Raw genomic sequence first — 72,089 nt, forward strand, 5'->3', positions numbered from 1 at the left:
ATTGAACTTTCTCCTCTGCAGATGGTATGGCATTGCCAATGCATGATGGCCTTTATAGTAGCAGCACCACTGTCATTCACATCCCCATTGTTTGTCAGAAGTATGTTATGGAAAAAGAAGGATAGACCATATGGAAAAGTCCAAAAAAAAAAAAAAAAATTAAAATTGGCCCAAAAGTCCAGTGCGGGCATCTGCGTGCACTGGACATGCTTGGGCTCCGCCCCTGCTACTAATAGACAAAAAGTAGATTACATTTGTGAACAAGCATGTAAGTTGAGGCAATAAATTTCATGTAGTTAAGGCAATAAATTTCGCTATTATATTTTCAAAATTTACAAAATGGTACTTGTTTGGGAAATATTACTTACATTGCATATATTAAGAAACTATAAACAATATAGGACAACTCATGGCACAACAACATGGCGTTTTACACATGCACAAAGCCTATTGGACGTGCATGAAGTGGTTGGGACAGGTACATGAAGTGTGTCAGACACATGTACAAAGCTTGCCATACATCGAGATGGCAATGGATGGAGCTAGCATATACCCACGAGCTCGGTTCGTCATCTTGGTGAGTCAAGCTGAAGCTCATTCAAGCATGAACGAGCTTGAGTTTTGCTCATGATCAAGGGCCGAGCTCGGCCCACAACGCATGAGCTCACAAGCCAAGACCAGTCGAGCCCACGAGCTCGAGTTTTTCTTCTTCTTCTTCTTTTTTAATTTTTACTTTTTGTTCACATTTTTTACTAGCCCAAGAGCCACTCGCCGAATGAGCTCCTTGCTCGGCTCGGGCTCGTCCCAAAATGAACCCGACCCGTCCATGGACCGAGTTTCGACGAGCTACTCAGCCCTTTTGCCACCTCTAGTCATACATGTATCTAAGACATTTTGACCCCCCCCCCCCCCCCCCCCCAGTATATTAAAAACTTTAGAAAAGGATTCCAAGTTCTAAGCAAAGAGTAACTTTTGCGCCACTGAACTGAAAAATGTTGTGTAAGTTTCGTAAGAACAAGAAAAAATGGCCATGAGAACAATAAAATTCTCAATAGTTAGAAGCAACATTAACCATGGAAGATGAACAGCCACAGAAAATGGATATCAGTGCATGGATAAACCTGTTAGATGCCATAACGATGAAAATCCTCTCCTGACTGGCAGCTAAATCAGTGTTTCAATCCATTTTAGTAAATAAGTCCTGGCTTTATCCCATTGAATTAGAACAAAACTTTGAATCCAATTTTATGTCTACAAAGCAACCATTTCGTCTGCTTGTTTTTTTGTCAAGATTTATCCAGCATACACTACACCAGTAGAAGAGTGCCAACACAATGAAATATAATTACAAACCTTAAATTTACTATAACTTCGAATGTTAACAAATAAAACTCCTCAGGCAATTGCTCACAGCCGACACCAACAAGTGAACATCACAAGCCACAGCTACAAAGCAAACATTGAACCTTTTGAATGAAGGCATGCCTACAATTTTAAATACGTACCTGAAAATGAAAAATCTATGCCAAGAGTATAAGATGATTCAATAGATGGCCTTGTACTGTTCAGCATCAAGACGTCCGAAAGCGTACTATAGGGGCATTACTTGTGTGTTAAGTAGGTACACATGCAAAGACTTGCAAAGGGATCCGTAGGATTGCATATAAAACTAGATTGGGAACACTTCGAAGAACATTTTCACCGAAACTATTAAATTAGAGGGGTTCCTCGACAGACACTAGTCCCCCAAAAGCTATTACCTAACAATAACCATTTGAAGTATCCTTACCAAAATATAAAGATTGTTCAAATGAAATATGATATGCATTATAATTATAAACATTTTCATTTCAAGTATCCATTTGCCTCAAAAACATCATATGCAGAATATGAATAGTCATACTTCAATTTAAAAATGTACCTGCATAGAAAAATGGGGAAACATGTTGTTATTAGTTATCATATTTATAACCTACTTAAGCCTATTTTTTTTTTTTTTTTACTGAGAATGCATTTTGAAATAGTAAATTGATAGGGAATCTTTATAATTAAAATTAAAATTCAAACTAGAATACAATGCTCGTCCTAACTAATATTTAATTACTCATAATGGGAGAAAAATAATACAAGAAAGAATTAAAGTATATTTTTGGATTTTACTTTTATCTTTTCCTCTCTTTCGGGCTCTCTTTTCTAGTGATATGAATATTTATCTCCATGAGGCTCTCTTTTTTGTAACCTAAACGAGGTCTATTTATAGGAGAGGAATAATTTTAGGAGTTGTGCTTCAAAAAGGAGTAAAAAATGGATTAAAAAATAAAAAATAATAAAAATAAAACTTAAAATTTCATTAAAATTACTTCCGTTTCTTTTGTTCTTCGGATTGACGATTTTAACTATAGTCGTAGATACCTTCTGAAGTAAAAATATGTAAACCCTAGCATAAAGACATATACATATATGCACACTACATTTTGCTCCCTCCATCACTTCACAATGAAAATATAACCATGGAAAATATTGTAAGAAGAATCACTTTACTACATAGTTGTCTTTGTTTAGATACCATAAATACTTGAAATCAGGTCAAATTAAACAATAATAAAAAGAAGTCGAACAATATAACACTATTGTCACACTAAGAAATGCTATTTATTAGAGTGGTAGAAAAATGATAACATGGCACAACCTTTATTGAGATTCTTAACCCCTATGCAAACTGACAAAACTGGTACTTCATAGGAAATTTTGATTCGAAGGGTTTAAAAGTGGGCCCTACTAGATACAAATGTAATTAAGTGTAACGCTGGCTCTTTCCCTGGAACCCTGAAAATATTAACTTCTATAGAAATTGTAGAAGCCGAACACCTTTTTTTCATGGAAACAATTTGAGACTCAAGAAATCCTATGCCAACTACGACATCAATGTGGGGCCTATATTTTTGAAATAACTATCTATCACGTATATTTTGATCGTCTCATACAAGCTTAGAAATCGGTATTTTACATTCCAAATAACATTATAATGCAGAAAAAATTGTGGAATGAAAAAGAATTGGATCGGAATGGAAAAAAAGTAATAGTGCGGAGAGAGCACCCGAAATTCAGTTTGGACCTGTAATACCATTCTGGAAAGAGGACTACGAGGTGAGTAGAACTCTTTGCTTTGCCATGATGTACAATTGATTTTGACCATCCGATTTCGTTTAGGACTCAAAAATTGCTTTTAAAGTTTTAACACTACTTTTGTCATTTAACTTATTTCGAATTCTTTTTAATTTTAGTTTGTTTAAACTAGATTTTCATTAATTCTAGTCGTCTTAAACTAGATTGTTATGTAAACAAGGAGATATTTCATCATTTTTTATCATCTTTCAATTAGTAAAATTCATGAGTTTATTTTTCATAATTTGGTGTATTCCAAAATTCGTGGCTTTCATTTGAATTCGTTGTTATGTAACATCAAGTGGTATCGGAGCTGATTTTTCCTTCTCTATATCTTTGATTTATAGCCATAGGTGATGTACCAATTATTGGGACAGATTTGAACGGTCAGAATCGACAAATTGACGATCTTAATGCTTAGATCAAGGAGATCCATCAATTGTAGCTACAGGCTATTGTAAACAAAGGGCAGATTGAACAATATAAAATCAACAATTAATAGTTGTTGAGCCTATAGTTTGGAGAGCAAATAATAGGAGACTTGCAATAGAAGATAGCGAATCAGAATCAAAAAAGAAATTTGAAGAGCTTCTGCACAACCATAATCATCAAAACAAAAATACCTTTGATGATTATCGTATTATAGCAGATATTCCCACATTCTTTGGTAATATGAAGATCGGTGACTTCTTGGATAGGTTAGTAAAGGTTGAACAATTTTATGAAATTATGGATGTTTAGAAGGATAAGATGGTTAAGATGGTGGCATTCCATTTGAAATCTACAGCGGTGGTATGGTGGGACCAATTACATAGTGCTCGTAAGAGACAGGAAAAAGCTCAAATTCGAACTTGGAGAAAGATGAGCCAGTCTATGATGGATTGATTTCTACCCACGAATTATTAACAAAATTTGTACCACGTGTTCATGGGATAAATGTATACAAAGTAACAGTATCAAACTATGCCAATGAATTATATGGTTGGTAGAGCGGAATGGCCTATCAGAATTAGAAAATGAAATAGTAGCCAAATATACTAGTGATTTGAAGGTAGTTATTCAAAATAGGAATGGATTGTAGAATATTTGAATATTGCAAGAAGCTATTAACATAACGATGAAGGCTGAGACAATAGAATCCGATAAGAAGGTGATTTTTTATAAGAGAGCTTCTCCACCAGCCGAGCTATTATTCGTCCGTTTCTTTAGACAAGGAAAGGCCTTCAACATTCTCCAACTAATCCTAACATGAGCAACGTTGACACTAGTGGTTGGTTTGGACATAGAAATCAAACTCGAGGTGTACCTCAGCATATAAATTCGTATGCTAGGCCCACGTGAGATATTTGTTGTAGATGACACAAACCTAGGCATCGTTCCAATGCCAGTCTAAAAGAAACCAGGTCAATTTGATAGAACTAGAACAAGACACTAAAGTGAAAGATGAGTACGTAGGGTCGAGTTTGTTGTTCAAAAGGTGTGGAAAGGTTCACTTTGGTATTTTAGTAGGTCTTTTAATTGCCTAAGGAGAAGGGAAAACATCACTAAAAATTTTTTTCACTTTTGTATTATCAAGAATAAAGTGTGTGAAGTGACTGTAGACAACTGGAGCTATGAGAACTTTGTATCGAAGATGTTGGTGAATTTGTTGAAATTACCAAAAAGAACATCCTAAATCGTATTCTCTTGGGTGAAGAAAGGTCCTTTCGTTCAAGTTGCTAAAACTTGCAAAGTACCTATTTTCATTGGTAAGTATTAGACAGATGAACTTATGTGTCATATCATAGATATAGATGCTTGCTATATTCTATTGAGTTGCCCATGATAGTTTGATGTAGATTAAACTCACAAAGGGCATGATAATATCATACTCTTTTTACGGAGTAGTCATAAGATCACTATGGCTCTTCCCAAGCAAGTCGAAAAGCCTGAACGACGAACTAAGAGTTTCCATACCCTTACAAGTAATGAGAATGAGATTGTAGAGTCTGAAGAGAATTTGATTGCTTTATCCATTTGTGGTTAAAGAGGCTTTTTCAGCAAATTAAAAAGATGACAGTGCTCCACCTGAGGTGCAATAAATATTGACAAAATTTGAAGATTTGATTTCCAGTGAATTGCCAAATGGGTTACCTCCTATGATGAATATTTAGCACCAAATTGATATGGTACCTGAGGCTAGATTCCAAATTTTCCTTATTAACAAATAAGTCCAAAGGAAAATGAGATTTTGATGGAGCGAATTGAAGAGCTATTGAGGAATGGATTCATAAAGGAGAGTATGAATCTATGTGTAGTAATGTCCTCTTAGTGATCAAAATGGATGGAAAGTGACATATGTCTATTAACAGTCATGCTATCAACAAGATATCGCAATAGCTACCTCTAAATTTGTATTAAATTTAGGATGAACGGTAGACTGTCTTCGCAAGTAAAGATAGACTTTATGAATGGTTGGTAATGCCATTTGGGCTCTCATATGCCCGAGTACCTTCATGAGATTGATGGAACATGTTCTTTGTCCATTGATTAGATCTTTTGTTGTTGTTTATTTTGATGATATACTCATTTACAACAAGTCCAAGGAGGATCACCGAGTTTAATTGAGGCAATTCCTAGATGTTTCATACAAAAATTAGTTGTACATCAACCTGAAGATGTGCATTTTCAGTACACATAAGATATGTTTCTAGGCTTTATGGTTGGTGAAGATGGTTTATAGGTGGATGAAAAGAAGACAAGAGCAATATGAGATTGGCAAATATCAAAGTCAATTTGTGAAATAAGGAATTTCCATGGTTTGGCAACTTTCTACAGGCAATTTATTAGGCATTTTAGCACTATTGTAGCACTACTTATAGAATGTTTGAAGAAGAGGAGATTCAGTAGGGGAGAGGAGCAAGATAAGAGCTTCGCCTTCATAAAAAAAAGTTGTACTCAACTCCAGTATTAACTTTACCAAGCTTCAAAATATCTTTGAGGTGAAGTGTGATGCTAGTGGTGTGAGTGTTGGGGCTCTCCTTTTCGAACAGAAGAGACTTGTGACTTTTGTTCTAGAAAACTTAAGAGATGCAAAGTAGAAGTGGAGTACATATGAGCAAGAATTCTATGTAGCGGTGAAGGCTTTGAAGCAATCAAAACAATAACTCATACAAAATGAGTTTGTGTTGTTTACTGATCACCAAGCAGTAAATTATATATTCATATTTAAAAACGTACAGTAAGATGCATGCTCGATGGGTGATTTTGCTCCATAAATTTCCTTTTGTGGACAAACATTAATCTGGAGGTACGAATAGAGTTACAAATGGCCTTAATCAGAGAGCATCTTTATTGGTGACATTGTTACAGGAATTTATTGGGTTCAAATGTTTGAAGGAACAATATGCAGATGATCTTAACTTTAAGGGATTTTGGAGCAAGTGTGTGAATCGTGAATCAGTGGTGCATTTCTATATTAGAGATGGATATTTGTTCTAAGGTAACCAGTTTGCATTTCCATTTCATCTCTATGTGAAAAAGTTGATTTGAGATCTACATGGGTGGAGGTCTAAATGGACAATTGGAGCTTGACAAGAAATAGCTAGTTTGGAAGCTAGCTATTATTTGCTATAATTGAAGCGAGATATTGAGTTACAATAAAAAAAAAAAATGTTGTACTTGACAGGTTTCAAAGGGTCAAGTGTAGAATATCACGTTGTACATGCCAATTCCTGTCCCTCTGGAATTACCTCATAATCAACGAGATGTAAATTTTGTTTTTGTGTCCATTCTCATATTTATATATTTGCTTATAGCACTTGATTTTGCTATCCTCTCCTCTTCTAATGTTATATGATTAGGGATTAAGGATAAATGTTGTGTGCTTGTCAATTTTTTTTTTAAAAAAAAAACTATGCAATAACAAAATCAAAATCCAAGGAAAAGTGGTAAGACAAATATTAATGTACGAGGACAAAAAAAATCAATGGATTTAGAGGTTGAAGATAAAAATGATACACATAAAGCATTTTCTTTCTGTTTATTTCAAGAGTATTGTGTTTTTGTTAATTTGTTTTTAAGTATGTTGCTCTTTATTTCAAGCAATTTATCTGGATATCAAACAAAATTTTCCATCTAAAATTTGAGACAAAGTGGTGTTCGGTATTGATACCTAATAAACCCCAAGAAAGGATATTAAACGGTTTAAAATAAATTTCACATACCTCAACAGATTAGAGATGGCAAAAAACTTGTCAAACCCAATAAACGCGGCCCCACGCCAAACGGGATGGGGATCACCCACTTAATTTGGTATTTGGGTAGGGAATGGGGCAGAGGTTTTGCCCCAGGGTGGATACGAGTAACAAGGGCCCGCCCGCCCTATTTAACTTATTTTTTTTATTAAGATCTCAATACATTAATTGAAAAACTCCACGAAATTTCATTAATTATAATAGAAGATGGTAATTAAGATTATCTAAAGAATATGATAAACAATAAAAACCTTAGTTTATCAAAAATTTTCAATAATTTTACTTTTAAAAATAAATAAATTAAAAAAAATTAAATAACTATATTATTGTCTCACTTTAATAAATGAGGCACTAAAATGAATTATCAAAAACTAAAAATTAATTAATTAATTAATTGGGGCAAGGCCCCTGCCCCTCCCCACCATGCCTTAAACGGGTAATAGGTTGGAAACGGGATGAGAAATTACCCCGTTGCCATCCCTACAGTGGATGAGTGAAATTTTCAACACATCAATCGAATGGCTTGACCTAAAAACGTGGGTTATTAGAAGCAACCAAATGAATTGAGCTGCCCATGGCCCAAGATTACTCCTTGGAAGGGTCTTGTAATTGTAGCCCATTTACCCTGTGTCTTAGCCTAATATGATTTCACCAATCTATATGACTCTTCCTTTGGTTATTGGAAACGTGTGTGTCTTTGCTTTGAAAACTTGACTGCCGTCTTTCTCTACTCCATTTCTTCTTTTTCTTGTGTATAATCCAGTTAATCCATTGTTCTCCTTTCCTTTGTGGCTGCAAACTCATTACCATAACCACCAAATCGAAGATCTTGGAGCATACTTTTGCGATAGTTGAGTTTTTCAAGAATCCCAAAGGGATTTGTAAAGACAGTCATTCTCGAAGATAGTTAACTGGCAGATAGTATTGTCTTTCCAAAGATTTAGTTGTAATACCTTAATTAATAAAATAAAATAAAAAGGAAAGAAAAGAAAAGTCAAATATGTCATGCAATAAAAAAATTTAAAAATAAACAGAAAAAGGTAGGCTGTGAATTGATATAAATCAATCCACCTGTGGTACAAATATCCAAATCCATTTTACACACACAAACATGCACAACACACACCAAAAGAAAAACGAGAGCAAGGAGAAAAGAAAGACAAAAGAGGAAAGAAAAAAAACGAAGAGGAAGAGAAAAAAAAATAGGAAAGTTCGACAACATGGTTTAAAAATAAATGGTTTATATTATTAAGCTTGAATTATTCAGTTTCAAAAGGTAAGTTAAAAAGTTACTTATGGAATACTTATGTTTAATTTTAGGGTTTTCGAATAGTTAGTTTAAATTATATTTTATCGAAGGAAAATTATTGCACCAAGTATTGTAAGTTATGTAATTAAGTTAAATGAAAGAAAAATTAACTTAAGTGATTAACGTTACTTTAGAAATCGCTTAAACATGAAAAAATTAAGTTTTAGTATGGTGTATGTAATTATTGAAATTATTTAAAATGGTTAATTGTTAATCTAAATATTATATCATATTTTAGGAGGGAAAATGGATATCAGGAGAACCTACAAACTAAGGTGATTTTGTATACATAGTTCTTTGGGCGAAAAAACTTATATATTTTCAAGTGTTGATAAATTAATTATACTACTACATTTTGTGCAATTATGTGAATTTTTTGTACAATTACATGATTATTATGAAAGATTTCTTTCATTATGATATAAAATATGTGAAATCATAAAGGTTGTATATGGATTACCTATAAATTAGAATGTAACATGCGATATTGAGATCAGAAAAGTACCCATGATTATATACTTCTTCTAATTCACGAAAGGGACTTGGTCGTGTTCTATCCTACACCGAGGGTCTTGACCAGACATTGGCCTTAACCGCGTACGTATAGTTCGCAGAGAGGCCTTGGTCATGTTTCAGAATTGATTGTCAAAGGTCTTGAGATCACTTTCGTTCATGGAAGGGGTCTAAGGTCCGTGACGAAAGTTCTTAGCTCAAGGGCTGGATTATATACTTTAGTCAGAGGGTATATTTTTGTGGATTACATGTGGTGTGATAAGATGATATTATAAATTTGAGTTTAGGATTACATCATGACAATGAGATTATATATTTCAGCATTATGAGGACGTTTCCCATTATTATTATTATTATTATTATTATTATTATTATTATTATTATTATTATTATTATTATTATTATTATTATTATTATTATTATTATTATATGCTGATCGTGAATTGTTAATTAATGTAAGCTTATTTTCGATATAAATGTATAAACGAAAAAGTATATTTATTTTCGAAATTCTCCACTTATTGAGCTATCAACTCATATTTTTTCATGATTTTCTTATCAGGTAGTAGTTGAGTTTCTATGCATCTTTTAGAGTTAAGCCTTTGATTTTGGAGTCAGAGTCACGCAACAGAGTTTGCTAATATGACTCACTTCATAGAGCATGTGGTTAGTGTTTTGGGACACATGTTCATGTTTAGATGTTATTTTGCATCACTTGTAGAGAGTTATGGAACTCACTATGTATTTTGTATGCATATATACATTTCATGTTATTTTCTTAGTAAAAATTGAGATATCGGATTGTATCTGTTGTGTTGCGTTATATATTTTGGGATTTGTGTATACTGGATTACAGGTTGACTAGTCCTATATACAGTGAAAATAATGCCAGATTTCTATTAAAAATAATTTATAAAAGTTGCATATTGTAGTAGCCTTAATGGTGGGTCAGACATTTAGTTGGTATCTATTGTTGGAGTACATCATGTTCCGAGCCCACTAGCATTACTAGGAGTGAGGCATGTCAGTTTGGTAAGCTTTAGAGTCCATAGACTTGCATTATACATACATTATGATGTTTAGCCTATCATGCATAATTGTAAATGAGTCGTGACTCGTTGTAGCAAAACTTGAATGCTTCAAGATCTGTTGTCATAGTCTCACATTGCTCTTGTTAGAGATGAACTTAGAGAGTTCGAGAGAGTAGATGAATCAGTTCACCAACATCCTGAACAACGAGGATAAGAAAATGTGATTGGAAATGATCCAATGTTGTTGAAAGAATTGCTACTGCTTTTGCCTTTGCTATGCATAGTACTAACAAATATTTCAGTATTGAGAGAGCTAAAAAATTAGGGGCTAAAGTTTTCACAAGCACAACCGATCTTACAGTTGCTCAAGCATGGATGATCAAGATAGAGAGGTATTTGATGTTATGGGTTGCCCAGATGATCGGAATTTGTATCTTACCACTTTCTTGTTAGAGGGTACATATGATTTGTGATAGTTAGTACAGAGCACATATCGAGACCTTCTATTATCTGTTGGACAAATTTCAGAAGTATCTTTTATGATGCTTATTAACCTCATTCATATAAAGATGAAAAGTATAAGGAATTTTTGAAGTTAGTATAACGACAGATGACTGTTGCAGAATATTAGGTAAAATTCATGAACTTTCGAAGTATGCTCAAGTTTTGATTAGTAATGAAATTGATAAACCCAGGCAGTTTGAAAATAGATTAAGAGAAGAGATCATATCGTAGTGGCAGCCACAGGTTGGAACAAATTTGGTAAATTGGTTAAATCAGCTTTGAGAGTAGAAAAGAGCATTTTTGATAGACCAATTAGTAGAGAACAAAGAATGTCCAAAATAAGTAATAGTTGGACATTGGCAGGTGCTTCTAACTACAGACCACCAAAGAGAGACAATAGAGGATTTGACCTGGTGTGTCCAGTTCAGGTCAATTCAAGTCTCAATCACAGAGAAGTCAAGGGTTCCAAATTTAGTCACAATACTGTAGCAGCCATTTACTAGTTGTTCTCATACTCAGGGCTCTTTTCAACGATCATTTGTCTCTAGGCAGAGTAATAGCTCCAACAGTGCCAATTTCCTTATAATCAGTTATGTGGAAGATCTCATCTTAGAGAGTGTGTAAAGTTCAAGGAAGTTATTGTTTCCTATCGTTGTGGCCAAGAAGGACACCTCAAAAGTAATTACCCAGCTGTTTTCCAAGAGAATGACATGGCACATAGAATGTTATATCTGCAAGTGCTGTTAATACAAGATAGAATCAAATTCAGAGAAATGCTTTGGCTAGCACAGAAGGTGCAAACATTTGAACATTCAAAATGCAAAACTAAGTGGAAGTGTAGAGTTTAAAAAATTTATATAATATTCTAGTTTGGATTCACATAGCTCTCTGTAACCAAATAAAAACGTGGACATAAAAATTATTTGTTTCCTCAATTATAAATATCTTCTAGGACATAAGGTTTAAGATCATATATTAAAAGATAACGAAAGAAGATATTAGACCCCATTTCTAATTGGGAATTAGGACCCTACAACAGACAATAATATGGGGCTTCACGAAAATGACATACGTAACATGCCTAAGTTACATTCATACTATGCCCCTGTTTAGTGAAAATTAGAATGAATTTTTTAATAATTTTTTTTATAAAATTTGATGGGATGTATAGCTAAAGAAATTGTGAATCCAATAAATTATAATTATAATTAATTGTTGATTTTGATTTAAATTAAAATCTTAATGTTAATCCTACAAAACAAAGACTAATCATTACTTGCCTTTTAACTTAAAGCATTTGCGTCGGTATGATAATGATTGTAAACTAATATACCATATTTAATATGTTATAGTGAACATAATTGGAGAATTTTTAAATTTGTTTATTACGGTTCAATTTATCATATCAAACATATTCGATCATAAAGTCAAACAATAAAAATTAATACAAGTTATTTTTTGCAATAGAACCTTTGCCAATGGTATATTACTCTTCTAATTCATATTGTACATGAAAGGGGCCTAGACCACTTTATGAATAAAAAATATTGAGTTTGATTAGACAACCTCGTCCATAGGTAAATAATGAGTGACAAAGGTGGATGGATTTAAAAATGGATAGGCAATGATCAAGATGTTGCAACATATATTTTTGTATCAAAAAATATTTCATTTGTAGAGTTTCATGATGAAGTTCAAAAATCTATTAAGGTTGATTCCGTTATTTGTGACATCAAGATGAAATTTTTCGTTTCTAGCATGATAAAACTATGAGTTCTGCCAAGATCACTTGCAGCACAGATGTTAGTTGGTTACTCTCTTTGAATGACCAAGTTCCAATTTGTGTAACTTCATGTGAAAAAATGATTATGTTGATGATCAACAAGACATATAGCTTGCTATGATAAATGATCGGGATAATCATTAATATAATTCAGAAGTAGTTGCGGATAACAAAAATATATATAATTTAATTCAATATGCAAAAAGATGAGTTTGATGACAATTATAAGCAACCTTGTCTCCATTTAATTAAAATTGTGAAACTAATTGTGTGAACATCACATGTTATGACTATTGGAATGGAGTAGAAATAGTGCATGACAATCACAAAGATGATTTTCATGTGATATATGATGACAATGTTACTCATCCTATACAATTTACATTGGTAAATGAGATTATTGGCACTTCACAAGTTGTTTCTCTGAATCCTCGTAGACCATAAATTAAGATTACTAGCACCAATTATGTGCACATTAGCCAAATGTTTTACTACAAGAAAGTGTTGACCTAACGGTTAACTTCTTGTTTTGATTATTACAAACAAATTGCGTTTATCTCTACCAAATTGAATTTGATTATTGATAGTAATCAACTATGAATGAAGACATGAGAATCGAGATAAAGAATCATGCATAGTGACAAACTATTTTGGCGCTTGACGATCAAGATGGAAGCAAATAGGTCATTGACGAACGTAAAGATGGAAATCGAGTCTTCGCGTCAAAAATCATATTGGAGAAGAGATTGATCGTCAAATTCAAGACATTAGATATAGATGCGATTTGAACTCAAATGTAAGGGTAAAACATTTCAACATTTCGCATCGACTATAGCTCAAAGAATTTTTTTGCACGAGAACTTTCTAACGACACAAAACAATCCTTGCACAAAAATTATTTTCAAAAGATAAGTATTTCGATTTCATGATTAAATATTCATAAAAATACTTATCTATACAACATAAATAAGAAAATCCTTCAAGTGTCTACATAGAGAAAATTCATCACGAAGGAAAAAGTCTGAAGGGCAGAGTTCTGCTTCAAACGGCAAGTTTACTTGTCTAAAACCCAACCGGCTGTCTGGATTGATAGACTTTTGACTGTTTAAGAGCTATAAATACTACCTCTTTTTGCACATTTGACAGAAATTTTTTGAGCATTTAAGTGAGGCATTTTTTGATTTTTTTTACTTTATTTTTCAATCTTTAGAAGGTCAAATTATTTAATTCTTGAATAACGTTTTGAGTGGTCAAAACTTACAAAAAATCTTTTATCTCAATCAAAAATCAACACTTGAGCTATACTCTTCGCAATTTATTGAAGTGTTGAGCCTACTTCTCTCTTGATACTTATTTGTGTTCATATCATTTATTAAGAAAAAAGTTTTCACTTGTAATATTTCATTTTTTTCTTTTGATTGTGGGTCGTGTTGAGGCCCTGAAAAGCTTAACATTGTAAAAGGATTGGTGTTTCGAGGTTGTAAGTCATCAGATACATTGTAAGGTTTGGATTGAACCATAAGTCAATCAACTATAGTGAAAAAGACCTTGTTCATGATGGAGAGCTCAATAACACAGGACGTAGCTCTTTTTTTGGATCGAACTTCCATAATTACATCGTTTGTGCCTTCTATTTCCTCATACTTATTATTTTCTTGTGTTATCGTGCTTGCATATTATTTTATTTGCTAATTACTTAAATTTGCATTTATTTTTCCAAAAAGATTTAGATAACCAATTCACGCCCTGGTTAGTCATTCTTGGGCTTTTCAATTGGTATCAAAGCTTGATACTCACTTTCAAAAGATTTTACAATCTTGAGGAATGGCTAACCAAGTGTTTCAATATCTTGAGGGGCACTCCACAAACTGAACTCCCGTCTTTGATGACACATACAATAATTATTGGAAAACTAGAATGATGATATATATTAAATCAATTGACTATAATATTTGAGAAGTTATTGAATACGGTCCTTATATGCCTACGAAGACCATTAAAATAGATGGGAGATCGGAAAAACCTATTCATAAGTCTAGATAGGAATAATGATGAAGAGGATAAGATAAAATTATCGTTAAATGCCAAAGCTAAGAATTTACTTCATTGTGCACTAGATAGAAATGAATTTAATAGGATTACTACATGTGAGTCTACATATGATATTTGGCATGCACTTGAAGTCACTCATGTCTGCACAAGCAAAGTTAAAGAAACAAAAATAAATTTGTTAATTAAAGAATTTGAAAAAAAAAATTGAATAAAAAAGATGAACCTATTCTTGATATGAGTAAACGTTGTAATGATATTCTAAATGGCCTTAAAGGTTTTGATCGTAAATTTACTAATGGTGAACTTGTTACCAAAATGCTTAGGTCCATATCGGAAGAATGGAGCCCGTTGAAAATTTTGATCGAGAATACCAAGGATATAAATACATATCCTTTGGAAGAACACGGTACATTAATGACCTATGAACTCAACAATGCCGAGATCAAGGAGAAAACAAGAAAAAGCAAAGAAGAATCAAAGGAGCCTTCCAAGTGACAAATTGCCTTAAAATTGGCTATTGAAGAAGGAACATCAAATGAAAACAAGAGCGACAAAGGGCTTGATAATTTAGTTTTTCTCGTCAAAAAAGGGATAGGTCTTTGTAATAATTGGAGATTTCAAAAAGAAGAAGGATAAAGGCGAAGAAAGAAGCAAAAAAAATTGTTTGTTACGATTGTGATAAGCCCGGTCACAAAAGAACCAAGTGCACAAACAAAAAGAAAAATTTCAAAAAAAAAAGGGCAATCCAAGCTACATGAGATGATAGCGACGATGAGGATAAGAATGAGAACGATAGCCAAGATAAAGTTGCCAACATGTGCTTCATGGTGATCGAAGACGAGGTAAACTTGAATGAAAAATGCTCTTATGATGAGTTATCAAATTCATATGATGAAATGCTTGAAAAATTCGAAAAACTTGCCTTGAGTCATTCTATCCTTAAAAGAAGAATTATTTGTTAAAAGATGAAATAAAGAAAATTTAGGAAAAACAAAAAGAAAATATTGATCATGATTTATGAGTTGAGGAGAACATTTCTTTCAAAGAAAAAACGGAAGATTTAATGAAAATTAGTAATAAATTCACCAAGGGAAAGAAAATTTTTGATTTAATGCTTGGTAGTCAAAAATACATTTTGATAAAGGGGGAATCGGATATAAACCCTCTTTAAAATAAAAATCTTTCAAAACTATATTCGTTAAAACTTCAAAAAATACGTGTAGTTTTTGTAATAAAAAGGACATGTAGCCTTTAATTGCCTAGCTAAAAAAAGCTATATCTTGAAAATAAGTATAAGTGGATCCGAGAGTCCACTAAAACTAACTACCAAGGACCCAAGTTTGTACGGGTACCAAAAATCAAAACGTGAATTGTTTTTGTAGGTATCAAAGAAAATAAGAAGCAAATGGTTCTTAGATAGCAGTTATTCGAAGCATATGACCAGAAATCGATCCTTGTTGTCGAACTTCAAAAAGAATGATGGAGGCCACGTAACCTTCAAAGACAAAGCCAAAGGTAAAATTATCGGTATTGGAAACATCGATAATCACTCATCCCCTCAATTGAAAATGTTAACTAGCTGATAATCTTAAACATAATTTACTAAGTATTAGTCAATTATGTGATAAAGGTTACACATAAAATTCGATTCTTCAAAATGTCTTATTAAGGATGCTACATCAAAAGATGTAAATTTCATAGGAAGCCAAAGCAAAGATGGTTATATCATAAACATTGAATTTGAAAATAATGAAAATTGTATACTTAGGGTGAAAGATGAATCATGGCTATGGCATAGAAGATTAAGGCATATTAGCATAGGTTTCCTTTTGAAAATTTCCAAAAATTATTTTGTGAAAGGTTTGGCCAAATTTGAAATTTGAAAAAGTTAAAATTTGTGATTCATGTCAATTTGGAAAATAAGTAAAAAAATTCTTTCAAGCCTAAACTTTATGCTTCAACTACAAAACTATTACAACTTCTCCACATGGATCTTTTTGGACCTTCTAGGATGGCTACCTTCAGTGATAAATATTACGCCTTTGTTATTGTCGACGATTTTTCAATATTTACTTGGGTCATGTTTTTAAGTTTAAAAGAGGAAGCTTTAAAAGCTTTTAAATATTTTTGCAAGAAAGTTGAAGATGAAAAAGGTTATAATATTACAACTATTAGAAGTGACTATGGTGGAGAATTTGATAATGTCGACTTTGATGATTTTTTGTAATGAACATGGCTATGAAAATAATTTTTCGGCTCCTAGAACTCCGCAACAAAGTGATTCAGTAGAAAGGAAGAATCATACATTGCAAGAAATGGTTAGGACCATGTTAAATGAAAATGATTTGCCAAAGTATTTTTGGGTCGAAGTTGTGAACACCGCTTGCTACATTGTCAATAGAGTTTTAGTATGCAAAAGGAAAACTAAAACTCTTTACAAACTTTGGAAAAATAGAATTCCAAATATAGTTATTTTAAAGTTTTTGGAAGCAAATGTTTTATTTTAAACACAAAGGATAATTTGGGAAAATTCGATTCAAAATCCGATGTAGGAATTTCCTAGGATATTCATCGACTAGCAAAGATTACTTTTGATGAGACTAACTCTTTCGGTTGAGAGAAAGTATTGATGATAATATAGGTTTGGAAGCTCCATTTGAACAAATGAAGATTCAAGACCAAAACAAAGAAGACTCTAACGAAGAACAAAAGGAGGCAAATGTTCAAGAAAGCGAGAAAAACAAACTGAAGCTCAAAGTGATCCCCCATTACCAAAAGAATAGAGGTTGTTCCATCGCATCCTAAAGAACTAATCATAGGCGATCCATCGAAAGGTATAACTACTAGAACCTCTTTTAAAAAATCATCTCGGTAGTTGTGCATTTATTTCTCAAATTGAACCTAAAAACTTCAAAGAAGCCGAGTTTGATGAGTTTTGGATTCTAGTGATGCAAGAAGAATTAAATCAATTTGAAAGAAATCATTTTTGGGGTTTAGTCGCTAAACCAAACCATCAAACCGTTATTGGCACAAATTGAATTTTTAGAAACAAAAAAGATGAAAATGGAATAATTGTACATAGCAAGGCTAGATTAGTGGCCCAAGGTTACAATCAAGAAGAATGTATCGATTTTGAAGAAACATTTGTGTCCGCAGCTACATTAGAATCCATTCGCATGCTTCTTGCACTTGCATGCTATAAATGTTTTACACTTTATCAAATGGATGTTAAAAGTGCATTGTTGAACAAATTTATTCAAGAAGAAGTTTTTGTTGAGCAACTTCCTGGTTTCGAAGATCACAAGTATCCGGATCATGTTTTCAAACTTAGGAAAGCTCTTTACCGGTTGAAGCAAGCTCTAAGAGCTCGGTATGAAACGCTTGAGCAAAGTTTTTTCTTTCAAATGGATTTTCGATTAGAAAAAGTGGATACTACACTTTTTGTAAAAACTCATAAAGAGGATATGCTTGTTTTTTAAATTTATGTTGACAACATTATTTTTGGTGCCACAAGCATCCGTCTTTGTGGAAAATTTTCAAATTGTATGAGTAAAGAATTTAAAATGAGTAGGATGGGAGAACTAAAATTTTTCCTCGGTTTTCAAATTAAACAAACAAAAGAAGGTATTTTCGTAAATCAAAATAAATACATATTAGACATGCTCAAAAGTATTGATACGCATGAACTTAAGCCTATGAACACAACTATTTGCACATCCTAAAGCTTGACAAAGATTAGCAAGCACACCGGTTGACGTCACAAAATATCAAGGTATGATTGGATCCCTTCTTTATTTAACAGACGTGCCATAAAAAGAATTTTTCGATATCTTAGTGGAACTAGGGTATCCAAAAGGAACTCACATTGACTTAATTAGCTACTTGAATGTTGATTGGGTCGGATGTAATATTGATTGAAAAAATACTAGCAAAAATAGTCACTTTCTAAGCTTTGCACTTATGTCTTGGTCTAACAAGAAACAAAATTCCATTGCTCTATCTACCGTCGAGACAGAATACAATTCGGCCATAAGTTGTGCACAAGCACTTTCGATGAAACAAACTCTTTGTACTTATCACTTATCTTATGATCATGTACCCATTATGTGTGAAAACACTAGTGCCATCAACTTGTCTAAGAATCCCGTCTTGCATTCACAAATTAAGCATATTGAAATTTGACATCACTTTCTTAGAGATCATGCACAAAAGAGAGATATCGTGTTGGATTTTATAAAAACCAAGGACCAAGTAGCTGATATCTTCACTAAACCTATAGCGCACAACCGATTTTCTCATATTTGAATAGGTTTAGGAATTCTTAATGAAAATGAAGTAGAATTAGTTTAAGTTCTCCTATCATGAAATTTTTTACATACATAACGTTCTATAAATTTTGATAAACTCATTTTTGCAATAACCATACATTAAAAAAAAATCATCCGGATGCATTGTTGGTCCAGACGTCCGAGTTAGCATTATACCAAACTCCTTTAAATGCAAAACAGTTCTTCTTCTTCATTTCTTCTTTTTTTTTTTCACTCCATTCTCTCCTTAGAATCACAACCAACTCCTCAAGTCATAATCCCATCTCCTTAAATTTGTTAGAAATCCAAAGATTTGAGGGATTAAACGTACAAATCTCTCAGAAATTTGAAAACTTCACTGAAATATCCCGAAATTTTCACTCCACTCGAACCCTACATCTCACTAGGAGATTTTGCACAAAATCCTCACAGTAGTATAGAAATCAATATCTTAACATTTTTAGTCTCTAAATTAACATTTTCATTTAAAGATTTGAGTTCTTTGCCTAGAAAAGAGTCGTGCCCTAGATTTCAATTTTGAGAATTTTTGGGAATTTCATCTCTTCTTCAAAGTGTCTGGATCCCATCGTAGAAAATCGGTGAAATAAACTGCGAGGCGACTTACTCCATCATCATCGAATGAAGAAATGGACTTGGAGCGAATCCTTTTGAAAAATCACTCATTCTTATCGGTAATAACGTTGATTTTGCAGATTTTATTATTGAAGCTCTTGCTATTCATAATGAAGAATGTTTTGAACATATGGGATGGGTATCATTGGCAACAATGGAAAAGCACGCATACCCACGCCTAATAAAAGAATTTTATCAAAAGACGCACAATGCACCTTGTTCCAACGAGATTACATGTTTAATAAAAAAAATGTGCGCATTATGGTTTCTAAGGCATTATTTTGTGATGTTCTCGAACTCGAGCCTTGTGACTTGGAAGTATTTTTACATAAATCTCCATTTACCGTGTAAGTCTCCTATCCTTCCAAGGCATGTCACCAAGTTATCGGGAAAGATTTCAAGAATATTACAAAATTGAGTGCACATCAATTAACTCTTCCATGTAAAGTTTTACAAAACATTATCACCCATATTATTTTTCCTCATAAAGGCCATTGATATGAATTTAATCTCTTAGTTCTCTTTATTATGGATTCACTTTTAGTTAGGTGTCAAATTGATTTTTCGACAATTGCATTAGGACTTATGAAGCTTGTGCATGCATCACGACATGTTGAAACTTTACCTTATAGGATACTTCTAACAAAAATTTGTAAACACTTTAACATTTCGTTTGATGGAGAAGATTTTGTTAATTTACGCCCTACTGATACTATCAACATCCAAACACTAAAACGGATGAAGATAGTAAAAGAACAAGGGTAATGAGTGGCTCACACGAAAGGATTCGACCGGTCCATCTACTTTACCTTTCAAATAAGAAGTCGAAGATAAGCCCCAAGATGAACCTGAAGCTCCTACTCTTGCTTGTGACATTCCCGACTCCAATGCACCCTATCCTTCCGGAGGTCACTTCACATTTATTGAGGAGCAGTATAACCTCCTTCACGGACGCCTCCTTCACGGACTCATTGATTTGGTCACCTCATCCGTTGACAGCTTGGGTAGCCACTTCTCTCGATTCAGGCACAGCAGACTGCTATCCAGGACTGATAGGTCGAGATGCAGTAACAATAGGTCAAGATGCAGCACGGACAGGTCGAGATGCAAGTGCAAAAGAATGCATTCTTCGCAGACTTTTATGGTTGCTTCCTTCCTCCACCACCGCCTCCAGGGTCTCAGCTTCCTTTGTCACATTTCATTTGTCCCATGTTATCTACTTTTGCTATGTTTTTATTGTCAGACTTTACATTTCTATTATTGTGCTTTTATGTTATTTGACTAGATGGCACATTATGTATTGAATTTCCTATGGTTTATTTCTTTATAAATTTCATTTGTGCTATTATTTCTTTTTGCTTACACCAAAAAGGGGGGAGATAAGTAGATGATTATGAAAAATAGAGAGAACATTGTAAGGACGAACTTATAAAATTTTGTATGCATGTTGATAGAGGGAACTTAATTGATAATGATCGGGGGAATGTACTTGCAATATTCAAAATTTATGTTCCTTGTTATTTTGTGCCAATTCAATTTGTTTAATATTTGTATTACAAATCATCTTGTTTGTCATAATAAAAAAACAAAAGGAAAATTGTTGACCTAATGGTTGACTTCTCGTTTTGATTATCACAAAAAAATACGTTTATTTCTAAGAAATTATATTTGAGTATTGATAGTTATCATCTATGAATGAAGACACGAGAATCAAGATCAAGAATAATGAATAGTGACAAACGATTTTGGCGCTTGATGATCAACATGGAAACAAGTTGGCGATTGGTGAACGTAAAGATGAAAATCGAACCTTTGGGTCAAAATTCACATTGGAGAAGAGATTGATAATCAAATTCAAGAAATTAGTTATAAAAGCGTTTTGAACTCAAATGTAAAGGTAAAACACTTCAATACTTCGCATCGATTATAACTCAAAATAATTTTTATGCATGAGAACTTTCTTACGACACAAAACAATACTTACATAAATTTTTTTTAAAAGATAAGTATTTCGATTTCATGATTAAATATTTACAAAAATACTTATCTATAAAAAATAAATAACAAAATCCTTCTGGTGCCTACATAAAGAAAATTCCTCACGAAGGAAAAAGTTCGAAAGGCAGAGTTCTACCCATCCGAATGTTCGGATAGGCCATAACAGTCACTTGTTTTACCCTTTTTTAAACGGCTATTTTACTCTTACGGATCCCAACCGGACGTCTAGATCCCAAGTCGGGATTAATAGGTTTTTGACTATTTGAGAGCTATAAATACCAACCTTCTTGCACATTTGACAGAACTTTTCTTGAGCATTTAAGTGAGGCATTTATTGATTTTTTCTATCTTATTTTTCAATCTTTAGAAGATGAAATTATATAATTCTTGAAAAACTTTTTGAGTGATCAAAACTTGTAAAAATCTTTTTCCTCAATCAAAATTTTTCAACCAAGACTTGAGCTATACTCTTTGCAATTTATTGAAGTGTAGAGCCTACTTCTCTCTTTATACTTATTACTGTTCATATAATTTATTAAGAAAGAAGCTTTCACTTGTAATATTTCATTTCCTTGTTTTGATATTGGGTCATGTTGAGATTTTGAAAAGCTCAACATTGTAAAAGGATCAGTGGTCCTTGGTTGTAAATCACCGGAGGCGTTGGATTGAGCCATAAGTCAATCAACTATAGTGAAAAAGGTCATGTTCATGAAGAAGAGCTTGGTAACGGAGAACGTAGGTCGTTGTTTGGATCGAACCTCTATAATTACATCGTTGCGCCTTCTGTTCCCTTCTACTTTGTATTTCTTGCATTATCGCTTGCATATTATTTTATTTGCTAATTGCTTAAACTTACATTTATTTTTCGAAAAAGATTTAGATAACCAATTCACCCCCTTTTAGTTAGTCATTCTTGGGCTTTCAAAAAGGTCTATAGGATTGCTGCAAATGCTTGGTTTAAGAAATTATTTTGAAGTCAAGGTTAGTAAGTCAAATAAAAGTACATATATAGTGGATTGTGTTGAGAAAATATGCAAATGGCAGTTGCGAGAAACACGGTTGAAGGAAAGTGATCAATTTGAAATTCAAAAGTATTCACATTACTATAATTGTTCATTCGATATTCACCACAAATATCACAGACAGCCTAATTGTTGGACAATTTGAAAACACATCATGTCAAAGTTAGAGGATCCCAATATAATCTACAAACATTTGAACATTTAAAATGATATTATCTAGAGTTGATATAATTATATTAAGGAGTGGATAGCTAGAGAATATGCTTTAGAGGTTTCACTTGGTCGTAGTTATGATAGATTGGCCAAGTATTACAATATTCGCAAAAAGAATAATCCTGGTACAATGATGATGTTTTTTGAAGTTGATAATGAGAACTATTTCAAATACATTTTCATGGCCTTAGGATCAAGCATATGTAATTTTCACTCCTAAATGAAACAGGTCATTTCTGTGGATAGAACATTTCTCAAATTCGAATCTAGAGGTATATTACTTGTTGCCATGTGTCAATATGTAAATCTTCAACTATATCCTTTCACATTTTGCATTGTTGAATCTGAAAATGATGCATCTTAGACTTGGTTCTTCAATAAGTTGTATTAGGTAAAATATATTTTGGAAGGGCTTGTTTTTAATTTTGAGTTATGCTACATGTACATTGTGATGTCCATAAGGTGTCTAAAATGTACAAGTGGTGCAACATCATTGGAGGGTTGAAAAATAATTTTTTCAACCCTCCAATCATGAAATTTCGCATGTACATTATGTACATCCTTATGGATAACATAATGTACATGTATATTAATCCTTTATTTTTTTTATCACAAGGAATGCATAGGTAAAGCTATACCTAATGCGCATAAGGGATAATGCCTGTGGCACCTACAATTAAACATAAAATCTAATTATCATAGACTGATATTTTGCTATTGTTTATAGCAATAGTAAATGAGTATAGTTTTATTAATTTTGTTGTGGAACATCCCTATGTCGATTCAAGAAATCCTTCCTTGGATATTTTTCTCTAAATAATAAACTTTCCTTCATCATTCTAGGAATTACCTTCACAATGGGATGCACGACTTCTTGCAATTTTTCAAAATGTGTGCAACTCTTCATGCTAAGGTATACGATTATAGTTCAATCGACAATGTTCACTTTAACTACAATCTCGTGCTTTGTATCCACATTACAAGGAATATACAACGAAGTACAGGAATTTCTTCATTTACTCCTCTCTGGACTTTTAACATATATGTATCTTGGCGTATTCTTCAACCATTTAAAGTCCTCTATAGGCTTTCTTTCTTTCTTATGCAATTCTCCGTCCTCATGTTGCTCTTGTTAGTAAAAGCACAATCTTGTGTAAAAACAGCAACATGTGTCTTTGCCTGTGCCCACACTAAGTACAATGCTATGTCAGTGTGCTAAAAATGTATACAACCATTTAAGAATGCAATGCAAAAAAGAGGAGAATATAAAATGCTAAAAATTTTACATCACTACTCAGCCACCCATATTGCTCTCATCTCTACAAAATAACTTTTTGGCTTCGTGAATGATGTCATCTCCACACGTTCACTACATGAATATAAAGAACATAAGAAAATAAATTCAAACTTCACCAAATAATTACACTAGGAATAGTTACTTGTAATGTGTATTAACAAACCAATTGTCGAAGTCTGATGCCTTGGTCGAATCATGTTAGATAATCAATAAACAAATATGAAGAATATACAGTTTGCTAAGTTACTTAGTAAAATCAATTTTCAAAAACGATAAATGGCAAAGTGGCATTTTCAGAAATAATATAAAAGGCAGGGTGTTACTTTCAAAAATAGATAAGCGGTATGGTGGCATTAAGAAGACAATTTTAGGCTTCAAGAAGAAATATAGTAAAATATACAAATCATGGAATGTGGCAAATTTGATTGACAACATCCAACCATTGCTATTTTGATTAGTGGCCTCTAGCATTCAAGTATATGCATGGGCATGCAAATGACAAAAGAAAGAAGATTTTTAAAATTGTGCACCCAATACATATTGGTACAAGTGTATCAACTACTCAATTATAGGTCAAAATCAAAATTTAGGCTGTCAAATTGCAAAGTGAACATATTGATTCTTTTTAAAATTTTCAATTTCATATCTAATTCGGATTATTGTTCGAAATTTATTTAAGACAATTAATACAGTAATTCTTATAACTATGCTAATGAAACAAACTCTGTACAATATACGTAAACATCTTATAGAGTAGAAAGTCGTTATTTGGGGGGGGGGGATTTGGATATTTCAACGTCAAATAATAAGTTTCTTCACTTAATTTCATTTACAAAATTTAAAGGAAAAAATTCTAAGCAAAATATTAGCATATGAGCATAGTATGCCATAACCATTAAAAAAGTCAAAAAAATGAGTCGATGAATTCTACAACCTACTTTTAAATTCATTACTGCTCTCTTAAGAAATGGAGGCTAAGTTAAGCAGCTATATTTATTACTCGTACATTTTCACTTAGAAAAGATGAGGTCACAATGAGGCAATGTATCTAATTGTTCCAATAAGTCCTACATCAAAGTAGCAATAATCCTAATTTTGAGCATTTCTAAAAAATATTTTCATAAATTACACTGGTAACATAGTCGTGATTTATGTTCAAAGATCCAAAAACCCTGAAATTTTAGTCTTCCAAAACCTTGAGATCAAAAACTATACAAAAGAGTATTTAAAAGAAAAAAGATTAACCAAATCACCCAACAATTAAAACATTGAAAACTCACATTTTCATTGGCACCCAAAGAAAAATCAGCTAAATAGGATACAATAACAAAAAATTAACATGTCGAAATGTCGACATTTTCTACAAAAATTTGCACAAAATCTTAGTAACAATGGATATGATGAAACCTTTATACATGAGGATAGAAAACAAAGAAATTGGTTCCTTGAATTGGTTGTTTGCAATGATGGTTGTTCGCATTGTAGGTGTGCCAGTTGGTGGGTGTTCCGTTGTGGTGGTAAAGTTCGAAATGGAAGAATAATTACACATAAACTCGATTAGAGGAAAGATACAGAAGAATATAACGAGATGATGAAGGATTTTTTGGATGGTGGTGTTTAAAATGGGGGGAAATTGTGGTGATGTTTGAAAGAAAAGAGATGAATTTGGTGTTTGAAGGGTTTCGATCGATTTGGAAAGGAAGGGGAAATTTTTTTGTGTTAAATGAATGCGAGTAATTTAAGTAGTTTATCAATTTTTATATATAGTATTTATTACAAAACTTTTATTCAGGTCACATCCTAAATTTGCCAAATGTATTATAAAATAGGCTATTTGACCAAATTTCCTTTACACCGAGAGAGATTAATATTACTTGGATGTACATTTCAATTTTGTGAAATTAAGGACTTATTTTCAACTTCATATTTTTAGGCGTGTGGGCCTAATTTTCCCTATTAAAAATTGGGAGCATATCTAAGATAGTTACAAGATACAATTTCGAAATTGAGAAACTTGTTTTTCAAGCTTCAAAAATCAAGTCGTAATTCCAATTTTATTAATTAAATAGATAATTAAAAATATTTTACTAATTAAATATATTAGGTCACAATATTATATAGTTTGTTGTCACAATTACGTACTAATCACAATCACAAAACATCACAGTCTCAAAATAAAAATTTTAAAGGTTACAACTTATTTATCGATCACAAATTATCAAATTAATATGTCACACAGTATTTCTTAGCCACAAATTAAAAATTTTATAAGTCAGAACTTATTTCACGATCACAAATTATCAAATTATTTGGTTAGAATCTTGATCACAAATTATCATATTAATTGATCCAAACTTAACAATTATGAATCACACTTGCAAACTTATCCACAATCTCACATTTTTGGATCATATATTATTTATTTGCAACAAATTATCTATTTTGTATGTCACATATTATTTATTAATCACAAATTAATCATTTTATAGGTCACAATCAACCCACCAATTGATCACAAATGCACTTCAACTCACCTCACTCCGCTCCACCATCCACACTTCGCCACACCACGACACGCCATGCCACCACCTCTATCTCACACCAACCACCTCCTCCGCCTCCACCTCCAAAGAACCATCATCACTATTCCTAACCTACTACTTCTCCTCAACAACCACCACCACATCCTCTAATCCACCATCACCATCACCATCACCTCCACCACACCACACCACACCACGCCTCCCCACCCCACCACTTCGACATCTATTGCAACTCCAACCAACAACAAATGAACCACCACTGTAACTACAACATTACCACACACCCAACAATGATGTCACATCACCACTAACACAACCACTAGTTCCACCAACAAAATTCTAAAACAAGCATCATGCATCTACACCTACAATACACACAAAATCCATCCCAAAACTCAGGCCACTACAAAATCAAAAGAAGAGATAAACAAAGCCAGACAACAAGAAGGCCTATGATGGGCGACAAATGTCGAGGAAATTTTGATCTACCTCTGATCAAAATGACGAGAAGGCCAGCAATGAGCATTGAATGTGAAGCGATGATGGGTACCACTGTAAAACAAAGCTAGGCGGCAAGAAGGCCTCTGATAAACAATGAATGTAAAGGAAATTCCAATCTGCCTCTAATCTGAAAAATGAGAAGGCCAGTGACGAGGGATGATGAATGTCGAATGCACATTTGCAATAGGCAATGACATACATCACCATTGCGCGTTCAAGAAGCTATGTGCTGCCATTGTAAAATAGCCTTTTGTCGTTCATTCCATCTTGACCGCTATCGCCAGTGTCTGTGGGGGACAGGGATTAGATTTTGGTGTAGAGGCGGAGCTCATTATCTGTGATGTGTGATAAATTAGGGTTCCAGTACGAAGTAAACTTGCTGTCGTGCATTCCACTGCTATCGCTATTATCTGTGGAGGCAGAGATAAGATTGCAGTGCAAAGGAGGAGCTCATTTTCTGTGACTGGTGAAAATAAACTAGGTTTCCATCACGAAGTAGCCTTGCTATCGTGCATTCCAGTGTTGTCGTTAATGTCTATGGGAACAAGGATCAAATTGTAGTCAAGAGGCAGAGCTCATTTTTTGTGATGGGTGAAGATAAATTAGGGTTGGGGTGGGGTGGATGGGATGGATAGGACGGGATGAAATGAGATGGGATGATTTATGAAAAATCAAAATTAAAATTTGATGATAAAATCTAAACTTTAAAAATAGGTTTGGATGTAATTTCCACTTAAAATTTTGTTTAGGGTGTGTTTGATAGGAGTTGAATTCCATGAAAAATGGAATTCGAATTCCAACTTTTCAATTTTTGGGTTTTTGATTGGCAAAAACTCCCAAGAAATTCATTTTACACATTTTGGTGCCACATAGACTTTTTCCTTCTTTTGGAGGAAAATGAATTATCACCAAAATGGTGAGAATTCAATTTTCGATTTACTGTAACAACTTTATTTTTTTTTTTTTTTGTGCAATGGAAACAAATTTTAAGAATTATTGTAAAAAAAATATTTCTCTTTAATTGAGAATTTTCATGTAAAACAAAATTAAACGAACACCAAAAAATAAATGATTTTCTTGAACTTTTTTTTTTGGCAAGAGAAACAAATTTTCCAATACCAGTAAAATCTATCCCTTTAATTGACAATTTTCATGTAAAATAAAGCCAAACGAACAGCCAAAAAAAATTTTTATTTCAACATTTTTCACGTGAAAAATTATACCAATCAAACACAATAATTTATAATTTTCAAGAAAATAATTTTTAGGTAATTCAATTTCTGAAATTCATTTTCAATTCAATTCAATTCTATATTTTTAATCAAATGGATCCTTATTGTTTACTGAATTAATAGCGTTCAATTGAAGCCCATTAGCCACAACCCAAATACTTTTCACTGAAAATTTAACCGCAATTTGCCACGCCCAATTTATACCATCCCGCACCCAAACCCCAATTCTCCCTCTCCGCATCTTCAGCTCGGCTGCAAATCTGCATTCGACTTTCACATCTGCTGTCTCCGCGACTCCGTCTGCAATTCCCCTCCCATATCTGATCTATCCCTGGATTCAATTTTTTGATCTTCCCTCTCGACTACTGTATTTTCCATCTTCATAGAAAAATCCCTTCTATTCAACTTTCTCTCTCATTTTCATTATCATCATTCTAAAGAATTGGATTATTGCACGATACCACTGTGGTGTTCGAATGCAGTTCATGGCCAGTTGGAGTATTCACGAATCATGAAGTTGGGGAATACTATCTTGGTTTGGAAAATCCAGTGCGTTTCTTTACAAATAATCGAAAACTATTGAGTTTTTATTAAATTTTGACGGAACCTGTGCAGATCTTTGAAATTTGAAAGTGAGTGATAGTCGTAGCATTTAGTTTGTGTCTATCTGTGTTATTTCTAATTTTAAATTTATATTTTTTCTTTGTACTTATGCTTTTGTGAAATACCGATGAATGTAATCTATTGGGAAGCTCATAAATGGAAGTAATTCTGCCTGGTGGAGGTGGCACTTTATTATTAAAATTCAATTTTGTGTATCACTCTATATGTTTATACATACGTGCTAGATCACTGTCTACATTTTTTGTTATATGTTAGTTTCCAATAGTAAGCTCTGTGATGTTGTTGAGTCCAATGGTTATGGTTGTTTAAAATCAGCACGGAAATCTGGTCTGCTCCTCACTTCAGCACTTGCTATTCTTCATTATGGCAGGTATGAATGACATTGAAGAGCAACGAAAAGTTCAAAATCACCTTAAGAGGAATACGGCATGAATAAGAAGCGGAAATCACATGAATAACATTTCAGTGATGGTGAATAATGAATGCAGAAACAGAGTTACTGCAAATTGAAATTCTACTTCATTAAAAATTTCCTGGTCAGGCAAATGCAAGCGTGGAGTGATCGTTAAACGTCAAAGGGGAAAAAATAGAGGATGGACTGAAGTTTCAAGCGGCAGTGTGGTAGCATTTTGAGAATCATCGATAGAGTACCTTCACAGATTTGTTTACAAACAACCAGTTGATCATGTAAAGTTGATTCCTGATTATTTTAGTTATTGAACCAATGAATTTGGGAACGATAAAGCGTAAACTAGAGGACAATAAATACTTTTATGAAGAGGAATTTGCTAGTGATATTAGGCTGACTTTTTCAAGTGCGATATGTTATAATCGTTCTGGGAACTATGTGAAAGAATTGAATATGATCTTTTCAGCGGGAGATAGAAATTATTCAATACAAAATTGAAGTACACGTGAAGAAATCTCAAACAGTTATGCGATGCAGATAGAATAGGAAAGAATGGCCAAGATACAAAGGCCATTATAGAAAAGAAAGGCCAAAATGCAAATCAATCTCGCCTAACAAATCTTGAGGGAACATCAGTCTTTGGAACAGCGGCCAATGTCGTTGGAGTAAAAGAAAATTTGAGTAAAAGAGCTTTTGAAAATATCGAGCAAAAAGATAACGGAAACTATAAGGTTCATGTTCGAAACGTTTTTTATGGCCAGATTGAAAGAAGAAAAAGATGGTTCTTATATTCATGTGATTGACAATGAAATCTTATTGAAGCTGGAACGAAAGAGAGATAAAGATTCTTTGGATGCAATGAAAGAAAAGGTGAGTAAATTTAATGGTGGAGATAATTTGGTTGTGTGATTGTGAGTAAATTTAATGGTGGAGATAATTTGGTTGTGTGATTCTTTCTTCCTTTATCAATTCTGTGCAGTTTCTCTATCTCTCTCCATTTTTATTTTTTATTTTTGGGATTGCCACAATGTTGTCCTGCCTTCGTTGCTCTATCGATGTTATGTTGATCCTTGGTAGTTGTCACTAGACCTTTCTTTACATAAATCCTTGATTCTGTAGGTTCTTCTCAACAGAGGAAGCCTGCAAGAACTACACAAAGTCACGTTAGTGAAAACTGTTCATAAGATCAAGACTTGACAGAATGAGTTTGTGCTTTCTGGTTCTTTCCATGACCTGATTAGCCATGTATCTTGTATGCAGATAATGGCATTCAATGTGCATTTGCTGCTTCCAATAGAAAACAACCATTTGATTTCCCTGCAGTCGAATGTGCTGCAAGTGGTAGTCTGATGTGCCAATGAAGCCTTAGATGTTCCGTTGAGCCATCTTTCAGTGGTGAGTTAAATTCTTGTATCAGCTGTTAGTAGGTTCCATTTGTGTTCCTGTCAGCCAATTTGGAGTGCTTTTCATTTTTATTCAGTTTCTTCTTTAGAAAGATCATGATCGTAATCACTATGGTGACTCTATATCTGGAAGTTTCAGCCTGTTCTTGTTTCACCAAATAGTTTTATTTAATATAATGTGCAAGTTTTGGCTAATTGTCGCTACTTTTTCATTAGTGTCGTCAGCTTAAATATCCCGTGACATCTCATACAAGATGATTGAAGCTGGATTCTAATGGTGAGAGCAAAAGCTGTTCATTATATGTTTGTAATCGTGTAGCTAGTTTTTTTATTGCTTGAGCTTTGACACGTCACTACCAATGATGTTTAGGACATGAAAATGTTTCCAATTAAGACCTACTGAAGTAGGTGTTTGGATGAGCTTGAGCTCATGGAGTTCTTCTTGTTCCCTCATTTTATCTCCCTATGCTGAGAGATATCTTGTTTCTAACCAGGCTTGATGGAAATCTTTCATTTTTCTGAATCTGATTATGAGTCTTGTCTTATTCCCACGGGCACACAGATACATGCATGCAATGTTGTAGATGTAAGAAAATGTGTAAGTTTGCCCCCACCAAATTCCAAGATCCGAGCTATTGAACCTTGGAAATATGAAGACTTGATTTATCTTATGTATTTGTTTTATAATGGTCTTCACTAGTTCATATGTTACAACTATATTCAGAGCTACACATGACTCTCTTGAATCATGTAATGAATTTTTATGGCTTGCCGAAATTTCAGAATAGGTACTAGGTTGGTTGAGCTCTCTTTGATTTGTAGACTTACTACTATCTCTATTCTGCTGATTTTTGTTCAGGACGAGAAGATTAATCCTGTCAATGGGCACAAAGAAAATGGAAGATTGGAAAGGCAGGAGCATGAAGGTGATCTAAGCATATCCTTGATTTAACATTATGGTGTATTGTCATATTTTTGTGTTAAAAAAATTTTCCTTCCTATGAACCTTTGAAACTTTACGTACGATTTTTGCCTTACTGGGATTTTATTATCATGTGAGTAGAAACGCCATTCGGTACTAGAGGCTTTAAAACACGATAAGTCCAGTTAAATAGATTACATATTTGTTCATATAGTTAACTTTAATTGGACTTACCCTTTAATGCCAACTAAACTAAAATAAATTAAACTAGTGTTTTAGCACCAATAGTGCTCGATAGCATTATTCTCAACTTGTATTTAACTTTTTTTATTTTTTGATGATCAGTAGATGTTGCTCAAGACGCAGTTGGTTCACATCAAAATACCAAGAAATCTTCAGCTTCAAAATAATGCAGAATATCTCAGAGAAGAAAGAATCATACCATACAGCTGAATTGTCTGTGACATTGAATTTATCACCTTTCCTTTTTATTTCATCCGAAGAAATCTTTATTGCTCTTTCTGTCTAGCTTGGGAAAAGTTTCATTGTCGATCATGTCAATATAAGAATCGAGTTTTTCTTCTCTCAATCTGGCCATACAAAACTTTTCGAACACCCTTAAAGCTTTAACTATCTTGACCTTAAAGCTTCAACTATCTTTCTGCTTGATATTTTCAAAAGCTTTGTTCCTCAAATTTTGCTTTTGCCCTTAAAAGACTGTGGCCTGTTGTGGCCATAAAGCTTTATTAAGGCAAGATTGTTTTGCATTTTGGTCTTTCTTTTTTATAATGGGTTTGTATCTTGGCCATTCTTTCCACTTCCTCTACAGTGCATAACCGTTCGAGATGCCTACCGTGCACTTCAATTTTATCTGCTGTAATTTCCATCTCTTGAAATCATCATTCAATTCCTTTGCATAGTTCCTAGGAGGATTGTTGTGTATCGCATTGACAAAATGAACCTAACATCATTAGCAAATTCCTCTGCATCAAAGTATGTATTGTCCTTTAGTTTACGCTTTATCGTTCCTAAGTTCATTAGTTCAATAGTTATTGGAATCAGCAGTAGATCAATTGGCTGATTTAGAGAAGATCCGTGACGGTTCCCATCAATGATCTCAAAATGCTACTACATTGCTGCTTGAAACTTCAATCCATCCTATGCTTCTTTTATCCCCTTTGATGCTCAAGGATCACTCGACCTTACGCTTCTTGGAGTTACTTGACTAGGAAAATTTGACTAAATTAGATTTTTTTATTTGCACTAACTCGATCTGTTCATTCATTTTTTATTATCATTGTGAGGTTTTTCACGTGATTTCTCTTGTGATTTATGCTATATTCCTTTTGAGGTGATTTTGTACTTTATGATCCTCTTGTGTTACCAACAGTTGCCACAAATTTAAATTCGTGATTTAAGGAGAATTGTAAGTTCTACAATTAACATTTTTGATGTATGTACATCCATTTTGTATTACTGGATTAATTCCTCCATTAAATGATCCAATGTAACTTCACGTTCACGTTCCCTTTTCATGAATTCTTTCATTGATGCCTTTTTTTGTATATTTTGAGAATGTGATATTGAGTATGATAACACCCATTTTCAAACTTCTAAGTGCAACAATAATTCACATGTAAATTCGTAGACCAAAAATTAAAGTGCAAAGCGTTAAATATCCTGATGCTATACACTCACGTCACGAACTCATAACCCTTTTTGTATAAAAGTTGTTTGCCTACTTAGAATTAGTTTGGTACATGCCCTTGTTACCTTAATTTGCTTTGTTTCATTTTATTCTTTTGTCTAATGATAATGATATGTAATATATGTTGTATATACGAGTAAATTATGAATAATAAAAGACTAATCAACTAAAAATCAACAACTTAATATAACCATGATAAGTCAATTAAGATAAATCAGTTTATCTATCTTGTATCAACAACGTCTAACACATATGAGAAGTTCAAAAAATAAAAAAAAAATTTGAAAATTTGAAAAAGAAAAAAATTCAAGTCATTTAGCAGCAATGGAAAACCAAGTTTCAAATTTTATTACAGTCTAATTAAGTTTTTTGCTATCATCAAATTGTTTATTTGCATTAACTCCATTTATGCATTCATTTTTTTATTATCACTGTGATGTTTTTCACGTGATTTCTCGTATGATTGATGTTATATTCCTTTTGAGATGATTTTGTACTTTATTGTCGTCTTTTTGTTACCACCCACAGTCGCCACAAATTTAAATTCGTGATTTAATGGAGAATTGCAAGTTCTACAATTAACAATTTTGCTAAATGTACGTCCATTTTGTATGACTAGTTTAATTCCTCCATTAGGTGATCCAATGTGACTCCACGTTCCCTTTTCATGAATTCTTCCGTTGATGTCCTTTTTCTTATTTTGATAATGTGAAATTGAGAGTATGATAAACCCATTTTCAAACATCTAAGTGCAATATTAATTCACAAGTAAATTTGTAATCCAAAATTAAAGTACAATGAGTTAAATATTTTGATGGTATCACTTACATGTCGCGAGCTGATAACCCCATTCGTATAAAAGTTGTTTGTCTATTTAGAATTAGTTTGGCGGTTATTTCTCATTCCTTCAAAAATTTATGCTCAGAGAAATATCATTTTCTCCAATTTAGAAGTGAAAGAAACTGTAATTTGATTATAAAACTTTAAAAATGAGATTTATTGATACTTTAACAAAAATGAAAGGAAGGGCCTCAAAATTTCCTATTTTTCTTCAATTAATAACTTGCAATTATCATTATTTACAGTGGATGATTCTCAACTAAGTTTGTCCCTTGTTAATAATTTTATTATGGTTGTGCAACATGTATATAGTATATTTATATAATGATTGCCTCTTTTAACTTAGAATAATTTTCAAATTACTAACTAATATTATAAAAAAATTTGGATGGTTATATTATCACCACAATTGTTAATTGATGCATTACATTTTAATTGTGGCTAAACTCAATTTTTGTTCATTGTAGTAATTATTTTCTCTAACTTTTTTGTCGAATTCTTATCTTCAACCTTTAATTAATTAGTATGGACCAAAATTTGGAATATAAATAGTCGGAGAGCACAAATGACATATCCTAATGGATGGAGACCAAAACAATGCTTCTTAATAATTGGATTTTTAAAATGATGGAATTCAGTAGTTGGAGGACCAAAACCATGATCTCAATAGTGGATAACTGAAATGATGCTTCGAAATAGTTGGAGGACTAAACAAGTGCATCTCAGTAGTTGGGGGAGCTAAAAAGAATATAGACGATAATTATAGCACCAAACGACTTTTTTAAATAGCTCGAGGACCCTAATGACCCATCCCAATAGGTGGAGGACTAAAATGCCATCCCCATAGGTGTAGGATCAAAAAGACCCATCTGGATAGATGGAGGACAATAATGACCAATCTCAATAATTAGAGGGTCAAAGTATACGAAGGACCAAAACAATGACCATAATAGATGAAGAAGCAAAACAACACATCTCAATTGATTGAGGATTTAAACTATGTAGTTCAATAGTTTGAGGCCCAAACCTACACATTCCAATAGTGGTAGGACCAAAATAACTTATTTAACTAATTGTAGTACTAAAACAACGTATCTCATTAGATGGAGGAACAAAACAACGAATTTTAATAATTGGATAGACCAAATGTCGAAATTCTTAGTTGGAGATTAAAGCTAGGAAGCTCAATAGATGGACAGTCAAAATATAAATAGTTTGGAAGACCCAGATGACGTATCTCAATATTTGAATGACCTAAACAATATGTCTCAATATCTAGGGACCAATAGAACGCATCCAATAGATGGAGGACCATAACAACACATCTCAATAAATTGATTGTCAAAACAATGGAATTCATTGTTGGAGGTTAAGCTTCCGTTTGGTAGCACTTTTTCACCAAAAAAAAATATTAATTTTTAACTATTATTTCACTATTCCAACAATCATTTTTAACTTATTCACTCACAAGTAGGACTCACTTTTCTCTCTAAAGATTAAAAAATAATTTTCAGGATCACTACCGAACATGCTCTAAAACTAAGAATATCAATAGTTGGACTACGAGAACAATACTTCACAATAGTTGAAGGATTAAAACAATTCATTTTAGTATTGGAGGACAAAAAATATGCATCATAATAGATGGATTACCTAAACTACTGAATTCAATAGATGGAGTAGCAAAACAATGCATCTCAATAGTTAGAGGATGAAAAACATAATAATCAATAACTAGAGAACCAAATTGACTCATCTTAATAAGTGAAGGACTGTAATGTCCCATCCCACCATGTGAATGACAAAAATGAGCCACCCCATGTAGGTATAGGATCAAAACAACCCCTAATAGGTGGATAAACAATATGGCCCTCGCCATTAGTTGGAGGTTCAAAAGGATATATCTCGATGGTTGAAGGGCAAAAACGATGCTTCTCCATAGTTGAAGGGTCAAGACTACCTATCTCAATAGTTTGATTTCTGAAATGACCCATCCAATAATTTGAGGTACAAAACGATGCATCACAATAGATGGAGGGCAAAAACGATATAACTCAATACCGTAAGACCCATACGGCCCATCACAATAGTTGGGGACAAACAAAATATTTTGAGGACTGAGCCAACGGTTTCTATAAATTCAAAAGCAAGCCGGAGTAGTGATCCCAAATCCTACCTGACAACATCAATAGTTTTCCAAATTTCAATTCGAAATATTTCTTGTTACAATTTCCAAAAGTTGTTGAAACTAAATTGTTAGTGGATCTAATAGAATTGGGGGAAGGGATTTCCGACAGACGATCGTCTTGAAAGGTTAGTGTGTGTAAAAACGGGCTTTATATGTTGATTGTTAATTTTTACTCAAGTCGATTGCTGTGAATAATTTGATTTGATCCACAGAATTTATTATTATTATTACTTTTACTATTTTATTTTTTCTTTTTTTCAAAAAAATGTTGTTTCTTGCCTGTATTCTTCTGATCCAACAGCGATTTTTCTTGACAATGTCTCTCTTGAACTTTTGACGTGGTTGCTTATGATTTTCCCCTTGCCTAAACCCTAATTACCATCGCCCCTGTAGATTATTGTTTATGTTGTTGCTTACAGATATTACAACTGTTGATTTCGTTATTGGATTATTGGTTAGTTTTCGCGCTATTTTTTATTCACTTATTTTTATTTTTCCTAATTGTATTTATGGAATGTATGGATTTTGTATGTTTTATTTCCATTGATTTTTCTTTTCTTTTTCGTTATTTGATATGTATTTTTTTAATGATTATTGATATTTTGACGTCTACAACCTGTGTAAAAAATGAAGTTGATTTTTGATTTTTTATGTTCTGTGTTATGTATTTTAGATATAAAAAAAAAATAAAAAAATAAAAAAAGTGTTTTGATTTTGAAATGGTTACCTTATACCGTAAAAAATTAGTTTCTTTTATCAATTTAATTCACTACTTCAATTATCTATTTCTGTTTGTGAATATGGGTCTGCGACCAAAGTAAGAAATTGTGTGGGACATATTATGTGAAATTAACTACTACCAATTCTCATAGTAGGAAGTAAAAAAAACATTTGTTTGCTCATTGTTGGGCCCACAATAATATTTCTTACTTGCTTCTAAATAATGTGCAGTCCAACAGTTCTGGTTGCTGAGAATCATTCTTGAAATCTAATCTGCTCCCCACAACAGCACTTACAATTCTCCACTATGGTTGCTGTTGATAACACTGTGCAGAGGAGCATAAAGTTCAAAATCACTTCAAAAGGAAAACAGTGTGAATTAGAAGACAAGTCAAGTGGTAACATCATGATGATTGTGAATAATGAATGTAGAGATGGAGTTAATGCAAATGGAAAATCTATTCCAGTCAAATATACTAAGTCAGGCAACTCTAACAAGCGTAAACCCGGAGTGATCCTTGAGTGCCAAGGGGAGAAAAAGCAGAGGACGGAACCAAGTTTCAAAGAGCGATATAGTAAAACTTTGAGATTGTTGATGGGGCACCCTCACGGATTTGCTTTCAATCAACCAATTGATCCTCTGAAGTTGAAGATTCCGGATTATTTTTCAATAATCACCGAACCAATGGATTTGGGAAAGATAAAGTGTAAAATAGAGGAAAATGGATACTTTGATGCTGAGGAATTTGCTAGGGATGTGAGGCTGACTTTTTCCAATGCAATGGTGTACAATCCTCCCGGGAACTACATTTATAACTTCGCGAAGGAATTAAATGATCTCTTCAGTAGGAGATGGAACTTATTGAAGACAAAATTGAACGTGATCGACAAAGGAACTTCACTAGAGCTGGAAAAAGCAATAAAGGTTTCTTTGGATGTAAAAGAAGGAAAGGTGAGTAAATGTAATGGTGTAGACAATCTGGTTGTGTGTATTGGCGTGATGTTTTCTTCCTTTATCAATTTTGCACAGTATTGTTTTCTGATTGCCACAATGTTGTCATGCACTTGCTTCCTTTGCTCTATCCTTAGTTTGTTGCTCCTGTTAGTGGTCACTAGACCTTTCTTTACATAAATTGTTAATTCTGTATGTTATTTTGAACAGGGGAAGCCTGCAAGAACAGCACAAAGCGGGCGCCCCACGCTAGTGAAAACTTATCATAAAGGTTAGAGACGTGACAGAATAAGTTTGTGCTTTCTGGTTCTTTACATGACTGATTGGCCATGTATCTCTTATGCAGATAATGGAAATCAAAGTGCATTTGCTACTTCCAATAAAAAACAACCGTTTTATTTCCCTGCAGTCAAATGTGCTGTATGTGGCAGTCTGACGTGCCAATGCCAATGCTTTAAGCCATCTTCCAGTGGTGAGTTAAATTCTTATAACAACTTGTAGTATGTTGCATCTGTGTTCATGTCAACTAATTTGGAGTATATTGCATCTTGTTTCAGATTTTTCTTCAGAAAGTTTATCTGATCGTGATCACTCTAGTGATTCTAAACTTGTAAGTTTTAGACTCTTCTCGTTTCACCAAATAATTTCTTTTTTAAATATATAGTGTTACTTTTTGTTGATTTTCACCGTGTCTATTTACATCAGGATTGTGGGGTTAGATATCCTTTGACATCTCAAACAAGAGGATTACAGCTGGATTCATATGGTGAGAGCAATAGTTGTTACCTATATGTTTACAATTGTGTAGCTTGCTTTTTGATTATTTGAGATTTGAAATGCCATTGTCAATGAATTTTAGGGCATGAATGTGTTCCCAATGAAGACAATTTTCAGCAAAGAGTCTCTTCCCCAGCCACAACTACTGCAATTGATAAAGGTAACTATTATCTAGACATGGAAGTGGATTTTTTAGTTTCTTTGTGGAAGACCATAGCTCAGTGTCCATATGTATTTTGAAATTAACCTTTTACTCCCACTGGCACACCCAAACAAGCATATATATCAGTTCCGCTTGTAAGAAAATGAGGTTACTTTTCCTCTGCAAATTCCAAGATCAAAACTACTGTAGTATCATTCATACCTTGGAAATATGGAGATTTGATTTATATATGCCTTTGTTTTAGGATGGACTTCACCTGTTAATATGTCGCCAAAGAAGGTTTTGCGTGCTGCCATGCTGAAAAGCCGCTTCGTGGATACGATCTCCAGAGCTAGACATCAGGCTCTCCTGGATCATGTATTGAATTCTTATTGCTTGTGGAAATTTGGCATACATACTATGTTGGTTGAGCTCTTCATTTTGTGGACTTACTAATATCTGTCTCTGTTGATTTCTGTTTAGGGCAAGAAGATTAATCTTGTGAGTAGGCAAAAAGACAGGGAAAGACTGGAAAGGCAGCAGTGTGAAGGTGATCTAAGCATATCCTTGATCCAATATTCTGGTGTACTGTCATATTTTTGTGTTAAAATGTTGCCTTCCTATGGAGCTTTTAGCGTAATATTTGCCTTTTTGGGCATCTGTATATCTTCTTGTCTTGTATTGAAATTCTTTTTCTTGATGGTCAGTAGATGTGACACAAGGCATGTGGCTGAAAATATAGTTTAATTATATACTCTTGTGTGAACTGTGAAACTTTTCTGGTTTGTGAATGAAGGACGTGTCATTAATTTTCATTTAAATATCCTACTTTCATTCTGTTCTTTTATGGTACAAGTATTTCATTAGTATTTCTCTTCATTTGGCAATGTTTTGTTTACACTGGATGTTTGACCTTTTGCAGAGAAGGCTAGGATTGCAGCTGAAAATAAAACTGCTGTAGCAGCCTCCCGAATGAGGGTAGAGATGGAGTTGAAGACGAAGCGTGAGAAGGAAAGAAAAGCAGCCAGAATTGCATTAGAAAAGGTCCCTTTTTTATTTCTTGATCTTGTGTGGTTTCTGTTATGATTTGCCTCGTTGATACCTAAAAAATTAAGCCCCTGTTTGACAACCATTTATTGGAAACTTTTTTTTTTTTTTTTATGTACTTGTTTTCAACTACAAATTCATACAATAAAATATTCTGCATGTAAACATAATCTTTTTCTTATTTTTTGACCATACATGCTCCAATAAATCACTATTCAAAACATTGTTTTTGCCAAATAATGGCCATCAAACTGGGTTTAAATTTACTGACATTTGTTTCACTCTTATTTAGATGGGAAAAACAGTCGATATTGATGAGAATCGAAATATTATGGAGGAGTTTGAAGCAATAATTGGAGGCATCAGCAGTGGTAACTTGAGAAATCCCCTGGAGCAGATTGGGTTATACATAAAAGATGATTACATGGAAGAAGAGGGGGAAATTCTTTCATAGTCTTAGCTGTAGAGATGTATAGTTGAGGTGTTAATTGTAAATTAGTATTCTTTTTGTGGGCTGTTAGGGAAAGGAAAGTCTCTAATTAGTCAAACAAACATTGTAAGTACAACTTGTGCATAATTTTTTGTAGATGCAGTCAAACCAAAATATAATACAACTTGTGAATATCTTTTTGTGTATGTAGAATATGTCTCTATCTCTAAAAGACTCTTTAAAACATAAGATCTTCTTTATTTTAAAGAGTTAACTCTTAAAATTATGTTGTATATTTACAGATACAATCTTTATCCTTTTCGAAGACTTGCATGCGTAATTAGCAACTTCAAGTTGATTTTTTTCTGATGGATTCTCGCCGAGACTTGAGAGCATGAGATAGCTCTCTGATCAGAGTATAATGTAGAATTGAAGAATGGAGTCCACCAAAATAATCACAATGAGCCATAAAAAGTTGAATGTCCGAAAGCTTAACTGGTTCTATGAGAGCAAATTGTTAAGGAGATTACTCGTGGCAGAATACACTTTCTGAATTGTCCAATTGCTCAAATATCAGATTCTATTTGCCAAATGATTGGCCCAATTTTGCTTCAAATTTTTTTTTTTTTTTTTTTTTTTTTGGGGTAGTTTTGGGTTTTGGATGTTTTTTTAATTTTGTATTGTTTTCGTAAACTTGTAATGCTCAAATTTTTGCGTACATAATTGAAAATGTTATTAGATTTTTACGTAAATTTTTACGTTGATTTTGTCCGGGGGCCCAATTTACGGACCTCGCCTCGGGCCTCCATTATCACAGGACCGGCCCTGCTCGTGGCAGATTACACTTTCTGAATTGTCCAATTGCTCAAGTATCAGATTCTATTTGCCAAATGATTACAAACCACCTTAGTTGTTTCATACTTTTATCGATTGTGTACTTATTGAATTGTTGATCCGAGTGATAGTCTTAAATGTTTACTTCCTGAATGCCACGAATATAACCTCACATCATTTTGCGTTTTCAAAAAAAGAAATAAATAAATAAATTCATCACTCAACCCCAAAATCGAAAACAAGAAATCTTTTCCATTTAACCTCACACAAATAGATTCAAACAAATCATCTCTTTCACTATCCATTTTAAATACCCAACCAATACCAAACAAGATGCAAAATGAATAAAACATTAGGGTCTGTTTGATTGCAAAGATGGAATTTCGGTGGAAAGAAAATGAATTTCAGAGAATTGAATTGCCTAAAAATTGTTTTGCTGGAAATTAGTATATTTTTCACGTGAAAAATGCTGAAATAAAAGTATTTTTTGATGTTCGTTTGACTTTATTTTACATGAAAATTATTAATTAAAGAGATATAATTTACTGGTATTGGGGATAGAATTTGTTTCCATTGCCACAAAAAAAAAAAGCAAAGAAAATCATTGATCTTTTGATGTTCGTTTGATTTTGTTTTATATGAAAATTGCCAATTAAAGAAAAATATTTTTTTTACAATTGGGGATAAAATTTGTTTCCATTATCAAAATAAATAAATAAATAATCGGCCAGCAACCTAGAAAATGAATTCTCACCAATTTGGTGGAAAATGATTGAGGTGGCATGAAAGTGAGAAAATGAATTGCCTAGGGAAAAAATACCCTATCAAATATGCATTTTGGTTTAGGGTAGAAAACAACTTCCATTTTCCATGGAAAATGGGCTTATCAAACAATCACTTAGGGTGTGTTTGATTACATTTATTTTCCATGGAAAATATCAGTTTTCCATCCAAATTTTCACTTTGAGTGTTTGATTGCTATTTTTTTCCATGGAAAATATTTTCCAACTTTTGAAAATATGCCTAATTTTCCTTGTTTTTAAGGAAAATATTTTCCTTGGGTAGAGGTGGTTTTTATTTTCCACAAAAGATGGAAAATATTTTCTTTTCTATGTAATATTTTCCATGTCAATCAAACACACCCTTAGTGTAATACCAAATACAGAATTGTTGATGCCTCGCCAAATACAAGTTCTAGTAAATTAATTTAGATTAATTAAAAACCACAAATCTCCTTTTGTTTGTTTACTTTGAATCTGATTAAGGACTAGTACACTGTTAAATTTTATTCCTCGTGGAATGATACACATTACTGATCACGTATTACTTGTCAACAATCCCGTGCTCTTGCGGGTTTCGTACGAACAAGTTTTTTGCGCTTTTGTTGTAGAATAATTTATTTAATTTGAGTTCACTAGTTATTTATTAAGATTTGATTTTTTTTTTGCTTTATTTTTTTAGGCTATTTATTGAAAGATCTAAGTCTCTTGTTTTATTCATTTTAGGAAATCACATTTTATGCAAAATTTTGAAGAGATCGAGCTTCTTCTGATAAATCCCGAGATCGAAAGATCTTTCAAATAGCAAAGAAGAGAGCAAAGACAAGCGAGGGAAATGACAAAAATCAAAATCAAAATCACGCCCAGAACCCATTATCACTACCTCAGCCAAGGCAATCGCAAATCATAGAGAAGCTTTAGTGAGGAATTATGTAAATATTGTGTCAGCCCCTATGCAACTGGCTATCATATATATGCCTTTTGGACAGGCCAACTTCTATATTAGAGTTGACGTTATCAATTTATTCCAGAATCATCAAGATATCAGATTCTTTGTGAGATCAACTAAAAATCCTCATGAACATTCAGGCTTTCTTGATGCTCCACCATATGATCAGCTATGAAGGAATGTGTGTGGATGCTTTTCAACTACACCTATTTCCTCACATATTAAAGGAGGGCGCAAGAGAATGATTAAATTCCTTAATTCCTAGGAGCATCGTTTCATGGAATGATATGGTGTAGAAGTTCACATTGAAATTCTTCCTGCCAACCCAAGTCCATCATATTAGAAATGAAGTCTATACTTTCAAGCAAAAGAATCCCAAGAGCTATCCAGACATATGAGAAAGATTCAAAGATTACTTCAAAAAGTGCCCCACTCTGAACATCCCTAAAGTATCGAAGATTTGAATATTCTATTTTAGCCTGAGACTTGAGTTTCACAACATCATCGATGCTTTAGTAGGAACGTCGATATTGGATATTCCTTTGGATAATGCCTTAGACCTGTTTGAGATAATTGCAAAAAATCAATCCACGTGGCCAACATACAGGGAAAGTGCCAAGGAAAATAGTAGTACACAAAGTTGATATAGCTACTTCATTAGTAACCCAAATGGAAGCGCTGACAAATAAATTAGGTAGCCTTACTCAGAATTTAAACATGGTACATCGGTCGAAACAGGTTTACGAAGGCTATGGAGTAAATCATATTACAGAAAGATGTTCTTTAGCCTCCACACATGTAATTCAACCTGAAGGGGTTAGTTATGCGGAGAACTTTCAGAGGCAACGGAACAATCCATACTCCAACAGACATAATCCGATTGGAAGAATCACCCAAATTTCTCGTGGACTGATAATCAAGATCAAAGAGGAAATTTTAATCAAGGTCAAAGAGGAAGTTTTGAAACTAGACCACTGGAATTCCAACAACAACTGCAGCAACAATGACGAAGGAAGCCATCAATTGCTCAAATTTCAACCACAACGCAACTACCGTTTTCTCCTTCAAAACACTCTCAAGAATATTGTTTGGAACATGAAGTTGGATGTGTGAAAGTGCTTTCCGATCCTTGTGTTGTTTCTTATCCATTGTCTAAGTTGTTGACATTTTGTCAAAATTCAAACAATGCATCATCCAAATTCATTTGTGCAAGTACAGCTTGCATCTTCACTTGCCACTATGTTTTGTATTGCGATACAAGAGTGAAATTTCATATTTCATGACTACCATCAATAACAAAAAAACTTGAATAAATCACTACCAATAGCTCCAGTACCACTTGTTAGAAAATAAAACAAATTGAGGGTAATTTATATGACACGATATGAAATATACGATCGCAAACGAACAATAACACAAAAGTCAAAAAATTAATTGACAGAATAATGGAGTATTTTATTCAATTAACTATGTGAAAAGAAAATAAAATAACTGTGTCTACACAATTATTGTATATTTCAGCAAAAAAAAAAAAAAAAAAAAAACACTTGTGAAAAGAATCTTGTGTTCAAAATGTTGCATGCCAAATCTTAGAAACACCACAAAGATGGTAACAAGATATAAAATCACGTGGAATATAGGAAGTAACATTTTCCAATAAAAAAACGTGAAATAAAGGAAATAATGTTTTTCCAACAAAAGCGAGTGGAATATAGAAAATAATGTTTCCTCAAAAAATTCTATCTAATTTGAGTGAATTTTTTTTTTTATCCAACCCTAAGTTGAGAATTATGCTTAAAAGCTCAATCTATCATGTAATATCCATCATAACAACTGGTCCAACTACCATTTGTTCTATGTGACGATCAAAGTTTATGAGTAAGATGAGTGCACCATCACTAAAGTGCTTCAATAGGGAACTTACAAGATTGCTACAAATCGGACATAAGTAATTTTAACGGTAGTTATTGATATCTGTTGGAAAATAGGGGTAAGGATCGTCCATGTGGGTTGACCCGACCACCAAGATTTCAAAAAAAGTTGGAGGGAGTGATTTGAATTTGGAATTCAAATCTATAACTTCTCATAATTTGGAATTCAAATCTATAACTTCTCCTAGCATTCTTTTAACTCTCATAAAACTTATATTGATGATGATATGAAAAATGTGGACAAAAAGATGGCATGAAAAAGATGTGAAAATTCGTATGAAAATTGACACCAAAATTGGAAAATCTTTAAAACCATATTTTTGGCATGAAGTCTTATAAAAAAAAATGGCACTTAGATTGTGGATAATAATCCCCTTCCATTGTGATCGGAATTGGGACTATTGGAGTATTAAAAAAGCAAATTTTGATGTTCGGAATACAAGGTAATTCAACCACACAAAGATCTTGGAATGTAAGTTTCTTGATCCGAAATTCATATCAACGAGTGCTGCGAATTTCCTACACTAGTATCAGAGCCATAAGGTTGAAGTCCTTGCTATAATTCACACCTAAATATGTCATTACATAATATAATTGGGTTACGAACCTTGTATGCAAAGTTTTGAAATGTCATGTGGTGTTTAGCAGCATCATTTGATAATTTACTACTTTTGTACATTAATAATTATGTAGTAAGATTAGTATGATTAGAAAGTTCATCTCATAAGCTTTCCAACCATATAAAGAACTTAAGTTTTGAACTTAAAACAAAGAAGTTACGAGGTTTTGAAATTTGGATGATAATTTGAATTTTGGCATGAAACTCGATAAAACCTTGGAATTTATCACGTGATAACTTTTTATAAATTATGTTTTATAATGTCCTTTGGTATTGTTGGATAGAGACCTTTCCAAGATATAAAGATCATTAATTTTTGGCTTGAGATAAGAAAGTTATAGCTTCCCGAAGTTTAGATGTGAATCTGATTTTTTTTCGTGAAAAAGGGTAAAATCCAAGACTTCATCACACCATAACTTCTTCCACACTATGTTTCATGGGCTCATTTGGAATGGTTGGATAGATTTTCTTGAGACCTTTCCAACAGTATAAAGAACATAAATTTTGGCCTTGAATTGAAGAAGTTACGGCCTCTAGAATTGTTGATAAAAATTTGAAATTATGTCTCTTCTTTTAACCATGAATAGTAATTTTATCCCCTCCCATTTTTAGTCTCAGTCGGATCTGTTTCGGTTCAGAACACAGTCTTAAAAGTTGATATTATAAAATCTAACCACACAGATGAACTCAGAATGTCAAAATTGATTAAAGGGACGAATCAACGAATTTTTTTTCATTGAATAAGCGCTACGAATGGGCATGTCGTGCCCCTTTTTTATTAAAAAAAAGTTAGAAAGTTGAAAAGTCAAATAAAACTGCCGTTTGACTTTTCAAATGGTACTTAGAAATTTGCAAATTAGTCCCTCGAATATTCTTGGTTTTTTCTTATGTGTAAATTAAAATTAATTTTTAGACAATCAAAAATATTTTTTGGACTCGATTAATTTCTGAATATTTTTATAAAAATCAATAATATTTATTAAGTAGTATTTGCCTAGTGAGAGATTTTTTTTAATATCTCATTACATATATGTTCATGAGTTGTGTGGGTCTTGATTAGGTTATGTGATTTATTATGATTTGTTTTCAATTTTTTGTGCTTGATTAAATATGGCTAGATCTATGCACATTTATAGCATATCCTTAAAAGGAATGCTAGAAAATCAAAGGCTATGGAACTTGTTGAAATGTTCCGTGTCTATCAATATAAATTAATGAATCTGGAACATAACCTATTGTGGAACATGTGAATATTTTGGTATATAATTTTTTTATGACAAGCAAAATATGAGAATTCTGATGTCACTTCCCAATTATTAGGACTGTGTTGCAACAAAGATTTAAATGGGATTGAGAATGTGTAAAATAAAACTTAAATGATGTTAGTTTTATTTTTGAATTATAATTGAAATTATCTTTTGGAAAAATTAATTTGTTATATCATGATGTATGTCGTGATTAGATAAATGTACATATTTATGCTTTTATCACATATTATGAAATTATTTAATTGAATACATGATATCCGTCAATTCATGTGTTGTTATAAATGCTAAGGTCAATAGAATTAGTGAGATTCTTACTTAGACCTATTGATTATAAATTAAGTGATAGTTTGGTGATCGAAAGATTTAGAGAAAATCTCACCTAGAACTATTTGATTCACCAACTGAGTTGGAGTTCTCAAGTTGGAAGAATTAATGTAATTCTCAATTAGAACCCATGAAATTTTGCATTATGAAATTAGGTTTATGATACTGAAACAACAAGATTGCGGACAGTGATTGGGAAAATGTGAACTTTCGATTGTGTGCCTAACGTTGAACTGTCATAGACGTTAATTTGAGTTAATGCAAAATTAATTATGTGCATAAATGGGCATTGGTTGAGAATAAAATGTCTCGAAAAATCTGATAGATCATGACATCAAAATCTATAATGGTTGACCTTAATAAAGGTGATAAGCTAAATGCGATAACACTTGGCATGATAAAAATTTAAGTGTACTAGAAGGATATGATACTTTAGAGAGCATCAAACATGGAATAGAAGACCTTCTATAGGTTATACTACTATAGAGAATAAATATCAGAATTTTGTTATGTATGAGAAGATAGATTCTAGTACTTGAACATTTGAATTGTTAAGTTCTGATATAAATTACTTTTTTGTCGAATGTGACTTAGTTGATGGTTAACATGGTGTTAACATTTTCGTTGGTTACATTATTTTTAGATGAGTAATAAGTTCAAACTAGTCTCTTCACAATATATGAGAACTTCGAAAGTTATTATGACTTACAAACTGAAGTGTCAATTTTTTATATTGATACTACCTGCTGTGTGAGTTAAAAAAACCTATGACTTGATGTTGCTTAGTCTTGATGACATGCTTGTGTAGCAATATTCTACCTTGCATAGGACATTGAATCCTAAGCATTAAATGAGTTAGAATAAATGCGAGATAGATGAGAAGACTAAAAAAAGGGACCAAGAACATATCAAACAATAAGTGAATGAAAGTGGTTTTGGTAGAGGATCAATGTTATAAAGGTTCAAGTGCTTCACCTATACGATTTAAATCTCTTAGCTCAAAAAGTGTTTAAGTTAAATGATATTGCACTTGAATATATTTCTCTTAGTGTTGTTTACGTGTCAACACTAAATATATTGAATCTTATCTGCTTGGATAGTGGATTCAAGAGCTAGGAATCCACTTCATATGAGATCAAGAAGTGTCTTTAGTCTATTGTTGAATTTTTGACTTGATACAAAATAGATATACAAATAATGGAGATGGAGTGGAGGTTTATATGACTTTTATTGCAACTTACCGTTGCAAAGTGGAGAAACTGACCTCCTATTCGATATTGAGATAGTATCAAAAACTCAAATAAATTTGATCTTAGTTATTTTTCTTGAAAGAGTGGTCTCTTACTTGAATTTGTACGTGGTAGATCTGTTCGTGGTCACACTGGTGAAATTTATTATGGGTCTAGATATTTGTGCAATGGATTTGTTTTAAGTTGAAAAAGCCATTTAAAACTGTAAAAGCTAAACTTCTATAGAATAAATCATTCCAAATTTCTTTGCAGGTTGTAATTAAGCGAGATAGAGATGGAACTACACTTTTCATTACCTTTATAGATGGATTTATGAATTTTAGATATGCCTCTAATTTTCTTAAGTTGAAGATATTGTATTGGTTTAGACTTTTCTAAAGTCGAGTAGAAAATCAGATTGTGGAAGTGAAGACTTTGAGAATCATCTAATAGCGTGAATTTCTATCACGAGATATTAATGATCTATGTAATGAAAGAGATTCTTATTTTATAGACTATTCCTTAATCACCAATAATTATATAGTGTATTTGATTGAAAGAGTGGAATATTGCTAAATATGATGAGGTTCGAGATATGTAGTCCAACTTACATATTTGCTTTTGAAAAGAGCAATGGCTAACTACAACGCATTAGTTAATGGAGTTTTCTCAATGTTGGTACCTTCAGAATATATATGTTTTTGATATGGCAAAAACCAAATACGGGTTATCATAGAGTCATAATAGATTATATATGTTCTCTATAATGAGTTTGAGAACATGAGTCTATTAAGAATGAGATGTGTCTCGATGATATATATATATATATATATATATATATATATATATATATATATATATATATATAGTAAAAAAAAGGTGTTTAAGTGAAATATTTGATAGATATCAAGTCACAGGATGTGACATTTAACATTTTTCCAGTAAAGGAGAAAAAATTGGAGAACATCATTGAAATTGATATATGTATTGATGAATCAGTTTTGAATATATAAGAGCTGATTCAAACTTCTGATTCAAGTGGGATTAATGTGTTTTCGAGTTGGACCTATCTTCCAAGTAGGAGCTATCTAAGAGCTATATAATTTTAACGACTCTTGGTTTCAAATAGGAGCTAAGAGCTATTTAATATCAATGATTATTGGTTTTGAGTGAGAGCTAAGAGCTATTTAATGTCATTGATTTCTGATTTAGAAAACTAGTGGAGAATTTAGAGGAAAGTGATGGAAGTATATATATGGAGTGTAGAATTTCTACCTAATCTGAGGTATGGTAGAAGTTCCATTTGGACATTATTTTTATTGAGAGCATTCAGGTTCTTAAAAACTATGTGGAAAACTAATGAGTTTTTGATGGATAAAGCTTTTTTTTTTCTTTCTATTTTTTTTTTTTTTAGAATGTTATACTCAATACACTCGTATTGAGTTAGATAAAAAAAATTTCTCATGACAATGGGAATCGCTTCTGTACCTCGATGCTAGCCATGATAGTATGTTTAAATTTAGAGTTACACCAAATAGACTTATGCACTATATTTTTATTCTCAATAAGAAATGATTGAAGAGATCAACATGAATCATCTTGTAGATTTCATGTTAAATGCCTTTTTAGTATTGTGAAAAATTTATAGTTACACTCAAGGCCTAATACAGTTATCTTGACAATTGTATTTAAATTCTTAACAGGGTTGAATCTCATACAAAAACTTTTGTCATAAGAACAAAAATTATTGTATTTGCATAAAGGTCCGATGGTAGGTTATAATTCTAAATTTGATGTTGATTACATTAGATTGGCTAAGCATGAAAAGGAGTGTATAGAGACCATTTGAAATGGCTGTCCTCGATCTTTGAGACAAAGGATATGGTTTAGCAAATTGTATGATTTATGTTAAAAAGATTATTCGAGTTTTCTTGCTCTATCACAAGAGTTTTATACTATAAAAGTTCATGTAGAATTGTTACCCTGTTGATACTCCTATATTGGAAGATAACCAAATACGTCTTCATAAATGTCCAAAAACTCCATAAATGCACAAAGAAGTACCTAGAGAATCATATCTAGTACGGTTAAGAGTTATGAGATAGAAGTATACTATGATATATACTTGCCATAACATTGGTCATGTCATGGATCTAATCAGTATGTATCAATATTATCTTTAAAAAATGTACTGTAATACTTGAAGGATGCTACTGTCAGTTATTCTATTTTGTTGTCAAACGAATAACTTGTGATTGGAATAGATATACAATTGTCGACTAAGAATGAGAGTAAGTTGAGCACAATTATTATTAGACTTGTGCACTCTTGCTATATAGCATAGCAAGGAGCATATATTGTAATGTATATCTCGACAGTTAAATAAATTGTTTGTTATAGATGTATAAAGCATCTAATGGTACTATATGAGAATATGAGATCCATGATAGTTACACAATTATCTTATATGTTAAGATCTCAAGTGTCAAGATGGAACCAAACACTTGATGATATTTCTGTGAGAGACATTAGTAAAGAAAGTGTCTTTGCCATATATCTACGTAAATGATAATATGTAATCAACATACTCTGAAGATGTCTGGAGATAAATTTTTTGGTAATATTGAATCTCTAGAATTTTGTAGAATATGATACTTAGTGTATCAGAAAATTTTTGATTGAGTTTTGTGTGCCCATTTGAGTTCATATGTAATCTTATGTTTGGATTATGAGATAAATGATTTGTATGCACTTATAAAGTGTGTCGAATGGGTGGAGATTGGCTCATTTACATGAGCAATCGCTTCAAACGCTTTGAGGTGGCTGAGATGATACACAGTGATCATATTGTGTACATGATCCAGTTGCCTTGATAAGATGTCAAGTTGAGATCACAACAAGTAATCGAAATGGATTTTGCAATCTGTTAAACTTGTTTAGTAGTCAGATCGAGTTCTTTGTTTGATATCACTTAGAGGAATGAACATAAGGAAAACTCAAGTTAGGTATCGGAGAATACTTGAACTAAGATTTGAGAGCGAGTTCTCGATTTGAGATCGCTTAGAGGAATGAACATAAGGCGAACTCATGTTAGGTATCGAGAAATACCTGAACTAGGATTTTTATGGTGTTATTTGTTTACAAAGAATATAAAATACGCCCCAAGAAAGGGAAAAAATATTGTAGCATGTGTTTCACACTACGTGTGCTTTTATGATCAATATTGGTTAAATGAGTGAATGGATTCCTACTTCCTCATTGTGTGAGACCCTGAGGTTTGTATAACCTCATATATACCCTTATGACTTTTGACTATTACTTGATATTTTATTTCAGTATTGCTACTTTAGCATGTTATCAATAACCATGATTGATTCAGTTTGACGGGGTATGTCTAGGAAAGCAGCTGATTTAAAATTGAAGGATTCAAGCAGGAAAGGAAGACTATTTTGACTAACAACTATATTTGTATTCACCGGCCAGACAATTTTGTTTAACCATTTAGAGTATAGAATACAATTGTGAATACAATGATACGATATGGGGTTCAGTACATTCCATAAATACTCGAATGATCGAAAATACTTGAATTAATGTTAAAAAATGAGTTTGGAGTATAGCGAGATGTGTTGTTCCTCTAACAGAGCTACTATATATCCCTAATAGATTTATAGTACCGTGAACTCTAATATTACTTGCTGGTCATATGATCTATTTGTCGTATCAATCTTTGTGAAATAGATCTTGAGAAGGATCTAAGATGTGACATTAGTTGTCACTTGTGGTTCGGATCAACCCCATCATGTACGAGTGGGGGATGTCGGAAAATACAGGTAATGGGTCCGATGTAGGATGACCCAACCCGCAAGATTTCAAGAAGGGTTGGAAGGAGTAATTTGAATATGGAATTCAAATTTACAACATCTCATAACCTCCTTTTAACTCCAATATAAATTTTATTGATGATGATATGAAAAATGTGAACAAAAAGATGGCATGAAAAGAGGTGAAAATTCGTATGAAAAATTGACACCATAATACTGATTTTGGTATAAACCCATTTAGCTTGCTTGACGACCATTATTTGAAAAACTAATATTTTGAATAATAATTTTAAAAAGAATTTGTGATTAAAAATTTTTGAATTTACATGAAAATATTTTTATTGCATGAATATGCGATTGAAAATGAGTACGTCAAAAAAAAGTTTTCAAATAATAGTGGGGCTTAATACTACTTTGGTTTCTTCGATGCCTCTTCTTAATTAGGAAGATGTAAATCTTCTGAAAATAATTTTTTTGAAGAATGACGTTTTTGGAGAAAGTGGGGTTAAAAGTATGGAAAAATTATGGATCAATAAGTAAAATTATTTTATAGAAATAATGTTTAATAAAAATGATTTTGGAAAAAACATGAATTTTAAAGAATCTTCACAATTCATAGGCTAAATTTTCTTTATTTCCACGTCAAGAGTTAGCAAATGAGATCTAAAATGTTGATGTAAATTAAAAAAAAAGAAAAAAAAAAGGAGTAATTCTCGAGTGGTCAAGATACCCTAGATTTAAAAAAAGAAAAAAAGAAAAAAGAAGAAGCTTATTTATCATATGTGTTAGCAAGTGCCTATGAATGGGGATCAAATGCGAGAAATAATAGAGAAACAATCTTTTCGTTTGTTAAATGGCTCATGAATGGTGTCTTGAAATAACAACTGTTGGAAGAAAACGGGTCGTCCATGTGGGTTGACCCAACCCGATCCAATTTGCATGGAAATAATTATTAGAGGGAGGAGTTGAAAATCAAATTTGAAAATTAACCTCCTTTAATCCATAACTTCCCATAAACACCCACTCCACCAACAACCAGCTACAAGAAATTCAAAAGAAATTCAAAATTCGGGTTCTTTCAAGGTGTAAAAATTGGATGTGGGTGAAGGCTTGATTTTTGGGAAAATTACATCTCAAATTGGGATCTTGGATTGTGAACAATAAACTTCTTCCTTGATGATCGAGTTTTGACCAAGAAGCGGGTACGAGGTAGTGTTGGAGGCAAGCAATCAATAGGCAAGTAATTTAACCTCGTTTTTGGAATTTTCAAGTAAGTTTCACAACTTAAATTCGGTTAAAAGCATGAAAGCATGTTTTACAACAGCCAAGCTCATTATTCCTTAGCCTTCTTGGTGGAAACGGATTTTATGACTCAGCTGAAAGTCACAAAATTTACGACTCGTATTACATTGCTTAATCAGGCATTCAGTTACAACCAATAGGGGAAGTTGAAAGGTACATAATACTTTGGATTGTTGTAAACTAGCTTGGAGATTTGCACTTTGGTGGGGCAAGAGCTCTCCTTCAATTGTTGAGGCACCTGCTTAAAGTTGATGATGACTTGTTAATAATTTCTGCTCCACACAGTGGATATCATATCAGTGGTGATATGATATCTTCTCTTCAATTTCATATCGTCCATTTATCAATTCCGTTACTAACCCGAACTTTTGCATACTTCAAAAGTCCAATAACTTCAAGAATTCACCCAGTCTTGTATCTTTATAGAAATGAGGATAATAAGTATCATAAGAGACACGTTTGAACTCTACCCACGTAATAATAGAAGTGCTCTGCATTGACATCCACCTATCATATGCCCCCATTTTAGATGATCACTGCAATCTGTAACAACAAAAGCTCTCTCAATATAAATCATCCATGCCTCAGGAACTGCAAGATCAACTATGTCTGTAAAATCATTAGCCTCCATTTTTGCCACCCTCTTAATACTGAAATCTTTATCTGTACAATGTATAGCCAAAACAATAGTAGTAGCAATAGGATTATTTTCATCTACATTTCCCGGGGTCCTAGATGTTCAGATTCCTCAGCTCTTTTAGTCTGTTTAAGGTAATATATATCAAGATCAATAGGAGTATGGGCAACATATCTTGAAGCCTACAAGTTCTTGCATCATGGTGCATAACTCTCCTACAAGTATGAATGATATGCTGAAATAAAGAATGAATGTACAATACAAGCATATAAACTCTGAACCACGCATACTTTGATGCCAAACTGACAGGACCCGACCCGAATAACTCTAATAGACCCGGAACGTGACACATGTTAAAATGGATACCAACTAAAAGTAGGACCCAACATGAAGGCTACTACAAATGCAACTTTTAAGAGTTATTTTTAAGAAAGATTCGACATTATCTCCTACATAATTTGGACTAACCAACCTCTAATGAAATGCAGCAAATTCCTACCCAATATTAACAACAAATTGGAAACATTTTCCCTTCAAATAAACGCTATAAAACAATTAAATAGAGAAGAGCTGAATTCTTTTACTATTTAAGCAACATAAACTAAACATTTGGATGCAAAATACGTTGCCTTGCTATCTAAAAATAAAGCAAATGTGACATTAAAAAATGAACATGTTTCCCAAAATAATGAATACTTGCATTTTGAAATGAGTAATTCTAGCTATCACTGTCATGTGGCTCTGACTCCAAGTTCTAGGCTGAATTGCAAAAGCCGTCCAAAAATTGAACTTATACCAATAAGAAAAGTCGTGGAAAAATATATGAGTGGGTAGGCTTAATGCCTAGAGAATTTCGAAAATAATTATATTTTCTCATTTATATTTAATTAAACAAAATTGAGTTCACATCACTTAACAATTCTGAATATAACATCATATAATTATAGTTAAGATATGAGATATTCTTATAATGCAGTCTAACAGTGTGCCAAACTATAATTGAAACATTTATTTCTCATTACTTTCAATTAAGTAATATTATATTTTTCTCACAGTATAATGGGAGATCTCACCGTAAGATGTACCTGTTTTTATTGGTTTCATTGATAGGAAGCAAAATGAAGCAATAGCTCAACAACAAATGGATATAGTGCAGTTTCTAAAGTTGATGAGGATGACTTTTCCTTTGGAGTATCATGTAGACTACGAGATTTTCAAGCGTGAGGTGTAATGAAGTTCATGGGAATGATTTTCCTTTGGGAATTACTATCGGCATTATCGGAGTATACATTACAAGACAATGCATATGGGCAAACATACAATCCAAGTTGGGAGCAACATTAAAATCTCTATTTACTGGTAGATCAAAATATTGAAAATTATACTATTCCTCAACAAGCAATGGAACCTTCTCATGAAAATTTCCTTGTGCAACTTCCAAAAATTATAGATAGTAGACTGGTCATTACCTAAAGAACCAACAATCCTAATGAACACGTAGAGATCACCACAACAAAATTGTGATTTCGTGATAAGATTTTTCGCAACATGCACAAAGTTGTCGCAATAAGTGACTTAACACGACACATTTTTAAAGTTTGTCGCTAACATTGTGATGAAAAAAAATAAGTACCAAAAAATATAAGGTGACATAAAAAGTTGTTGTAAAATGTGAGAAGTTACGACAAATAATAAAGAGTGTCGCCAAAAATATGAGGAAAGCAAGGCGCAAAAATATTTTTGGTGGGAAACTTAAGGCGACAAACCTTTTTCTCTTGCGACAAAATGCTTGTGATGCAATAGGTCTACTTTTTGCAATAAAAAATATTTTTTTACTAAAAATTCTATAGTTAGACGAAAAAAGGCTACAAGAAAATAATTTTTTTTTTTTTTTTGCAACAGACAAAAAAATATTGCAGTAGGTTTTTTACAATGCTCACTCATTTATTGTAGGCTCTAATATTATTGTAGGGTAGAAAGATATATCAATATGCAATGCACACTGCAAAAGCCCTCAAATATATGTTGTTGTAAAGTTTTTACGACATACTTCGTCTGTTACTTTTATTATATTCTGTAATACTCTTAACTCTTTTTTCCAACGTTAGTTTTTTTTTTTTTTTGTAACAAGTGTTAGTTTTTTTCTTTTGGATAAATTTTAATATGTAATATAAATTTTAAATAAATTTAATTATTTTTTATCAAGAGAAAATTTTTTTATAATAAAAGCTGGATAAAATTTCTAAAAAAAGAATTATTGCCAAAAAAATTAAGAAAAATCATTAGATGATTAAACTTTCAATCACATAATAACTTACAAAAAAAGAACTACCGGGTCGAACCAATCCTTAAAGGTAAATAGTTGTCTCAACTATTAAAGCAAATAAATAAATAAATCCTAAGTCATATATTATCAGTAGCGGTCGCATGCTATACATTGTTGTTAGTTCAGATTGTTGTGGAGATATCTCAACTTGACTCAATATGAACTTATGCATTAATGTCTCAAATTGAGAAAGCCTAGCACGCATATCCATAAAAATACATAAAAAGAATCATTAGATTAGAGATTAAATGAAAATACCTAGGCTACAGAGAACTAAAAAATGAGAATGTAGAGTAAAAATTGAGAAACACGTCTTACAAAAGATGTTGAGAAAAATAAAAAATAAATAAAGAAGCTATATTAAATTTTATAGAAATTGTAGAAACCGAACACTTTTTTTCACGGAAACAATTTGAGACTCAATAAATCCTTTGCCAACTATGACATCATTGTGGGGCCAGTATTTTTGAATTCACTATCTATCACCTATAATTTGACCGTCTCATACAAGCTTAACAATCGGCATTTTACATTCCAAATAACATTATAATGCAGAACAAATTGTGGAATGAATTGAAAAAGAATTGGATCGAAATGGAAAAAAGTAATAGTGCAAAGAGAGCATCCGAAATCCAGTTTGGACCCATAATTCCATTCTAGAAAGTGGACTATGATGCGAGTAGAACTCTTTGCTTTGCCATGCTGTATGATTGATTTCGACCATCCGAGTTCGTTTTGGACTTGAAAACGGCTTTTAAAGTTTTAGCGCTACTTTTATCATTTAGCATATTTCGAATTCTCTTAAATTTTAGTTTGTTTAAACTATATTTTCATTAATTCTAGTCGTCTTAAATTAGGTTGTTACGTAAGCAAGGAGATATTTCATCATTTTTTATCACCTTTCAATTAGTAAAATTCGTGATTTTATTTTTTATAATTTGGTGGATTCGAAAATTTGTGTTCTTAAGGTTTTCGCTCGAATTTATTGTTGCATAACATCAAGTGGTATTAGACCCAATTTTTCCATCTCTGTCTTTGATATGCAGCCATAGTTGACATACCAATTATTAGGATAGATTTGGATAGTCAAAATCGATAGATTGACAATCTTACTACTTAGATCGGTGAGCTCTATCAATTGTAGCTACATGTGATTGTAAACAAAGGGCGAAATGAACAATAGCAAATCAACAATGAATAGTTGTTGAGCCTATAGTTCGGAGAGTAAATAATAGGATACTTGCAGTAGAGATAACGAATCATAATGAAAGAAGGATTTTGAAGAGTTACATGCAACTATAATCATCAAAAGCAAAATAGCTTTGATGATTATCGTATTATAGCAGATATTCCCACATTCTTCGGTAATATGAAGATCGATGACATCTTGCATAGGTTGGTAGAGATCGAACAATTTTTTGAAATTATGGATGTCTAGGAGGATAAGATGGTTAAGAAGGTACCGTTCCATTTGAAATCTGCAGCAGCAATATAATGGAAACAATTACAAAGTGCTCATAGGAGACAGGGAAAAAGTCAAATTCGAAGTTGGAGAAAGATAACCAGTCTAGGATGGATCGATTTCAACCCACAAATCATGAACAGATTTTGTACCGCATGTTCATGGGATGCACGCAAAGAAATCGTATAGTATCGAACTATATCAACGAATTTATTTGGTTGGTAGAGTAGTAAAACCTATAAAAATTCGAAAATTAAAAAGTAACCAGATACACCAGTGGTCTGAAGGTAGACATTCAAGATAGGAATGTATTGCAGAATATTTGAATATTGCAATAAGCTACTAACATGACGACGAAGACTGAGATGATAGAATCTGATAAGAAGGTGATTTCTTATAAGAGAGCTTTCCTACCAGCCTGGCCATTATCGTCTGTTCCTTTAGACAAGGGAAGGCCCCGCAACATTCCCCGCATCGTTCTAGTGCTGTCTGTAAAGAAAGCATGTTAATTTGGTAGAACTAGAACGATACACTAAGGTGAAATATGAGTATGCATGGTCGACTTTGTTGTTCAGGAAGGTGTGGAAAGGTTCACTTTGGTATTTTTACCATGTTTTTTAATCACCTAATAAGGAGGAAACACATCACTAAATTTCATGTTCACTTTGTACTATCAAGAATAAAGTGTATGAAGTGACTGTGGACAACTGAAGCTATGAGAACTTTGTATTGAAGAGGTTGGTGAATTGTTGAAATTACCAACAAAGGACATCCTAAACTATATTCTCTTAGGTGAAGAAAGGTCCTTTTGTATAAGTTGCTAAAACTTGTAAAGTACCTATTTCCATTACTAAATATTATGATGATGAACTTATGTGTGATGTCATAGGTATAGATACATGCCATATTCTATTGGGTCGCCCATGATAGTTTGATGTAGATTGAACTCTCAAAGGGCATGATATTGTGTTACTCTTTCTATGAAGTAGTCATAAGATTGCTATGGTTCCTATCAAGCAAGCCGAAAAGCCTATACTACGAACTAAGAGTTTTTGTACCCTTACAAGTAATGAGAATGAGATTGTAGAGTCTGAAGAGAATCTGATTGCTTTTATCCATTTGTGGTTAAAGAGGTTTTTTTCAGTAAATAAAGAAGATGAGGGTGTACCGCCTGAGGTGCAGTAAATATTGACAGAATTTGAAGATTTGGTTTCCAATGAATTGCCAAATGGGTTACCCCCTATGATGATTATTCAGCAACAAATTGATTTGGTACTCGAGGATAGCTTCCAAATTTGCCTTATTACTAAATAAGTCTAAAGAAAAATGATATTCTAATGGAGCAAATTGAGGAGTTGTTGAGGAAATGATTCAAAAATGTGTACTATCCTTTTAGTGACAAAATTGAATGGAAAATGACGTATGTGTGATAATAGTCATGCTATCAACAAGATATTGTAGTGGCTATCACCAAATTCATATCCTACCTAAGGATAAATGGTAGACTATCTTTATGAGTAAATATAGACTTAATGAATGGTTGGTAATGTCATTCGGGCTCTCCAATGCCCGAGTACCTCCATGAGAGTGATGGAACAGGTTCTTTGTCTGTTGATTAGATTTTTTGTTGTGGTTTATTTTGATTATATACTCATTTACAAGTCCAAGGAAGATCACATAATTCAATTGAGGCAATTCCTAGATGTTTCGAAAGAAAATCAGTTGTACATCAACCTGAAGAAATGCATTTTTTAGTACATATAACCTCTTGCTTCTACGCTTTATGGTTGGTAAAGATAGTTTGTAGGTGGATGAAGAGAAGACATGAGCAATATGAGATTGGCAAATATTAAAATCAGTTTTGAAAGAAGGAGTTTCCATGGTTTGCCAACTTTCTACAGGCAATTTATTAAGAATTTTAGCACTATTGTGGCACTAATAGAATGTTTGAAGAAGAGGAGATTCAGTTGGGAAGAGGAGCAAGATAAGAGTTTTGCCTTCATCAAAGAAAAGTTTTACACAGCTCCAGTATTAGCTTTGCCAAGCTTCAAGAAGATCTTTGAGGTGAAGTGTGATGCTAGTGGTATGAGTGTTGGTGCTTTCCTTTCTGAAGAGAAGAGACTTGTGACTTTCTTTTTAAAAAACTTGAGATATGTAAAGTAGAAGTGGAGTATGTATGAGTAAGAATTCTATGTAGTGGTGAGGGCTTTGAAGCAATGGAAACACTACCTCATACAAAATAAGTTTGTGTTGTTACTAATCACCAAGCCCTAAAGTATATTCATAGTTAAAAACGTACATTAAGATGCATGCTCGTTGTGTGATTTTGCTCCACAAATTTACTTTTGTGGTTAAACATAAATCTTGAGGTATGAAAAGAGTTGCAAATGGCCTTAATCAGAGAGCCTCTTTACTGATGACATTGTCACAGGAATTTGTTAGGTTCAAGTGTTTGAAGGAACAGTATGTAGATGATCTTGACTTTAAGGAAATCTAGAGCAAGTGTGTGAACCGTGAATCAGTGGTGTATTTTTTATATTAGAGATGGATATTTGTTTTAAGGCAACCAGTTTTGCATTTCCATTTCATCTCTATGTGAAAAAGCTCATTCGAGATCTACATGATTGGAGGTTTAAATGGACATTGGGGCTCGACGAAAAATAGCTAGTTTCAAAGCTAGATATTATCTGCCATAGTTGAAGCGAGATATTGGAGTTACAATTAGAAAATTTTGTCCTTGTTAGGTGTTAAAGGGTCAAGTGTAGAATATCGGGTTGTACATGCTAATTCCTATTCCTCTAGAATTACCTCATAATCAACGGGGCATAAATTTTAATAGCTTGTCCATTCTCATATTTATATATTTGCTTATGGCACTTGATTTTGCTATCCTCTCCTCTTTCTAATGTTATATGAAACAATGATTAAGGATAAATGTTGTTTGCTTGGCCAAAAAAAAAAAAATTAACTAATTAAAACTACGTAATAACAAAATCAAAATCTAAGGAAAAGTAGTAAGACAAATATTAACGTATGAGGACAGAAAAAAAAAATCAATGGATTTAGAGGTTGAGAATAAAAATGATACCCATAAAGCATTTTCATTTTATTTACTTCAAGAGCATGTTTTTGTTCATTTGTTTTTAAGTATGTTTCTCTTTATTTCAAGTAGTTCATTTGAATATCAAAAAAAAAAAATAAAATAAAATAAAATTGTCCATCTAAAATTTGAGACAAAGTGGTGTTGGGTTTTGATACCCAATAAACCTTGAGCAATGATGTTAAATGGTTTAAAGTATATTTCATATGCCTCAATGGATTAGAGATGCAAAAAAAAAACCGTCAAACCCAAAAACTGCAGCCAAACCCTGAACGGGATGACAATTACTCGCTTAATTGGATATTTGGGTAGGGAATGGAAACGAAGATTTTGCCCCAGGGTGGGTACAGGTAACAAGGGCCTGCCCTGTCCCATTTAACTATTTTTTAAATTAAAAATTCAATACTTTAAATGGAAAGCTCCACTAAATTTCATTAATTCTAATAGAAAATGGCAATTAAGATTATCTAAAGAATATGATAAACGATAAAAACCTTAGTTTACCAAATATATTTTAATAATTTTATTAAAATTAAATAATTATATTGTTGTCTTACTTTAATGAATGGGGACAATAAAATGAATTATTAAAAATAAAAAGTTAATTAATTAAACGAGACAAGGGCCTCGCCTCATCCCACCACACCTTAAACGGGTAACGGGGTGGGTACGGGACGGGAAATTACGCCGTTGCCATCTCTATAATGGATAAGTGAAATTTTTTAACACATCAATCGAATGGCTCGATCGAAAAACAGCGTGGATCATTAGAAGCAGACAAATGAATTGATATGCTCATGGCCCAGGATTACTTCTTGGATGGTACCTATAATTGTGGCCCATTTACCCTATGTCTTGGCTCAATATGATTTCAACAATCTATATAACTCCTTCCCTTTGGTTATTGAAAACGTGTGTCTTTGCTTTGAAAACTTGTGACGTCGGGTAGGACAGTGATTATCCTATTGGCTTGTTGTAGCAGATGATTCGCAAGAAAGAAACGATAAAAAATGCCTAAAAACCAGAGAAAATACTCTGAATTCAACTCAATATTATTAATAATGCAGAATGATCAAAATTAACCCACAAGCCAGGTTAAATAGCTGCGAAATACGAAATTATGGAAAAATTACCAAAAATGGCAAAATCTCAAAATTATACCAGAATAAAATATTGAGTAAAAGAAGTAAGTTGCCAAAAATTTGGCTCAATTCGAGTTTTCTAACATATGGAAAAAGGGAAACGAAATATTACCATAAATAGTAAAAAAATAACTTAAAATTGAATTTTAGAAAGGAAAACAGCGGATTTTAGGCTCGAACAGTGGCCATGACGTGCGCGCCGAAGGGAGCTTTCTGGATTGGGGTCATAATGGCGATTGCGATAATCGTAGCCAAAGTTATGGCCAAATTACCGAAGATGCGTCAAATTCTCCCAATTAAGGAAATAATTGCGATTCACTTTCCATCTTTGCGCCGATCCGCCATCTCATGGTATCTCAACACCATCATCGTGCTATCTGACAAATCAGAATCACTTGATTTGGACCCTCCTACATCAACTTGGTTGCCATCTTTCTCTACTCCATTTCTTTGTGATCTTGAGTACAATCCAGTTAATCCATTGTTTTCCTTTCCTTTGTGGTTGCATACTCATCACCATAACCATCTCTAAGCGGTGCAAAATGGGAGCAACCAAAGTGAAAAAGTTATGGGTTTGAGCCTTTGATTGATTGTGCTTTGATATTGTTTGGTTGAATCTGGGCATATATTCCATCAAATCAAAGATCGTGGAGCATACTTTCATGACAAGTGAATTTTTCAAGAATCCCTAAGGGCTTTGTAAAGACGGTGATTCTCAGAGATAGTTAACTAGCAGATAGTATATTTAACCCTAAATTGACTTTCTAAAGAGTTAGTTGTAATACCTTAATTAATAAAACAAAAAATAGGAAAAGAAAAGTCAGATATATCATGCTATAAAAAAATTAAAAATTAACAAGAAAAGGTAGAGTAGTACAAAAATTCGAATACATTTTACACACACAAACACAACACACAAAGAGAGAAAAATAAAAGTAGGGAGAATAGAAAGAGAAAAGAGGGGGAAAAAAGAGGAGAGAAAAAAATAGGGAAGTTCGACAATGTGGTTTAAAAATAAGTTTTTTATGTTATTAAGCTTGAATTCTTCAGTTTCAAAAGGTAAGTAAAAAAGTTTCTTATGAATAGTTATGTTTAGTTTTAAGGTCGTCGAATTGTTAGTTTAGATTCAAATTTGTCGAAGGAAAATTATTGCATTAAGTATAATAAGCGATGTAATTAAGTTAATGAAAGAAAAATTAACTTAATGATTAAAGGTACTTTAGAAGTCGCTTAAACATGAAAAGATTAAGTTTTGATATCCTCTATGTAATTATTAAAATTACTTAATAATTATTAATCTAAATACTATATTATATTTCAGGAGGCGATACGGATATCGGGACAGCCTACCAACCGAGTTGATTATGCATACATGGTTCCGTGAGTGAGAAAACTTATATATTTTCAAATATTGATAAATTATTTATACTACTACATTATGTGTAATTATGTGAATTTTTTGTACAATTACATGATTATTATGAAAGGTTATTTCATTATGATATAATATATGTGATACCGTAAAGGTTATACATGGATTACTTATGGATTGGAATGTAACAAGTGATATTGAGATCGACCATAAAAATACCCATGTTTATATTCTTCTTATAGTTCACAGAGGGTCCTAAAGCTCGTGACGAAAGCTCTTAGCCCGAAATTCTGCTAAAAATAATTTATAAAAGTTGTATATTATAGTATCCTTAATGGTGGGGTTAGATTTTTAGTTGGTATCTATTGTTGACGCACGTCATGTTCAAATCCCACTAGTGTTTCTAGGAGTGGGGCTTGTCAGTTTAGTATCAGAGCAAGCTTTAATGTCCATAGGCTTGCATTGTACATATAGTTTGATATTTAGCATATCATGCATAATTGTATGTGAGTCATGCCTCGTGGTAGCAGAACTCGAAGGCTCTAAGATATGTTGCCATAATCTCACATTGCTCCTGATAGAGATGAACTTAGATAGTTCGAGAGAGTAGATAAATTAGTTTACCAACCTTTTGAACAACAGGGACAGAAAAATGTGATTGGAAATGATCCTACGGTTGTTGAAAGAATCGTTATTGCTGTTGTCTCTGCTACGCGTAATATTGACATAAATTAAGTATTGAGAGGCCTACAAAATTAAGGGCTAAAGTTTTCACAAGCAAAGTCGATCCTACAGTTGCTGAGGTATGGATGATTAAGATAGAGAGCTATTTGATGTTATGGGTTGCCCAGATGATCGGAAGTTCTGTCTTGCTACTTTTTTGTTAAAGGGGTATACATATGAATGGTGGCAATCAATACGGAACACATATCAAGACCCTTTTATTATCAGTTGGACAAATTTCTAATGTATCTTTTATGATACTTATTACCCTCATTCATATAAAGATGCAAAGCACGAGAAATGTTTAAAGTTAGTACAACGAAAGATGGCTGCTCCAGAATATCAAGTGAAAATTCATTAAACTTTCAAAGTATGCTCAAGTTTTGGTTATCAACAAAATTGATAAATGCAGACGATTTGAAAAAAGGTTAAGACAAGAGATCGGATCGATAGTGACATCCACAGATTGGAACAAATTTAGCAAATTGGTTGAATCAGCTTTGAGAGAGAAAAGAGCATTTCTCATGGATCAATTAGTAGAGAACAAACAATGTCCGAAATAAGTAGTTGTCAGACATTGGCGGGTGCTTCTAACTATAGACCACCATGGAGGGACAATAGAGGATTTCGATGTGTTATGTCCAGTTCAAGTCAATTTAAGTCCTAATCACGAATAAGTCAGGGTTCCAGATTTACTCACAATACTGTACAGCAGCCGTTGACTAGCTATCCTCATACTCAGGCTCTTTTTAGTGATCATTTGTCTCGAGGTAAGGTGATAGCTCCAATGGTGCCAGATTTCCTTATTGTCAATTATGTGGAAGATTTCATCTTGGAGAGTGTTTAAAGTTAAGAGAGTTATTGTTTTCTATCGTTTTGGCCAGGAAGGACACCTTAAAAGGAATTACCCAGTTGTATTTCAAGACAGTAACATGGTACAGAGAATGTTTCTTGTGCAAGTGTTGTTAATACAAGATAGAATCAAATTTAGATCGATGCTTTGGTTGACACAGCAGGTGCAAACAGTGTTGTTCTATCCAATATTGCAAGTAGTAGGGGTACCAAACCAAAAGGCTAGACAGGATGATCGAAAACCCAGGCCACAATTTTTGCTATGATTCAACAATTAGCAGAGGAGTTATAGATGTTAGTATGGGTATGTTGTCTATCTTTGATAGAGATGCTTGTATTTTGATTGATCCTAGATCTACACATTCTTTTATATCATTTGCATTTGCCTTATATGTGAACCAAAAGTCAGAACATTTAGACAGTTGTTTGGTAGTGAATACTTCAGTAAGCGAACACTATTAGCATACAGTATATATTGAGATTGTGGGAAGGCAAATTTGATACCTCTTGACATACATGATTTTGATGTTATTTTGGGTATAGACTTTCTAGTTACAAATCAAGCTTTAGTTGATTGCTTTCGAAATGAGATTGTGTTTAAACAGCTAAGAATCTGAAGTCCTATTCAATGGACAGCGCATAATTTCTCCATCTTTTGTGATTTTCGCTATTGATGCTAGAAGATTACTCAAAAAGGGCTACCATATATACTCAGCTTATGTGATTGATATAGATGCTAGCAAACTAAAACTCAAAGACATTCTAGTGGTCAAAGACTTTTTTGATGTATTTCCAGAAGAACTATCAAGTTTACTATCAAACGGAAATATCAAGTTCACTATAGATTTGATCCCAGGAACTTTACCAATTTTACGGGCACCATATAGAATGGCTCCAGTAGAATTGAAAGAGCTAAAGGTTTACTTGTAAGAGTTGGTAGACAAAGGCTTCATCAGACCTAGTATATCTCCATGAGGAGCACCAGTTTTATTCATGAAGAAGAAAGATAGCACTATGCAATTGTGCATAGATTACATACAGTTGAACAAAGTGACAATTTGTAATAAATATCTCTTGCCACGTATTGATGATCTGTTTGATCAGCTTCGCGGTGCTGTGGTATTTTCAAATATTGATTTGCGTTCTGGATATCATCAACTTAAAATCAAGGATAGTGATGTGTCGAAGAATATTTTAGGACGAGGAATGGTCATTCTGAGTTTTATTGTGATTCTATTTAGGTTGATCAATGCAGTAGCATGACTTATGGATATGATATATAGAGTGTTTCACCCATATTTAGATAGATTTATCATTGTATTCATTGATAATATATTAGCATACTCCTGAGATCATGAAGAGCATGCAGAGTATCTCAGAATCATTTTACAGACCCTACGTGATAAGCAATTGTATGCTAAATTCAATAAATATGAATTCCGGCTCGATAGAGTTGTATTTTTGGGACATGTCATATCAGCAAAGGGAATTTATGTCGATCCACATAAACTGAAGTAGTGGTGAAATGGGAAAGGCCTACTAATGTGACAAAAATACGAAATTTTCTTAGCATAGCAGGTTATTATCATCATTTGTAGAGGAATTTTCTAAAATTGCTCTTTCTTTGACCAATTTGACTAGAAAAAATGCTAATTTTTTTTTTGAAATGAGGATTGTGAAAAAAGTTTCCTTGAATTGAAGAATTGATTAGTTTTAGCTCCAGTTCTTGCTCTTTCATCTCAAGGTGAAGAATTTGTGATATATAATTTCAATGCAAAATGGAAAGGTGATTAGCATATGCTTCCATATAGTTAAAGAAACATGAACTGAATTATCCTACACATGACTTAGAGTTAACAGCAGCTGTTCTAGCCTTGAAGATTTAGAGACATTACTTGTATAGGAAGAGATGTCAGATATGTAGAGATCATAAAAACTTAAAGAAAAGAGTTGATGAAAGATTATGACTGCAAGATTGATTATTATCCAAGGAAGGCCAATATAGTTGTCGATACTCTCAGTAGAAAGACATCTAGTCCTATGACCTAGACTACTACATTATGTTCTTTCTCGTTTGGTGAGTTCAGAGTTTCACATTTTCAATTGTCAGTCACCAGTGTAGGAGCATTGTTTGCCAATTTTCAAGTGAGGCCTACTTTGATTGATACATTGAAAGTAGCCAAACTGAAGATCCAGTGTTGAGCAAATTGAAAGAAGAAATTAGTACAGGTAAACATACAAATTATACCATTCGGGATGACGGAACTTTAGTTATAGGAAGGATATTATGTGATCTAGATGATTTGAAATTCAAGAAAAAGATTCTAGATGAGGCACATAGTTCAGCTTACGCAATGCATCCAAGTAGTGTGAAAATGTATAGTATACTCAAAAGAACACTATCAGTGGCCAACGAGTGAAACTAGATCATCAAAAAACAGTAGCATTGTTACAAAAATTACATGTTCTTAAGTGGAAATAAGAGCACATTACTATAAATTTCTTATTTGGACTCCCGCATACTCAGAGTAAGAATGATGGCATATGGATCAATGTAGACAAATTGACGAAGACTGCTTGATTTTTACCTATTAAAGTCACTTACTCACTAGATAAATTGGAAAAATATATGTTAATGACTTAGTTTGTATGGAGCACTAGTATCTATTGTTACAGATAGAGATTCTCGTTTCACTTCTAAATTTGGACCTACTTTGCAGAAAGCTATAGGTACTATTCTTCATCTCAGTACAACTTTTTATCCACAGACAGATGGTCCATTAGAAAGAACTATACAGACTTTGGAAGACATGTTGCAAGCTTGTGTACTATAGTTTAAAGGGAATTAGGATACTTTTCTTCCTTTAATGGAGTTTGCATATAATAATAATTATCATTCAAGTATAGAATTGACTTCTTTTGAAGTACTGTATGGTGGAAAATGCAAAACACGAGTAGGTTGGGATGAAGTAGGCACAATAAAGTTATTAGGCCCTGAATATGTTTATATTATTGTTGGAAAAGTAAGGATAATTAAAGAAAAGTTAAAGACAGCTCAAAATAGATAGAAAAATTACGCAGACAGACATAGAATAAGCCTTGAATTTGATATCAGGGATAGAGTTTTCCTACAATTATTACCATGGAAGGGTGTTATCAAATTTGGTAAACAGGGTAAATTGAGTATGAGGTATATTGGCCCATATGAGATTATTGTAAGCATTGGTCCAATTGCTTATCGATTGACTTTACCAATGGAATTGTCCAGAACTCACAATATATTTCTTATTTCTATTGTTCGTAAGTATATTCCACGTCTTTCTCATGTTTTGAAATCACAATAGTAGAGCTGAAAGAAAAATCTTACCTATGAAGAAGAACGATTTCAGATGTTAGACAAAAAGGAATAGGTCTTCCATAGTAAGACTATTCCTCTGATTAAAGTCTTATTAAAGAATCATTCTATAGAAGTAGTGACATGGAAAAATGAAAAGCAGATGAGTTCTCAGTATCCACGGCTTTTTCGTACATACCAAGTTGAATTTTGAGGATAGAATTCTTTTAAGGGGTATTTTTTTTTAATACCTTAATTAATAAAACAAAAAAATAGGGAAAGAAAAGTCAAATATGTCATGCTATAAAACATAAAAAAAGGGTAGCAGTGGATTGATTTATATCAATCGATTTGTGGTACAATTCCAAATCTATTTCACATACATACATACACAACACACACAGAGAGAAAAGCGAGAGCAGGGAAAAGAAAGTAAAAAGAAGAAAGGAAAAAAAGAGGAAGAAGAAGGGAAAAAATAGAATAGTTTGACGACAGTTTTATGTTATTAAACATGAATTCTTCAGTTTCAAAAGGTAAGAAAAAAGTTACTCATGGAACAGTTATATTTAATTTTAGGGTTGTCAAATTGTTAGTTTAAATTCAATTTTATCGAATGAAAATTATTGCGTTAAGTACAATAAGCTATGTAATTAAGTTAAACAAAAGAAAAATTAGCTAAGTGATTAAAGATACTTAGAAATTGCTTAAACATAAAAAGATTAAGCTTTGGTATTGTCTATGTAATTATTGAAGTTAAATATTATATCATATTTCAGGCGGCGATACTGATATCGGGAAAGCCTTCCAACCGAGTTGATTTTGCATACATAGTTCTATGAGTGGAAAACTTATATATTTTCAAACATTGATAAATTAATTATACTATTACATTAAGTGCAATTATGTGGATTTTTTGTGCAATTACATGATTATTATGAAAGATTATTTCATTGTGATATAATATATGTGAAATCATTGTACATGGAGTACTTATAAATTGGAATGTGACATGTGATATTGAGATTGACCAGAAAAGTACCCATGATTATATACTTCTTCTAGTTCACGGAGGAGCTTTGGCCATGTTCTTACACGAAGCATCTTGACAGGACATTGGTCTTGAGTGTGTACATATAGTCACAGAGGGGCCGTTGTCACATTCTAGAATTGATTATTAGAGGTCTTGAGACCCCTTTCGTTCACAAAGGGGGCCAAAGACATGCGACGAAAGTTCCTTGCCCAAGGGGCATATTACAAATTTTAGTCAAATGGTACATTTTTTATGGATTACATGTGGTGTGATAATGATAATATAAATTTGAGTTGAGGATTATATCATGACTATGAGATTATATATTTCAGTATTATGAGGATGTCTCCCATCTTGATTATTATAATTATATACTGATTGTGAACTATTAGCTAATGTAAGCTTGATTTTTGATAAAAACGTATAAATGAAAAAGTATATTTATTTTCAAACTTCTCCACCCACTGAGCTATCAATTCATATATTTTTCCATGATTTTTCTTATCAAGTAGCAATTGAGCTTCTGGACATTTTTGGAGCTAAGCCTTTAACTATGGAGTTAGAGCTATACGACGGAGTTTGCTAGTATGACTCACTTTATAGAGCATGTAGTCAATGTTTTCGGACGTGTGTTCATGTTTAGATGTGATAGTTATGGAGCTCATTATGTATTTTGTATCCATATGTACATTTCATGTTATTTTCTTAGCAAAAGCTGAGATTTTGGCTTATATCTGTTGTGTTGCATTATATATTTTGTAATTTGTGTCAGTGGATTATAGGTTGGTTAATACCTATTTACAAGGGAAATAATGCAGAAATTCCATTTAAAATAATTTAGAAAAGTTGCATATTGTAGTAGCCTTGAAGATGGGTCTGACTTTTAGTTGGTATCTATTGTCGGCGCGTGTCATGTTCTAGGGCCACTAGCGTTACTCAAAGTGAGGCGTCATCAGTAGAGTGGTAGTGGTACAATGTGCTATAGCACTTGGAAGCATTTTAGTCCCAAAAAAAGGGGGGGGGGGGGGGGATAAAATGGCTCAGGCCGAACAAAAACAAAAAAGGAAGTAAGTAGAGGAAGGGGGGCGCTCAGGCGAACAAAAACAAAAAAGGAAGTAAATAGAGGAAAAAGGCCAGAAAAACTGTAGTTAACACTGGAGCTTTAGTGCCCCCCAACATGAAAAGAAATTCTAAAGAATTTAGCTACTCTGCATTTGATTCGATATTTGACTGCTTCAGCATGGAACATAGTTAATCATGGCGCCACATTCCGCTTTTTAAAAGGTTATGTGATGCTTTTAAATCAATTAAGTACTTTGGAAACGACTATTCAACAACTTCTGAACCTTCAGTTATAAGTCAATTTACTGTGAATGTTTGTGAAGAATTCAAATGAATTCTACAAATACCAAGTTTTAAGTAACATAACTCATTACAAGAAATTTTTAATGATCAAATTCCCAAGATTTTAGCCATCTAGGAAGGATACTTTATCACATGGATCGGTTTTTTTGAAATCAATATGCTACCAAAGTTCACTCAAAAAAAGCTGTGCTTTCATCTAATTTTAATCATCTCCAACGGTCCATTGCAGCTCTATGAGAAGTCCAGAAATGCAGGATATTCTCTTAACAAATATAATTTGTGTACTTTAGGCCATTGCAGCTCTATGTCACAGGTTGTCACATGTATCACTTAAACCATTGCACACAGAATCTTCAATATAATTTGTGTACTTTAGGAAGTCATTATTTGACTGAACGTTAGATATTGGATTCTGGGATGTTTTTTGTGTCATTCCAGATCTTCCATTTTACACCTTTGTCCTTCGTTTTTTGTTAAATTCTATTGAGTTGTATCTCATATGCCCTACAAAAGAAATCTGAATACATTTTTATTTCTTAAAATCTCCTATTACATTCAGATTTGTAGCAACCAAATGTCGGATTGTTTCTTGATCAGCAATATAAATTTCATTCCAAATTATTGGCACCTGGATAAGGGCTTAAGATCTGGGTACAAACTCAGAGCTGCTGCATTGAATTTGGAAGTATCACTGCTTGTACTTTCCTTTTTCTTCACCTCCGATCCTCCATTTCAACATAATATATATATATTTTTTTTCTGTAGGATATACTTGCACCATTTTTCCACAAAAAAAATATAAAGAAAAAAAAAGTTTGAAATCTGTGTTTTTTAATTTTTAATTTTTTTCATTCAGTTCCTTGTGGGGGGTAAAGATTATGCGGCTTTTTCTCAGATAGGTGCATGGTAGATGAATGGTGAGCGATTACATTGGCCGTTTTTATCCTAAATTATTTATAAAAAGAAAAAATGTGATTATATTGGACCAAATGAATATACATTGGGCGCATAAAAGAGGGATTGATGATTATTCTTCACTTTCTTACTCACAAATGTCAGTCACACGTTTTGACCAAATTTTATATTAATCATTAGTTGTTATACAAATTGGTAAATATGGCTATTCGCAGGGAAAAAGAAAAGAAACGAAAAGTGAAAAAACAAAATTTCAATTTTTTTATTGCAAA

General features: G+C 32.9%; 1 protein-coding gene and 1 long non-coding RNA gene across 7 annotated transcripts; both read left to right on the forward strand.

The window, feature by feature from the left end:
* Positions 1 to 28,512: 28,512 nt before the first annotated feature.
* LOC111407768 lies at positions 28,513 to 33,231 on the forward strand. Of its 6 annotated transcripts, none has more exons than XR_002705177.1 (7): positions 28,513 to 28,970; positions 29,333 to 30,241; positions 30,491 to 30,534; positions 30,632 to 30,766; positions 30,991 to 31,051; positions 31,634 to 31,700; positions 32,042 to 33,231. It is a non-coding gene; the product is annotated as an uncharacterized LOC111407768 (long non-coding RNA). The 6 variants fall into 6 exon arrangements; XR_002705176.1 differs by having other exon boundaries at positions 32,045 to 33,231; XR_002705181.1 differs by lacking the exon at positions 30,991 to 31,051.
* A 3,183-nt stretch (positions 33,232 to 36,414) lies between these two features.
* On the forward strand, positions 36,415 to 40,694 carry LOC111407770 (transcription factor GTE12-like). The gene is made up of 11 exons (XM_023037431.1): positions 36,415 to 36,557; positions 37,384 to 38,104; positions 38,315 to 38,375; positions 38,451 to 38,576; positions 38,662 to 38,714; positions 38,810 to 38,870; positions 38,964 to 39,041; positions 39,289 to 39,401; positions 39,507 to 39,573; positions 39,946 to 40,067; positions 40,363 to 40,694. The coding sequence occupies exons 2-11, from the start codon at positions 37,460 to 37,462 to the stop codon at positions 40,522 to 40,524; spliced, it is 1,488 nt and encodes a 495-aa protein (XP_022893199.1). The 5' UTR covers positions 36,415 to 36,557; positions 37,384 to 37,459; the 3' UTR covers positions 40,525 to 40,694.
* Positions 40,695 to 72,089: the final 31,395 nt, after the last annotated feature.

Source organism: Olea europaea, chromosome 13 (genome assembly GCF_002742605.1).
Source record: "Olea europaea var. sylvestris chromosome 13, O_europaea_v1, whole genome shotgun sequence".
In the NCBI taxonomy this organism is placed as follows: domain Eukaryota; kingdom Viridiplantae; phylum Streptophyta; class Magnoliopsida; order Lamiales; family Oleaceae; genus Olea; species Olea europaea.

Coding starts and splice junctions, on each gene's coding strand:
- LOC111407770 (XM_023037431.1), top strand. CDS start 37,460: ATGGTTGCTGTTGATAACACTGTGCAGAGGAGCATAAAGTTCAAAATC. Junction 38,715..38,809: donor ACTCTAGTGATTCTAAACTT/GTAAGTTTTAGA, acceptor TATTTACATCAG/GATTGTGGGGTTAGATATCC. Junction 40,068..40,362: donor CCAGAATTGCATTAGAAAAG/GTCCCTTTTTTA, acceptor ACTCTTATTTAG/ATGGGAAAAACAGTCGATAT.